Here is a 72,089-nt window from a genome sequence, read left to right as displayed (position 1 = left end):
GTAGCTAGACACTGAAGGAGAAGGACATACTACAGGAGGCTCTGTGGTTAGAGGAAGGGAGGGGAGCAAGGCCTAGCTCCCTTCCCAGCCATGAGGCAGGGCTCTGGGGAGCACTCCTCAGGGCAGGGCCCGGCTCGGGAAACGGCCGGGCCCAGCTACCAGGAGAGACGGAGAAGCAGCTCTCAGCCGAGCCTGGCCCCTGGGAGAAGAGAGCGGAGTCCCCTGGACCGTGGAGCCTCGAGGTCCAGGGGGGACAGTGGACCCAGCACCCCTCCCATGACCCAGCGGTTACCGGGTAAGGAGCACGAAGAGCATGGGAGGGGGAGGCAGAGGGTGAGAGTCCCGCAGGCCCAGAAAGTGGCAGAACAGAGGATGGAAGAGGGTCAGCAGCTTCAGCCGGTGCTGGACCCGTTGTACAGTGAGGATGAGTGGTCTGAGGAAGAGGAGGAGGAGGGGGTAGGGCAGCTGGGAAGCAGCAGCCCTGATTCTTCAGCCAGAGGTATCGTGGACAGGGTGAGGAGGATTGAAGCCCTGGGGAAGGAGGTGGAAGTGCTGGGGAAAAAACTAAACAGGGCTAGAACCCTGCAGAAGTTGGCCCCAGCAGCACAGAAGAGTCTGTATGGAAAGGAAGAAGCTCGTTTAAGAAAGCAGCTTTGCCTGAAAAGAAAGGTGTTGGACTCCCTGAAGAAGGGCTCTGATAACCCTTTAAGGGAACTCTATATTACCAGGGAAAGATTTCAACCCAGGACAGTGCCAAACCAGAATCAGCCAGAGGAAACAGGAGAGTTGGTATCTAAGGATTGTTTTACAAAACACCAGGTTGCAGTAGATAATGTGGTGGGGACAAGCAGTCAAGACACTTTACAATTTATGAAGAATCTAGCAACTCAGAACCCTGCAAACCTTACCTTAGAGGCAGCTGCCAGGGAAGAGAGGGAAGGAGTTGAAGAGACCTCAGGTGGTGCTGCAGAGACTATGGCTGAAAACACAATGGAGTTGGAACTCAGTCAGCCTACACATTCTGCTGTCTTTGAAACTGAGGACGGTGACTTGGGGTTTTGTGTTATTTCACAAAAAGTGCCTGCACTACCCAACACTGATGCAGGCAACAGTTTGACAGGGAAGGTGAACACTGGAAAGCAAGCTGGAAAGCATACTGACATTGGGAGTGTGGACACTAATGAACAGCAGGTCTTAGGGCTGCAGACACAGGTGAGCTTAGTTAGCTCCCTGATTGAGGCACCAGGTTTACAGCCACAAGTGGTGGATTCAGCAGTACAACCAGGCTCAGGGAATCCCCAGCACAGAAGGGAAGATGAGATGAACTCTGGCTCTGTAAAAACTGTAAGCAGCCTCACGCGGGACCTGCTGGTGCAGGGAGAACAGAGCTCTCCTCAGAGTGTATCAGCAGTCTCTCTGACAGAAGATATTGCTGGGGGATCTGCAGCCCAGGCAGAGGGAGCTCACTCCCAGGGAAGCATTGTGAAAGCTAAGGACTGTTCAGAACTGGTTATAGATTCCAGGGGGCTCAGTTCTCTGGGCACTGACTGTGGGCAGGGGGGAGGGGGAGGGGATGATGTTCAGGATATGTTGATTTGTGATGTGAGGGAGGGGGGTAAGGGGGAAGGGGCAGAGGGTTTGGGGAACTGTTCTGTTGGTGAAAAGGTTGGTGAACGGGTTGCTGTTCCAGTTTGTGGAAGGGGGGAGGGGGTTGATGGGGAGATGGTAAGGGAAGGTAAAGGGGGTGGGCAGGATCAGCAGGTGGGGGGGAAGGGATCTTCAGGCAAGGAAGGGATAAGCTCAGGGAGGAGGGGAAGTCAGTGGAGGCAGGGTCAGCCCTCCTTTGCAGATGTGGTTAATAGGGAAGGAGGAAGAGGGAAGGGGCAGTTTTCCTTTAGTAATGACACAGATGCTGGGTTCAGGGGAGGTAGGGGTTATGGGCAACCGCCCAAGAGAAGGAATGTGGTCCAAATCAAGTGGGTGGGGGAGGGGGGAATGCCTTCACGTGATGCAGTGTTGAAACTAGTTTTGGGGTTAGGGTTTGTCCCAGAAGACCTCTATGCCTGTATTCATCCAGTTAATCTCCCAGAATACGATGTCAGTTTTCTGACCCAGAGAGGCATGGAGGTCTTCTGGGAAAAGTATGAGGGGGTAAGAGGAAGGGGGGATTGGAAATATTATAGGGTAGTTCCCATCAGTCGGCCAGATCTGGTGCAGGTGACTCTGCTAGTCCGTAACGAGTCCATCTCAGGGGCAGACTTGGCCTTTTGGCTGCACAGGTATGCCGAGTTGAGGACTCCATTGACCAAGCTCCCGGATCCCAGTAGAGTCTGGGCGGGGGGGTGGGGGGCTTTGGTTAAACTTCACCAGGTAGGGCAGGTAGTACAACACATTCCTTCAGCGGCTTTTATTGGAAGGGACAGAATCCTGTGTTTTTACAAGGGACAGCCAAGACAATGTTTTCGGTGTGGGTCTTTCTGCCATTTTAGCATGTCCTGCCCAGTACAGCAATGTGCTAAGTGCGGATCGAAAGATCATCCCACCGAAGAGTGTTCTTCGATCAGGTGCAATCTTTGTGGTGGTCTGGGGCATGCCTTCCGGGACTGCCCTAGGGCGTCACATAATGGGGGGAGGGAAGAGGAGGTGCAGGAGGAGGGGGTGGGGGGAGGGGGGGTTCAGGGTCGGGATCAGGGGGCAAGGGGGGCACAGAGGGAGGTTGTGGAGGTGGGGGTTCCAGAGGCAGCAGCACAGGTGAGGAAACAGGGGCAAGGGCTGGAAGGGGTAGATGAATGGGCCCAGGTCCCCAAGAAGCAGAAGGGGGTGAAGGGGAAGGGTAGAGGGATTTCAGGGGGGTCAGGAGAGGGGGCTCGGCAAGAGAGGGAGACAGGAAACCGGTTTCAGGTTTTGGCAGAGGAAGAGGAGGTGGTGGAAGAAGAAGGGGAAGGGGTCAGTGGGGTTGTGGGGGGAGGGGAGGAAGGAAAGAGGAAATTAGAGGGGGTGGAGGGAGAGGGGGGTAAGCGTAAGAAGAAGGGGGGGAAGGTTAGGAGGATGGAGATTAGTGTGGAGGGTGGGGGCGGGTTGGACGGGGAGGGGGGAAGAGGGGGGGCAGGAGAGGGGGAGAAGCTTATGAGGCGATCGGATAGAATTCGAGCTCTACAGGGGAAGGATCACGGGAGTGAGAGGGGGAAGGTTCAGGGGGTGGGAGGGGATCAGAGGGGGAGGGGGGGCAAATAGAGGAAGGCGGGCGGGGGGGTTTGTCTTTGTCTGAAGAGGAGGGGGGGGTTGGATGAGTCTAAGAAGAAGAAGGGAAGGAAGAAGGGCGGGGGGGAGGGGGTGGGGAAGGAGGGAGGTTTTGAAGCCGGGGTTAGGGATTGGGCGGAGGAAGAAGTGGTTGAAGAAGGGGTCTGGGCTCTAGGTAGGGGTGATGTGAAGGAAGCAGTTCAGCAGGAAGAGGTTGGGAGACAGTCATCTTTCCCTACATAATGGCAGGTATTATATTATTATTTGCCACTCTGAATGTGGCGAGTGTGGCCTCCCAGAGGGCGCAATGTTTGGCCTTTGAGGGCCTCTCCACGATCCAGGCAGACTGTTTCCTAATCCAGGAGACACGCTTGCAAACTATGGAGGCAATCAGGCGTGCGAGGAGGGCCTGGAGATGGGGGCCTTCGGTTTGGGGCTTGGCAGGGGACAGGTATGGGGGGGTAGGGATATTATTTAAAACACATAAGGTACAGATTCAAAGGGTGATGGAATTAGGAGTAGGGAGGTGTTTGGTGGTGGATGTTTTGTGGCACGGGGTGGCTTCCCGGATTATTAATGTTTATGGGCCACAAAGTAAGAGGGAACGTTCACGGTTATTTGGTAAAATTAAACCTTATTTATACACGGCACGTCAGGTGGTTTGGGGGGGGGGATTTTAACACCATTTTGAGGAAACAGGATAGTGGAGGAAGGGCAGCGCAGGTGAGGTATGATGGGATACGGCTAGCTGGGATAATGAAAGGGGCAGGGTTGGTAGATGTGCACCTTGAATTTTCACCAGAGGTGGAGGGTTTCACATTTGCACGGGGACAGTGTAGGAGCAGGATAGACAGATTTTTGGTCCGGGAAGGGGCATGCGTTCGGGGGCCCAGGTTGGTGGACGTGGACTTCTCGGACCATAAACTGGTGTTGGTGGAGGTGGGGGGTTGGGCGGGGCATAGGCCGGGGAGGGGGTTATGGCGGCTTAACCTTAAATGGGTTACCGATGAGAAGGTCAAGGAGGAATATCGGGCCTTTTTGAGTGACCAGCTTTCGATCCAGGGTATTTTTCCCTCCATTGGAGAGTGGTGGGAGTTAGTGAAGAGGCGGACGAGGTTTTTTTTCACCCGTCAAGCTCGGAGAGAAGGAAGGGAGAGAACTCGGCTGGGGACTGCCATTAAGAAACGAAGGGACTATCTACTCTCCAATGGAGGGAGAAAGGAGGATATTCTGGATTTGCAGGAGCAACTTGAAAAGGTCCAGTATGATCGATATGCCTCCTTGGTCTATGAACGGGACTTTGGGAAATTGGTCAGCCCAGACCCATTTATGTGTTGCAAGGAGCGGAGGGAGCATAGGATTGTGGGGGGTTTAAGGGACATGGGAGGGGTAGTTCAGGTGTCGAAGGAGGGGATTCTAAAGGTGGTGGAAGAGCACTTTGCACGATTTTTTTCAGATAAGCAAGTGGATAAGGAAGTGATGGGTCACTATATTGCGGGGACACCGGGGGTGGGAAGGGGGGGCCCGTCTCTTCAGGCCCTGTTGCGCCCCTGGTCACTGGGGGAGGTAGAAGAGGCCATTGGGGCCTTAAGGAGGAAGACAGCACCAGGGCCAGATGGACTCACAACAGAGTACTATCAGGCATTTAAGCACCTTCTGGCCCCAATCCTGCTGCAAGTCTGGGAGGCTGCACGTCAGCAGGGGGTTTTACCCCAATCCCTGACCGAGGCAGCGTTGATTCTTCTGAGTAAGGGAAAAGATCCAGAGTCCTTGGCCAACTGGCGTCCGATTGCCCTGCTCAATGGTGATCGGAAGATATTCGCACATATGCTTCTGAATAGGATGAAGGAGGTGGTGGGGGGGGGGGGTTGGCAAGTTCACAGGCCTGTGGGATTAAGGGGTGGGGGTTCTGGAGGCAGCGGCTGGGGTAAGGGAAGGGGTGGAACATAGTCGGGGGGAAGGAAGACTAATGGTGGCATTAGATCAGGATAAGGCTTTTGACAGGGTACAGTGGGCGTTTCTTTGGCAGGTTTTAGAGCACTATGGGTTTCCTAGGGAATGGGTGGCTCAATTACGTTTATTGTACACGAAGGCACGGTGTTTTCCCCTGGTGAACGGTTGGAAAGGGAATAGGTTCGGGGTGACAGCAGGGGTGCGGCAGGGATGTCCTTTAAGCCCGGTACTTTATGCTTTTGCAATTGATCCCTTTGTTAGGCGGTTAGAGCAGGGAGGGAAGGAGGGACTTCGGGGGGTGGAGGTGTGTACAGGGTCTCAATTAAGGGTGGTGGCTTACGCTGATGATGTCACGGTGTGGGTGGCGGACACAACAGAGGGGGAGAAATTGAAAGGGGTCATTTCTGGGTACTCACAGGCTACAGGGGCTTTGATAAACTTCCAGAAAAGTCAGAGTCTGTGGGTGGGTCCTCCAGGGGGCTCTTTTGATTTGGGAGGGGAGTTTCCGGAGGCCATTAGCAGACTGCGGGTATTAGGGGTATATTTTGAACAGGGGGATTATGCAACCTTTAATTGGCAGCGGTGCATACAGGGAGCTAAGGAAAAGGTTGACAGATGGAAAGGGTGGAGGATGTCCATGACTGACCGGGTTCAGCTGATTAAATCTCACCTGGTGCCTATGTTTTTGTTTATCAGTTATATTTGTTTGTTGCCAGTGCATTGTTATACCACCCTATATAGTGTTTTTTTTCAGATGTTGTGGGGGAATCGGCTGAACCCGGTCAAGCGTAACATCACATACTTGCCCCGGGAAGAGGGGGGAGTAGGGATGGTAAACCCTGTACTTTTCTTTAGCTCCCTGTTTATTCAGTTTAACCTGGGACGGGCACTGGACAGAGATCCGCCAGGATGGGCAGGTAGCGTTCTGTCTTGGTGGGAGAGATTCTGGCTCCCGTGGAAGTTGGGAAGGAGGGTGCGGGTGGTAAGGAAGGGGGCTCCGGATCAGGTTGGGTACTATAGGCCCTTAGTTCGGCTGGTACGAGTTTGGGGAATTTTGGCAGAGGAAATAAAGACAGGGAGGAGGGAGGTATGGGTGGAACGGGTGAGGTCCCAAACATTCTCATCGCCCCTGGTACTGAAGGATGCACCTGGTCCAGTGCTGAGGCAGGGCTTGCGGTTGGTGGCCTCACGGAGGATCCCGCCGAAATACAGAGACATTGCTTGGCTGTCTTTTCACGGGAAATTGTATGTCAGAGGGAATATTAACTACAGGAATGTGCAGGAACGGGATTGCCCAAGGGGGGAGTGCGTGGGGAGGGAGGAAACGATGGAACATTTTTTACGGGAATGCCCTTTTACACGAATGGTATGTGGCAGGGTAGCAGCATTATTACACATCCCGAGTTTTAACTCATATTCATATGCAGATTGGGTTTACGGGCGGCAGGGGGGAGGTGGGTGGTTAGATCCGGTGACGGAGTTCCTCATCTCGGTGATACTCCGGTTTAGCCTCTGGATGGCTCGGTGTGGGGTCTCCTTGCACCAGGACTACCGATCAGCCGACAGCGTTAGTTGGGAGGTGGTTCGGGCGGTCCAGGGGGTAGCCCAGTGGGAACGGGTGGCGGAGGGGATAGCAAGAACCAATGTTTGGTGGAGGCATGTGCACTTGAAACCTCCATAGAGGGGTTGGACAGTTTATTTTGAATTGGCTTCGAGTTTTATTTGAATTTTATGTTCATTTAATTTCATTTTAGGATGGGTGGGGGTTGACAGTGTATATAGGTAGATAGGTGGATTTAAGGTGGGGGACTTGTTTGTATATATTTGGTTTGGGGTTATATGTTTCTGTATGGCTTTGCGTTTCTTTTTTAATAAAAGAGTTCTCCAAGCATCCACCACCCTCTCCGTGAAAAAATACTTCCTGACATTCTTCTTGAGTCTGCCCCCCTTCAATCTCATTTCATGCCCTCTTGTTCTACCGTCTTTCCATCTCCGGAAAAGGTTCGTTTGCGGATGAATACCTTTCAAATATTTGAACGTCTGTATCATATCACCCCTGTTTCTCCTTTCCTCCAGGGTATACATGTTCAGGTCCGCAAGTCTCTCCTCATACGTCTTGTAACGCAAATCCCATACCATTCTTGTAGCTTTTCTTTGCACCGCTTCAATTCTTTTTACATCCTTAGCAAGATACGGCCTCCAAAACTGAACACAATACTCCAGGTGGGGCCTCACCAACGACTTGTACAGGGGCATCAACACCTCTTTTCTTCTGCTGGTCACACCTCTCTCTATACAGCCTAGTAACCTTCTAGCTATGGCCACCACCTTGTCACACTGTTTCATCGCCTTCAGATCCTCAGATACTATCACCCCAAGATCCCTCTTCCCATCCGTACCTAGCAGACTCTCACCGCCTAACACATACGCCTCTCTTGGATTTCTACTCCCTAAGTACATCACTTTGCATTTCTTCTGGGGAAGGGGGAGCCTATTCCGAAAGGATGGGCTCCACCTTAACCAGGGTGGGACCAGGCTGCTGGCGTCGGCATTTAAAAAGGAGATAGAGCAGCTTTTAAACTAGAAATGGGGGGAAGGCCGACAGTCACTCAAAAGCGCATGGTTCGGGAAAAGGTATCTTGCAAAGATACCTCACAAACAGGGAAGATAGGGTTTCTGGATAGTGAGGTTGCACAACAGACCGTGGTAGGCCAGGTGCCCTTAAATACAACTAAAGATCAGACAAAAGATGTCAAATCAATAGTGTCAGGTACTAAGCATCATGCAAATAAGAACAACAAACATACTCTGAAATGTCTATATGCAAATGCTAGGAGTCTAAGAAATAAGATGGGAGAGTTGGAATATATTGCACTAAATGAAAAATTGGATATAATAGGCATTACTGAGACCTGGTGGAAGGAGGATAACCAGTGGGACACTGTCATACCGGGGTACAAAGTATATCGTAATGATAGGGTAGACCGGACTGGTGGAGGGGTAGCATTGTATATTAAAGAGAGCCTTGACTCAGATAGATTACAAATTCAGCAGGACACAAATCACACCTTTGAATCACTGTGGGTTGAAATTCCATGTATAAAAGGGAAAAAAATGGTGATAGGAGTGTACTACCGTCCACCTCGCCAGGATGAGCAGGTAGACACAGAAATGATAAAAGAAATCAGAGACGCGAACAAAATGGGCAATGTGATAATAATGGGTGACTTCAATTATCCAAATATAGACTGGGTAAATGTAACATCGGGAAACGCTACAGAGATACAATTCCTTGATGAAATCAAGGACAGCTTTATGGAGCAACTGGTGCAGGAGCCGACGAGAGAAGGAAAAATTCTAGACTTGGTCCTTAGTGGAGCGCATGATCTGGTGAGGGACGTTATGGTACTGGGGCCGCTTGATAACAGTGACCATAATATGATCAGTTTTGACATCAACCTTGAAGTAACTGTACACAGAAAGTCAAATACGTTAGCGTTTAACTTTAAAAAAGGAGACTATGATAAAATGAGAAGAACGGTAAAAAAAAAAACTTAGGGGGGCAACTGAGAGAGTAAAAACTGTACAACAGGCGTGGACGCTGTTCAAAAATACCATCCTGGAGGCCCAGGCCATACATATTCCGCGAATTAGAAAAGAAAGACGGAAGTCCAAAAGACACCCGGCCTGGTTGAAAAGTGAGGTGAAGGAAGCTATTAGGGCTAAAAGAAACGCCTTCAGAAAATGGAAGAAGGAACCGTCTGAAAATAACAAGAAACAGCATAAGGAGTGTCAAAACAAATGCAAGGCGCAGATTAAGAAGGCCAAGAGGGAGTATGAAAAAAATATAGCATTAGAGGCAAAAAAACATAGTAAAATTTTTTTTCGGTATGTTAAAAGCAGGAAGCCGGCAAAAGAATCGGTTGGGCCGCTGGATGACCGAGGGGTAAAAGGGGCAATCAAGGAAGACAAAGACGTAGCGGAGAGACTGAATGAATTCTTTGCTTCGGTCTTCACCGAGGAAGATTTGGGTGGGATACCGGTGTCGGAAATGGTATTTCAAGCGGACGAGTCGGAGAAACTTACTGACTTCACGGTAAACCTGGAGGACGTAATGGGGCAGTTCGGCAAACTGAAGAGTAGCAAATCTCCTGGACCGGATGGTATTCATCCTAGAGTACTGATAGAACTGAAAAACGAGCTTGCGGAGCTACTGCTAGTGATATGCAACTTATCCTTAAAATCGAGCGTGGTACCGGAAGATTGGAGGGTGGCCAATGTAACGCCCATTTTTAAAAAAGGCTCCAGGGGAGATCCGGGAAATTATAGACCGGTGAGTCTGACGTCGGTGCCTGGGAAAATGGTAGAGGCTATTATTAAAAACAAAATTACAGAGCACATCCGAGGACATGGATTACTGAGACCAAGTCAGCATGGCTTTTGTGTGGGGAAATCTTGCCTGACCAATTTACTTCAATTCTTTGAAGGAGTGAACAAACATGTGGACAAAGGGGAGTCGGTTGATATTGTGTATCTGGATTTTCAAAAGGCGTTTGACAAGGTACCTCATGAAAGGCTACAGAGGAAATTGGAGGGTCATGGGATAGGAGGAAATGTCCTATTGTGGATTAAAAACTGGTTGAAGGAAAGGAAACAGAGAGTATGGTTAAATGGGCAGTATTCACAATGGAGAAGGGTAGTTAGTGGGGTTGCTCAGGGGTCTGTGCTAGGACCGCTGCTTTTTAATATATTTATAAATGATTTAGAGATGGGAGTAACTAACGAGGTAATTAAAGTTGCTGATGACACAAAGTTATTCAAAGTCGTTAAATCGCGACAGGATTGTGAAAAATTACAAGAGGACCTTACGAGACTGGGAGACTGGGCGGCTAAATGGCAGATGATGTTTAATGTGAGCAAGTGCAAGGTGATGCATGTGGGAAAAAAGAACCCGAATTATAGCTACGTCATGCAAGGTTCCACGTTAGGAGTTACGGACCAAGAAAGGGATCTGGGTGTCGTCGTCGATAACACACTGAAACCTTCTGCTCAGTGTGCTGCTGCGGCTAAGAAAGCAAATAGAATGTTGGGTATTATCAGGAAAGGTATGGAAAACAGGTGTGAGGATGTTATAATGCCGTTGTATCGCTCCATGGTGCGACCGCACCTTGAGTATTGTGTTCAATTCTGGTCGCCGCATCTCAAGAAAGATATAGTAGAATTGGAAAAGGTGCAGCGAAGGGCGACTAAAATGATAGCGGGGATGGGACGACTTCCCTATGAAGGAAGACTAAGGAGGCTAGGGCTTTTCAGCTTGGAGAAGAGACGGCTGAGGGGAGACATGATAGAGGTATATAAAATAATGAGTGGAGTGGAACAGGTGGATGTGAAGCGTCTGTTCACGCTTTCCAAAAATACTAGGACTAGGGGGCATGCGATGAAACTACAGTGTAGTAAATTTAAAACAAATCGGAGAAAATTTTTCTTCACCCAACGTGTAATTAAACTCTGGAATTCGTTGCCGGAGAAAGTGGTGAAGGCGGTTAGCTTAGCAGAGTTTAAAAAGGGGTTGGACGGTTTCCTAAAGGACAAGTCCATAAACCGCTACTAAACGGACTTGGAAAACTCCAAAATTCCAGGAATAACATGTATAGAATGTTTGTACGTTTGGGAAGCTTGCCAGGTGCCCTTGGCCTGGATTGGCCGCTGTCGTGGACAGGATGCTGGGCTCGATGGACCCTTGGTCTTTTCCCAGTATGGCATTACTTATGTACTTATGTAAACCGTAGATCATTCTTCTAGCTTTTTCAGATCCTTTTTCATGTTTTCCACTCCCTCCGGGGTATCCACTGTGTTACAAATCTTAGTATCATCTGCAAATAGGCAAACTTTACCTTTTAACCCTTCGGCAATGTCACTCACAAATATATTGAACAGAATCGGCCCCAGCACCGATCCCTGAGGTACTCCACTACTCACCTTTCCCTCCTCCGAGCAAACTCCATTTACCACCACCCTCTGGCGCCTGTCTGTCAACCAGTTCCTAATCCAGTTCACCACTTTGGGTCCTATCTGCAGCCCATCTAGTTTATTTAAGAGCCTCCTGTGGGGAACCGTGTCAAAAGCCTTGCTGAAATCTAAGTAGATTACGTCCATAGCACGTCCACGGTTCAATTCTTCGGTCACCCAATCAAAGAATTCAATCAGATTCGTTTGGCACGATTTCCCTTTGGTAAAGCCATGTTGTCTCGGATCTTGCAACTCATTTTCTTCCAGGAAATTCACTATCCTTTCCTTCAGCATCGCTTCCATTACTTTTCCAATAATCGAAGTGAGGCTTACCGGCCTGTAGTTTCCAGCTTCTTCCCTATCACCACTTTTGTGAAGAGGGACCACCTCCGCCGTTCTCCAATCCCTCGGAACCTCTCCCATTTCTAAGGATTTATTAAACAAATCTTTAAGAGGACCCGCCAGAACCTCTCTGAGCTCCCTCAATATCCTGGGGTGGATCCCATCCGGTCCCATGGCTTTGTCCACCTTTAGTTTTTCTAGTTGTTGATACACACTCTCTTCCGTGAACGGTGCTATATCCACTCCATTCTCAAATGAACTTTTGCCAGTCCATCGTGGTCCTTCTCCCAGATTTTCTTCAGTAAAAACAGAACAAAAGTATCTATTTAGCAAATTTGCCTTTTCTTCATCATTATCTACATAGCGGTTTGCAGTATCTTTTAGTCTCACAATTCCCTTTTTAGTCATTCTCCTTTCACTAATATACCTGAAGAAATTTTTGTCACTCCTCTTTACCTTTCTAGCCATTTGTTCTTCCGCTTGCGCTTTCGCCAGACGTACCTCTCTCTTGGCTTTTTTCAGTTTCCTCCGGTATTCCTCCCCGTGTTCCTCGTCTTGATTTTTTCTGTATTTCTGGAACGCGAACTCTTTAGCCTTTATTTTCTCAGCCACTTGCTTGGAGAACCATAGCGGTTTCCTTTTTCTCTTGCTTTTATTTACTTTCCTTACATAAAGGTTTGTGGCCCTATTTATAGCTTCTTTCAGCCTGGACCACTGTCCTTCCACTTCTCGTACGTCCTCCCAGTCCATCAGCTCCTTCCTCAGGTATTCCCCCATTTTACTAAAGTCAGCACACTTGAAATCCAGGTTTTTGAGTTTTGAGTGGCCACCCTCCTCTTCAACCGTCATATCAAACCAAACCGTTTGATGGTCACTGCCGCCCAGGTGGGCACCCACTCGGACATTTGACACGCTATCCGCATTTGTGAGCACCAGATCCAGCGTCGCTCCCTCCCTCGTGGGTTCCATGACCATTTGTCTGAGCAGAGCACTTTGGAAAGCATCCACAATCTCTCTACTTCTTTCCGATTCCGCAGACGGAACCTTCCAATCTACATCTGGCAGATTGAAATCTCCCAGCAACAGCACCTCTCTCTTCTTTCCCAACTTTTAAATATCTGCGATCAGGTCTTTATCTAATTCTTCCAATTGTGTTGGAGGTCTGTAGACAACACCCACGTGGACAGAGGTTCTATCATCTCTTTTTAAGGTGATCCATATCGCTTCTTCCTTACCCCAGGTCCCTGTCATTTCGGCTGCTGTGATATCATTACTCACATATAGAGCTACTCCTCCACCTTTACGACCCTCTCTATCCTTCCTAAATAGATTATAGCCTGGTATGTTTGCATCCCATTCATGGGAACCATTGAGCCATGTCTCTGTGATTGCAACAACATCTAAGTCTGCCTCCAACATCAGGGCTTGAAGGTCATGAACTTTGTTGCCAAGGCTGCGAGCATTTGTGCTCATCACTTTCCATTTACATTTCCTGGTATGTGTTTCAACATTTGATATTTTGGTGTGTTTTTTTGTCTTTGGGTCCCTCCATATCTTTTTGTTCCACCTTAATTTGTTCTGCTTTTGCTGTTTCTTCTGGCTCAGTTCTATTTTTAGGAACCTCACAGAGCTTTAATGGAGCAAAAGAATTCTGTAGGGGTAACACTTGTGAGGGTGTATGTCTCTGTGTCACATGATGAACTCTGCCTGAGCCTACTGTGAACCATCTATTCTTAGGTGGTTTTATTCTTTGAGGCAGTGGTGTGAATTTGGTTTGATTTTGTGCAGTGTAATTTTGTGCAGTCTTAGAAGTTGCTTTAAGTGCATTTAATTCCTGCTTTAATTTACTGAGCTCTTGTTTTAAACTAGTGAGCTGATTACAGATTGGACAAGCCTTAACTTTCCAGATGATTGGCCTTGAAACTAAAGCTCCACAATTATTAGAGAATAAAAGTCATCCTTATGCAGGAATTACCACTATTGTTAGCAGAATCTGTGGTACTTCAGGAGTCAAACAGCACACACCAGAATGAGAGAGAAGTCTTCTTTATTTGCCAGCAAACAAAGTAGGACATCAGCGCTAGACCTCTCCTTCTATTAGATTGTAAGCTCTTTGAGCAGGGACTGTCTTTCTTCTATGTTTGTACAGCGCTGCGTATGCCTTGTAGCGCTATAGAAATGCTAAATAGTAGTAGTAGTAGTAGTCCTTCTCTTCAGCTCTCTGTGTCTTGTGTCTCTGTGTCTTAGCTCTCGGTGTCCTGCGTCTCCTGTCTGTTCTATGAGCTGCTTCTGTTCTCATTTATATATTGTCCTAAACCCCTCTAGCCCCCCTTTCTCACCAGATGGTAAGGAATAGATTGATTACCCTGTCTTGAACTAATTATCTCTACACATTTACTCAAAATATCAGTTACATAGGTTTCAGATATTTCCTAAACTGACCTACGACCTGGGGCCTCTCAAACTAGACAATGTGGCATCTATCTCCTGCATTTTATTATTATTCACATAATCAGATTCCCAGCTAACTTCATACTAACTTGAAATACTAACTGGACTCTAACCCCCTCGGAACATTCATTAAGGGGCCAGTCCTGCTTAATGGCACACAGACATGGTTTGTTATTACTTTCAGGAGACCAGTCCTACACTTAGCTATAATCAATCAAGGAGAAGAGTTGACTTTTCCTGACCTCTTTCACCTTTTAGCTTCATACACAGAACTAGCTAGGACTGTGGATAATTCAAATCAGATGATGACCTCTTAAACTGTAGAAAATCTCACTTGAAAGTCAGACACTGAATTGAAAAGATATTTTACATAGAGAAATAAAACTTATTAAGTAAACAGAATAAAACATATTTTAAAATAGAAATCAGAATTCCTTATAAGACAAAATCTAAATTATCAAGAATCTCTAAACAGCATTCAGCCTAATCTTTTAAAACTGCCTGCTTGCTGATCCCCTCGAGACTGTCCAATATGCCTTGCTTAGAATGGCATCCAGATGTGGTTTTATTATTCCTATGAACTAGCCTTAACAATCCATCACTCAAAAAGGGACAAAGAAAGTTTTATTTCTCACTGACCTTTCTAACCTCTAGTCTAGCAAAAGCTAGACATTTGAGTAATTAAAACCAGATGGCATTCTACCACTTTCAGGACTGAACCAAAATTAAACAGAATTAGCAAATTAATATGATTTCTCTGTCCAGGCTGCCTCAATCCTGATTTGTTGGAATGGGTATGAATAGGTATTTTATGATGGGGCTTGACAGTGTACAAGATTAACTTTACTGCTCAGCAATTTGAGACAGTAATTTGGGTGGAGTTAAGTTGTGATAAGTAGTGTAGTTAGAATAGGGATTTAGGAAGTGTCAGTCTTGGGGTGGGTGGGTATAAACCTAAACTTGTGGAATGTGTTTGCTGTAAAACCTATCATAGGCCTTTATTAAGCCTCTTTTCTACAAAGCTGATTGGGACAAGGGGAAGACAAGGATAGTAGGTAGAGATGTGCAAAAAAAAACACAGTTCTAGGGTAGGAAAAGCCACAAATATAGCCAGCAGAAATCTTATCTGAGTTTCTCCCAGCCAGAGACCAGCAACACAGCTCTCCACAGAAAACACATATTTACTATTTATTTATTTATGGTTCATTTATATCCCACATTTTCCCACATGTGCAGGCACAATGTGGCTTACAGAAAATTAGGAGGAAGTACAAATTATGAAGATACAGATAAAGCGTAAATGATTAAACAAGGGGAGCATTAAGCAGGTAGGGGAACGTAAAGGGAATATTAATCAGCAGGGGAACAAGGGGAGTAGGTTGCAAGAAAGATGTAAGTCTTCAGTAATTTCTTGAAGAGGGAGTGGTCCGTTTGTATTTTGAGGTGCCTCGGCAGAGCATTCCACAGTTTTGGGCAGCAATAGCGGAAGGACAAGGAAAAGATCTTCTTGTATTTGACGCCCCTGCAGCTTGGAAAGTGGAGTTGAAGATATGACCGGGCAGCAGGCACAGAATTCCTGGGTGGAAGATCAATCGAGCTCAGCATGTAATACGGGCACAGTATGTTGATGACATTTTGATTACTGCACCCGATTTTGAAACTTGTTTACAAGTTACTGTAGCTTTTTTGAGATTCCTTTCCCAGAAGGTTACAAAGTAAACAAGAAAAAAATTGAAGGTTGCCCAACAACAGGTCACCTTTTTGGGCCATGAGATAGGTACTCAAAATCACCTACTTGTCCCTGATACTTTGAACCATGTTTCTAAATTAAAAATCCCTTCTACTGTGACAGAATTAAGAGCTGTGTTAGGTTGTGGGTCCCTAATTATTCTGATTGGACCAAGTCCTTTTACCAAAAGTTAACAGGACACCATGACAATAAACATGAGCCTATACACCTTACTGATTCGGAACAATCTCAATTACTTTCACTAGTGAAAAGATGTTACTACTACTACTACTACTATTTAGCATTTCTATAGCGCTACAAGGCGTACGCAGCGCTGCACAAACATAGAAGAAAGAAAATCCCTGCTCAAAGAGCTTACAATCTAATAGACAAAAAATAAAGTAAGCAAATCAAATCAATTAATGTGTACAGGAAGGAGAGGAGGGTAGGTGGAGGCGAGTGGTTACAAGTGGTTATGAGTCAAAAGCTTTCAGTCTAGATTTAAAGGTGGCCAAGGATGGGGCAAGATGTAGGGGCTCAGGAAGTTTATTCCAGGAGTAGGGTGCAGCGAGACAGAAGGCGCGAAGTCTGGAGTTGGCAGTAGTGGAGAAGGGAACAGATAAGAAGGATTTATCCATGGAGTGGAGTGCACGGGAAGGGGTGTAGGGAAGGACGAGTGTGGAGAGATACTGGGGAGCAAACGAGTGAGTACATTTATAGGTTAGTAGAAGTTTGAACAGGATGCGAAAACGGATAGGGAGCCAGTGAAGCGACTTGAGGAGAGGGGTAGTATGAGTAAAGCAACCCTGGCGGAAGACGAGACGGGCAGCAGAGCTTTGAACTGATTGGAGAGGGGAGAGGTGACTAAGTGGGAGGCCAGCAAGAAGCAGATTGCAGTAGTCTAAACGAGAGGTGACAAGGGTGTGGATGAGGGTTTTGGTAGAGTGCTCAGAAAGAAAGGGGCGGATTTTACGGATGTTGTAAAGAAAGAAACGACAGGTCTTGGTGGCGTTGAGATGCAAGGTGAGCTCAGAGAGGTTCTGGTGGGTCCTCTTAAAGATTGTGGGGAGGTTCTGTGGGATTGGAGAAGAATGGCTGTGATCCCTCTTCACAAAAGTGGTGACAGAGAAGATGCTGGAAACTACAGGCCAGTAAACCTCATAGTAACATAGTAACATAGTAGATGACGGCAGAAAAAGACCTGCACGGTCCATCCAATCTGCCCGTATACCTTACCTTGATTTGTATCTGTCATTTTTAGGTCACAGACCGTAGAAGTCTGCCCAGCACTAGCCCCGCTTCCCACCACCCAATCTCGGCTAAGCTTCTGAGGATCCATTCCTTCTGAACAGGATTTCTTTATGTTTATCCCACTCATGGGGAAGGGGCGAGGATGGGGACAGAGCCCCTGGGGTCAGGGACAAACTTTGCCCCTGTGTCATTTTCTACTTTGAAGCCTCTTAATGACCCGGAATGTTATTCATATTTGAGTGATGCAGACGACTATATTTTGATTTTTTTGGAAAAACAAGCAAACATGCTGGCCACAACTAGCAAAATTTGCATGGCGGATCCTGTACATCCTGCTACCAGCACATCTCCTGAAAAGACAAGTTGCTTGTTTTTCTTATTGTTTTCTATTGGTGATTTATAAACAACAGTTGCACAGCATCTTGTTCCTTTTTATACTTTAATAAAAAGATTTAAATATAAAATCATAAGCGTTCGAGGCTTCTACAGTTGAGAACAGAGCCCATGGGGACGGGACGGGGACAGAGACAGAATCTGTGGAGACGGGGACAAACTTTGTCTCTGTGCCATTCTCTACTTAGAAAGAAGTGGTTTAGCTTCAAGATAGTTGGCAAGTTGTAAAGAGGATTGAACAAGCGATACAAGGAACTACTCCTTCATTGTGTAAATTCTCTCAAGAAAGCTTGGTTAAAACGAAAGAGATGGATCAGAGACTTATAAAAGTTGAAACAGCATTTCGAAAGACTGAACAAACTTGTTACCTTGCAATCCACTGCAGTTTCTGCTGTTAAGGACAGTTGGCCGATTCATTCACACCTGGAAGCTCTGGAAAATAAAATCTCAGGGGTCCTTTTAACTAAAGGGTTGCCGTGCGGCAATCTGGAATTACCACCGGTGGCAGTTCCACCCCGAACGCACAGCATTTCCAGCGCTAGCGGAAATATTGGAAAAATATTTCCGCAGGGGGTTACCGCTGACTTAGTGACGGAACCCTTACTGCCACCTAAATTCTTATTGCACGGCCATTTCGTTTTGGGGGTACGGTAAAATGAGCGACTCTGCAAGCATCAAAAATACGCACTGATGCTAGCGCAGGCCCCCTTTTACTGCAGTTTAGTAAAAGGGCCCCTTAAGACACTTAAATTTTCTAGTGACATTATCTGGCTTCTTTACAGCTTCTGAAAATGTACTACTACTACTACTTAACATTTCTAGAGCACTACTAGGGTTACGCAGCGCTGTACAAAATAAACAAAGTACGGTCCCTGCTCAAAGGAGCTTACAATCTAAAGAACGAAATGTCAAGTTGGGGCAGTCTAGCTTTCCTGGGTAGAGGTGTAGAGGTTAGGGTTAGGGTTTTGTTGGGTATCCTCATGCAGCTGTTCTAACTGTCGAGGGTATATTTTATGTTCAAAGAAGCTCAATCCAGATAAGAGGAGAGGGTGAAATGGACCAAGTACTGTCTAGTCCTGATTTATCTCAATTTTTGGAGTCGTCACAGGATTTGATAGCAAAAAAGAGTTACTCTTCTGGTTAAATTTTCCTCTAAAATTGACCCCCCCCCCCCCCCCCAATATTCTTAAATTATATTTCTCAAAAAAATATGTACCTTTATGTGGTCACCAAATTTATTTGTTTCCTGATGTCTCCAGGCAGAAGCAACTTTTTTCCTTAAATTTCCCCGTAAATGCCTTTTGGGGAATTGTTTCTTTCTGATAAACCTGTACTTGCTAATCAATTCCTGAAATGTAATGGTTTTTGAGGTTTCGGAGTGATAGAGGAATATATTTGCATTGCCTGCTCTGCTTTCCACTGTTTCCATTTCCCTCTTGAGTCTCCAACTTCCTCGTTAGCCTACTGCACTTTCCTAGATGTGGACTAAGCCTATGTATCTTTTCCTTTAATATTATTTTTCTAATTTTTGAATTATTCTTGGATATTTCTCTACTTTGTATGGTAAAATTACAAATAAGAAAAAAACCCTTCCCTGTGGCTGCCTCCAAATGCTGTGTGAGTAATATCATGTCATTTCCGTTCAGCTTTTCTTTTGAAAGAGTTTTCATATTTAGAACATTTCAATGGTTTATGTCACATGTGACAATTACACAACAAGATGATAAAAAGTCCCCACAAAAAAACTAGGAATAACCAAACACAAGCCGGAGTGAGAAACACCTTAATTATTACCCTACTTTGAACCCGAATCAACACACTTTATCTGTGGTAATGGAGGAAAAAGACCTCAGGAGCGGTAGAAGCTCTGCAGATCAGTGGCTTAACACACCTTACAGACCAGCGGTACTTCCGAATTGCCACGCAGCGAGCCTGCAATAGGCTTTCTGCACTTCAGTAAAATGGTCCCTTTATACATTTCTTTTAAGCCATTTTTCTCTCCGGTGAGACCCTATAGGCCATTGCAGCTTCTAAAACATTTACAATATTTAACTGGTTTATTGTATAAGTCATTTCATGTCGTAGCAGCTCGATATTGATAAATTCTGTGGAGCATGTCAATGGTGTTCTCTATCAATAGTGGGCAAGAGTTGGATAGTTCCAAATAATAATTATAAAATTAGAGCGCAACATAATACTGATTGCAATACGAGGAATTCAGTATATATTATGCCCCTGTGATAAGATATAACTAGGTTGAATGAACATAAATCAAAGATCAACACACAAACAGCTGAAGCCCTGATTGTTCAACACTGGATGGAAAAACAACATATATTTACGGATCTGCGCTGGAGAATTATAGATACGGTTACTATCACTGAATCGGGGGGTAATATTGAATCCATTCTAAATTATAAGGAACAGAATTGGATTTTCAAATTAAATTCTATTGAACCATACGGATTGAATAGGGAAATTGAATGACAAACATTATTGTGAAACAGCTGTGATTGGTTGTAAGAGTCACCTGACAATCTTTAAATAACAAAAAAACGCCGCGGCCATATTGGAGGCTGGCGATTAAGGAGCGGATACTCTGACATGAGACAGAACGGTAACAGACCCAATGTAAAGATTTAAAGCTGTATAAATATTGGGGGAAGAATTTCTCATTGTAATGATGGTATGATTTATATTTTTAGGGGCATAGCCTTGAGACAGCCTAGTTGGCGAAACACGTGTCGGTGTGGAGCCCTAGACTATGAATGAGATGGATGGCATAAATCTTTTTTTTTTAATTTTGATATAACAATAAAAAAGGAAATTAAGTACCATTGACTTAATAACAGTTTAACAAGTTAGAACATGTCCACTGACTTATAGAAAAATTATGGACAGTGTTTACGTCATCTCTAGAATCCCTGATGCTGTTACATTACAGGTAATTATAACTATAGGAGTAAACATATTATTAAATGTTAGAGGTGAAGAAAATAAATTATACTTACAGTGGTGGAAATAAGTATTTGATCCCTTGCTGATTTTGTAAGTTTGCCCACTGACAAAGACATGAGCAGCCCATAATTGAAGGGTAGGTTATTGGTAACAGTGAGAGATAGCACATCACAAATTAAATCCGGAAAATCACATTGTGGAAAGTATATGAATTTATTTGCATTCTGCAGAGGGAAATAAGTATTTAATCCCTCTGGCAAACAAGACCTAATACTTGGTGGCAAAACCCTTGTTGGCAAGCACAGCGGTCAGACGTCTTCTGTAGTTGATGATGAGGTTTGCACACATGTCAGGAGGAATTTTGGTCCACTCCTCTTTGCAGATCATCTCTAAATCATTAAGAGTTCTGGGCTGTCGCTTGGCAACTCGCAGCTTCAGCTCCCTCCATAAGTTTTCAATGGGATTAAGGTCTGGTGACTGGCTAGGCCACTCCATGACCCTAATGTGCTTCTTCCTGAGCCACTCCTTTGTTGCCTTGGCTGTATGTTTTGGGTCATTGTCGTGCTGGAAGACCCAGCCACGACCCATTTTTAAGGCCCTGGCGGAGGGAAGGAGGTTGTCACTCAGAATTGTACGGTACATGGCCCCATCCATTCTCCCATTGATGCGGTGAAGTAGTCCTGTGCCCTTAGCAGAGAAACACCCCCAAAACATAACATTTCCACCTCCATGCTTGACAGTGGGGACGGTGTTCTTTGGGTCATAGGCAGCATTTCTCTTCCTCCAAACACGGCGAGTTGAGTTCATGCCAAAGAGCTCAATTTTTGTCTCATCTGACCACAGCACCTTCTCCCAATCACTCTCGGCATCATCCAGGTGTTCACTGGCAAACTTCAGACGGGCCGTCACATGTGCCTTCCGGAGCAGGGGGACCTTGCGGGCACTGCAGGATTGCAATCCGTTATGTCGTAATGTGTTACCAATGGTTTTCGTGGTGACAGTGGTCCCAGCTGCCTTGAGATCATTGACAAGTTCCCCCCTTGTAGTTGTAGGCTGATTTCTAACCTTCCTCATGATCAAGGATACCCCACGAGGTGAGATTTTGCGTGGAGCCCCAGATCTTTGTCGATTGACAGTCATTTTGTACTTCTTCCATTTTCTTACTATGGCACCAACAGTTGTCTCCTTCTCGCCCAGCGTCTTACTGATGGTTTTGTAGCCCATTCCAGCCTTGTGCAGGTGTATGATCTTGTCCCTGACATCCTTAGACAGCTCCTTGCTCTTGGCCATTTTGTAGAGGTTAGAGTCTGACTGATTCACTGAGTCTGTGGACAGGTGTCTTTCATACAGGTGACCATTGCCGACAGCTGTCTGTCATGCAGGTAACGAGTTGATTTGGAGCATCTACCTGGTCTGTAGGGGCCAGATCTCTTACTGGTTGGTGGGGGATCAAATACTTATTTCCCTCTGCAGAATGCAAATAAATTCATATACTTTCCACAATGTGATTTTCCGGATTTAATTTGTGATGTGCTATCTCTCACTGTTACCAATAACCTACCCTTCAATTATGGGCTGCTCATGTCTTTGTCAGTGGGCAAACTTACAAAATCAGCAAGGGATCAAATACTTATTTCCACCACTGTATATTTGTAATTAGTACCCATTTATAGATGCTTGAATTATAATAATTAATGTTGATTGGATGAGTAATTGAGTATGGGAGACCAGGTTTTATTAAATGCTACAAGGGAACCGCATTTCTCAGCAGCAGCTTTTTCATATTTAGCGTATAGACATACTGTATTCCACCACATATCATAAGATAACTTCGTAAAGTCCTTCCAGTTTTGACATATCAGTTTTAAAGCAACTTGAATCAATATACGAAGTAATTTGGCTACGTGTGGTTGTAATATCGTGTCTAAACCAAATTCTCCCGTGATTATGATTCTGTATGTTAATGAGATCTTAAAATCTAGAATTTGGGAAATAGTTTCCTCTATACGAGACCAATACTCATCCAGAATATGGCAATGGTAAATTAAATGGTCTAATGTGCCTACATGGTTGTTACAAGACCAACATCTATTTGAAATTTCTTTAGATATTTTGGAAAGTTTGTAAGGTGTCCACATAGCTCTATGCAAGATGTAGAATGATGATTGGGTAAGAGCAGATGATTTTGAAGATTTATATAATAATGTCCAGATTTTTCCCATTGTTCTTCAGTAATTTGAGAATTGAGTTCTTTGTTCCAAATGTTTTGTAAAGCTGAAGGAGAATGAGAAGAGTGATCTTGTAAGATTTTGTATCATGTTGATGCCGTTTTTTTCCCATTAGCCAACTGATGGCATAATGTTAAACAACTTGGAGTTTCATCCTTTAATGAGTTAATATCAAAGTTTGCAGAAATGCAGTGTTTTAGTTGTAGCCATTGAAAGTAGCACTGATTGTGTAGGTTATACTTTGCCTGTAGTGTAGAGAAAGGTAGCCATTTGTATTTGTCCAATAGTTGATGTAGAAACCATATTTTTGCTTCTATCCATTTAGGACAAGCAAACATTTACCATTGATTTTTAGTTTTGAATTATTCCAAAGTTGTATCTTAGTAGTCGAATGGATAGATATTTTAACACATGAGTCCAATGTGTTGAACGATGATTGAGAAGCGGATATGATGGGATTATAATCCGATTTATGTATTGAAGACCATGGTAAGAGAGGTGTTGGAGTTGCTTTAAAGATCTTAGCTTCCCATTTTATCCAAAGTGGGTCAGTATGTTCTTCTTTTGAGGTGATCCATAAAGAACTTTGTCTTAGTAAGAAAGCCTTATGATAGTCCAGAAAATTTGGAAAATTAACACCTCCATGATGTTTGGGGAATTTAAGATATTTCAACGCAATACGAGGAGGTTTATTAGACCATAAAAATTTTGACAATATTTTTTCCATATTTTTATATGTACTGGCATTTAACATAACCGGTAACATACTTAAAATATAATTCACTTTCGGCGCTATCATCATTTTTATGGATGGCATAAATCTAAGCTAAATCTCGTCAGCAAAGTTGATAAGAAGCTAAGTACAACGAAATTCATTTTGTAAAGATTGGAAAAGTTTTGATAAAAAATATTTAAATAATTAAAACTCATATAAAAAAAGATGTATAGTCATAGGCGCCGACTCCGTGGGTGCTGTGGGTGCTGTAGCACCCCCAATATTTTTCAAACCTGTCCTCCTTGCCTTCCTGCCACTGAGCCAGCGCTTAAACTCATTTTACCTTTCTGAACTGCACTGCAGTGAAAGAAACAGAGTACAGCCGGCTCCGTCTTCAGCAGCTTTCTCCTTCCCTCTCAGCTGTGGTGGTCCCGCCCTCATTTCCTGTTTACGCAAGGGTGGGACGCTGAGAGGGAAGGAGAAAGCTGCTGAAGACGGAGCCGGCTGTACTCTGCTTCTTTCACTGCAGTGCAGTTCAGAAAGGTAAAATGTATTAGCCGGTTTTTCTGCGGGCCTCCGTGGATGTTTTCTGCGTGAGTTTTCTTTGTTGTGGATAGAGGGACGCTCACTAGTTTTGCAGGACTGACAGAAAGCTTTTTTTTTGAGGGGGGGGGGGGTTGTCGTTTGGGCTGGAGATGTGAGCCTTTCTGCGTTTGAAAGGTTTTGGCCTTGCTTGCTGGGAGTTGGTGTTGTTAAGAATGACGGAGAGGTGGCTGCTCTATCCACAGAGTTAAACTTTCCTCACCCTAAAGGGAAGATTTCACAAGTGTGGGGAGGGATACTCTGAAGATTGCTCCCAACTTCAGCTGTCTTCCGTGGATGTTAATCCTTTTCTTGAATAAATATCACTCTAGACTTTTCTTTCCTTCTCACGGGCACCCCTGGAAAGGAAGCTGGCAGGGATTTCTAATCTCAGGCATAATGATAACTTGCCAATGAAACCAATTCTGCATTTTCTGAAATAGGAGGCTAGTATCATGGGTTCAAAGATGAAAGATCTGTCCTTAGCTTGTTCTTTTCGTAAGCAATATGAGGAAGGTTTTCTTTTGCAGATGATACCAAGATCTGTAACGTCATGGAAGGCATGGGTAATGTACTAATGGAGATCAAGTGAAGCTTGACAGTCTAGATTTTGGCTGCTAAGACTTAATCCTAAAAAAATGCAGATTCTTGAATTCAGGTTTTCGGTGCAGTACATGGGATGAAGCATTGCGTACGAATGAGCAGGATCTATGGGTGATAATATCTGATGAGTTTAAGTGGCTAAGCAAGTAGATAAGATAATGCTTAGGTATAAATGGTCAGGGTAGCAAGCAGAAAACAGGAGGAGATGGTAAAAGTTTTTAGTAAGACTTTACATGGAGTATTGTGTGAAGTTCCTTTTAAAAAAAGGTAAAAACCAGATGGAGTCCATCCAGACTCTGGTTAATAAAATGGTCAGCAGCCTTCATTATAAGTGGTATAGTAACAGTTAAAAAAGATACTCTGGAGGAAATGCAGGATGAAATAAAGACAGACTTGTTCAGAAGAGCATACCCCACCGACCCAACATAAAAATACCTGGACACTTGCGACACAATGTAACCAAAGACCGTAACGGACATTACCTGATTCTTCTTCCCCCTTTCCCTCTCTAAGTTCCCCCCAATTGTACCTACCATACATGTACCTCATTCTACCACAATATCACTTTGTATTCATTCATACCATGTATTTGTTCAGACCGGAATCGGCTAACACCATTAACAGTAATATGTAAGCCACATTGAGCCTGCAAAAAGGTGGGAAAATGTGGGATACAAATGTAACAAATAATAATAAATAATAAAAAGAGTGGAGAAATCGCTTAACATGGATGCAGGGAAGAGGGGAGAAATCGCTGAACATGGATGCAGGGGAGGGCAGGAAAAATGCTGGACATTGATGCAGGGGAGGGGGCAGGGAAGAGGGGAGAAATCACTGAACATGGATGCAGGGGAGGGCAGGAAAAATGCTGGACATGGAGTGGAGGAAAGACAGGAAGTAGATGCACATGGAGGGGAGAGGAGAAATGCTGGACATGGATGGAGGGAAGGGAGGACAGGAGGAAATATACATGGATGGCAGGGAGAGAGGAGAAATGCTGGACATGGATGGAGGGGAGGGAAGACAGGAGGAGATGCACATGGATGGAGGGGAGAGAGGAAAATGCTGGACATGGATGGAGGGGAGGGAAGAGAGGAAGTGAAATGCACATGGATGGGAGGGGTGGAGAGAGAGGAAAAATTGTGGACATGGATGGAGGAGAGGGAAGAGAGAGGAAGGAGTTGCATATGGATGGAGGGGAGTGAAGAAAGAGGAAGGAGATGCATACTGACAGATGAGAGAAAGGGAAAAGAGGAGAAAAACTACACACGGATGGAGAAAATAGACGCTGGATGGAAAAAGGGAAGAGAGGGGGCAGACGATGGAAAGGAGAAAAAGAGGGGTCAGATGCTGGATGGAAAGGGGGGAAAGTTAAAGATCGAGGAAAGAAGAAACAAGAGACTGGGACCAACACAATTAGAAACAGTAAACGGCCAGACCACAAAGGTAGGAAAAAATGAATTTTATTTTTAGTTTAGGATAAAGTAGTGTGGTAGCTGTGTTAATAAATACAGAAAATGGAAGTAAGGTGACATGTTTACTGGACTAATTTTAATACGCTTTTGACTAATGTTTGGAGACCAAACCCTCCTTTCTTATGTCAGAGCAGAATACTATAACAGCAGTATACTGTCCTGACCTGAGGAAAGAGGTTTTGGCCTTTGAAATCTAATTGAAAAATGTATTTAGTCCACTAAAATGATATCATATTTTCCATTTTTTGTTTTATTTGTTAACCTATAGTATAGTGATTGAAATATGTCAGTTTTTGAAATTTGCATCTCTTTATATTTGCACAGTACAGGGGGACTGAGGGGTGGGACTGTTCAGGGAAGAAGTCCTGGTGCAGGTTGCAGGCAGCCTTTGAGTGGTGCTGCCACTGCCCAGGTGAAGACTGCAGCAGACAGGATTTTAAGGTATTGGAGGGGGGGGGGGGGGGGGGAACGCACTGCCTGTAAAAAAAAAAAAAAGTTTCAGCACCCCCAATCATTTTGAAAAGTTGGCTCCTATGTGTATAGTGACCAATGACGAGAGGAGCAAAGGTCTAATCACTAGATGCTCAATAACATCAGAGTGACTATTTGACAATGAAATACCTCTGAGGTCTGTTAAGATTAAAATTTATGAATGTACAGTGATATACAGTATCTACATGTGATATTAATCGTTGCAGCTCGATATGACATTCAGGAGGAACATTTAAATGGTTTCTCTTTTGTATGATTCATTATATGGCATTTGCATCTCAGCCTCCGTTACAAGCCCACCATACACTCACTGTGAGGTTTAACCTCTTCACGCCACCTCTGCGATGGGGACAGCTTACCCCAAAAAGTCTCACACAACCAGCTGTCAAATTCAGCAAGATTCTTTATTTTTCTTACTTCAACCAGCAGACAAAAATCAAGGGCAGAGTGCAAGCAGCTACTGAAACATGAAAGAGAAAGATCAGGAGGGGGGCTATGCGGGAAGTTGTACAGAGGGTGCTTCCGGGGCAGGCAGAAGGTAGCACTTACATTGGTGATGCTGCTGCCAGAAGCCTCGAAGTTGAAAGACGTGCAGGAGCGGAGGGGTAGAGCCTTCCTATCTGACAGTAACCCCTTGCTTTTGAAACATGTATAACATCTTGAATATTGATTTATTGCAAGCCCAGTCAGATAGTTCTTTATCACCTTCTAAACATTTAAATGGTTTCCCTCCCATTTGAGTCCTTTTGTGCTATTTCAATTGGACCTTCTTATTAAAACACTTATCACATACTTAATATTTAAATGTTTTTTTCTTCCGTATGAGTTTTCGTGAACTTTCTTCTTGGCCTTCCTTCTGAAACATTTATCACATTAGGAACACGTATGGTTTCTCTCCTATATGAGTCGTTTTGTGGCATTCCAGGTTTACCTTGGTTCTGAACCATTTATCACATTCTAAATACTGAAATGGTTTCTCTCCTGTATGAGTTCTTTCATGAAGTTTTACCTCACCCTTGGTTCTGAACCATTTCTCACATTCTGAACATTGAAATGGTTTCTCTCCTGTATGAATTCTTTCATGCTGTTTAAGATTACTTTTAGAGATAAAGGATTTCTCGCATTCTGAACATTGAAAAGGTTTCTCTTCTGTATGAGTGCTTTGATGAAGTTTGACATCGCCTTTGGTTCTGAACCATTTCTCACATTCTGAACATTGAAATGGTTTCTCTCCTGAATGAATTCTTTCATGCTGTTTAAGATTACTTTTAGAGATAAAGGATTTCTCGCATTCTGAACATTGAAAAGGTTTCTCTTCTGTATGAGTTCTTTGATGAAGTTTGACATCGCCTTTGGTTCTGAACCATTTCTCACATTCTGAACATTGAAACGGTTTCTCTCCTGTATGAGTTCTTTGATGAAGTTTGACCTCGCCTTTGGTTCTGAACCATTTCTCACATTCTGAACATTGAAACGGTTTCTCTCCTGTATGAGTTCTTTGATGAGGTTTGACCTCGCCTTTGGTTCTGAACCATTTCTCACATTCTGAACATTGAAATGGTTTCTCTCCTGTATGAGTTCTTCCATGCTGTTTCAGATGACTTTTACAGGTAAAGGATTTATCACATTCTGAACATTGAAATGGTTTCTCTCCTGTATGAATCCTTTCGTGATTTTTCAGCTCACTCCTGGTTCTGAACCACTTCTCACATTCTGAACATTGAAAAGGTTTCTCTCCTGTATGAGTTCTTTGATGACTTTTGACCTCACCTTTGGTTCTGAACCATTTCTCACATTCTGAACATTGAAAAGGTGTCTCTCCTGTATGAGTTCTTTGATGAAGTTTGACCTCGCCTTTGGTTCTGAACCATTTCTCACATTCTGAACATTGAAACGGTTTCTCTCCTGTATGAGTTCTTTGATGACTTTTGACCTCACCTTTGGTTCTGAACCATTTCTCACATTCTGAACATTGAAAAGGTGTCTCTCCTGTATGAGTTCTTTGATGAAGTTTGACCTCGCCTTTGGTTCTGAACCATTTCTCACATTCTGAACATTGAAACGGTTTCTCTCCTGTATGAGTTCTTTGATGAAGTTTGACCTCGCCTTTGGTTCTGAACCTTTTCTCACATTCTGAGCATTGAAACGGTTTCTCTCCTGTATGAGTTCTTTGATGAAGTTTGACCTCGCCTTTGGTTCTGAACCATTTCTCACATTCTGAACATTGAAATGGTTTTACTCCTGTATGAGTCATATGGTGGGTTTCCAGGTCCACCTTCCTTCTGAACCATTTCTCACATTCTGAACATTGAAATGGTTTCTCTCCTGTATGAGTTCTTCCATGCTGTTTCAGATTACTTTTAAAGGTAAAGGATTTATCACATTCTGAACACTGAAATGGTTTCTCTCCTGTATGAATCCTTTGGTGATATTTCAGCACAGTCCTGGTTGAGAACCATTTCTCACATTCTGAACATTGAAATGGTTTCTCTCCTGTATGAATCCTTTGGTGATATTTCAGCACTGTCCTGGTTGAGAACCATTTCTCACATTCTGAACATTGAAATGGTTTCTCTCCTGTATGAATCCTTTGGTGATTTTTCAGCCCAGTCCTGGTTGAGAACCATTTCTCACATTCTGAACATTGAAATGGTTTCTCTCCTGTATGAGTTCTTCCATGCTGTTTCAGATTACTTTTACAGGTAAAGGATTTATCACATTCTGAACACTGAAATGGTTTCTCTCCAGTATGAATCATTTTGTGACTTTTCAGCTCACCCATGGCTTTTTGTAGGTTCCTTTTCTCATTGAAACATTTATCACATTCAGAACATTGAAATGGTTTTTCACGGTCTCCAGATGGGTTCGTTTTCTGCATACCTTGACAGTGATGAACTTCAGTCCTAAGCCCACTTATGTGGTGCTCAATAAAAATGGAGTCGGTAGTAAAGGTTTCCCAAACATCATCACTTTTAAAATCTCTCTCACCGTTGAATCTTCCAGGTTGTTCAAGTGTTGGGAAAAATCTACAGTTTCTCTTTTGTCTTTCTAATCTTTCTCCTTTCTGAGCTGCTGCTTTCTCACCGGTTGGTATTATGCTACCGATACCTCCTTCACGGTCTGCTGAAGGACATGTGCTGTTTCTGGAAGAGTCTTCGTGTTTCCATTCCTCTTTCTGCTGCTCATCACACATTCTCACTCTTTCACTCTCATTCCCAAATCCATCATCTGTTGGATAAAATAGAAGAGTTCGATCATTCATTTCACAGCTAAGGAAAAGGATATACTTAAGGTGGGCAGGAATGAGGAGAATGTGCCTACCCCACAAAATCCACTGGAGCACCTGGGCTAGAGGTGGAACATTGTCAGGAGAGCTGGGGGGGGGGGGGTTGAAATTAAAAATAAAAAGTTATGTGGGTGCCAGCCCGATATTCAGCAGTTCATGTCCTATGTGAGCCACTTTGGTAAGAACAAAACAGAGAGAGAGAGAGAGTAAAGATGAAAAATGGCAGGGGGCACAGAGAGGGAATGAGGGAGAGAAGAGACATTGCATGGGACAGAAAGAGAAAGAGACAGGAGAGGCTGGATGGCAAGGGGTACAGAGAGAGAGAAGCAGCTTTACTGCAGGGGGCAGAGAGAGTGAGTGAAGAGGCTGCATTGCAACGGGCACAGGGAGATTGAGAAGAGGCTAGGGTGGAGGTGCAGAAGAAAGAAGGAGAGAAATGGAACAGGGGAGGAACGGGGACACAGAAGGCAGATACTGAATATGGGAATAGGGACAGGGACACAGAAGAAATGATGGTGGAAAAAAAAAGTCAAATAGACAAGAGATCCTGGAAAGCAGAAAATGGATGAAACGTGTGTGGGGGGAGGAAGGAAAAAGCAGAAGATGGATGGGGTGGGGGGGAGGAGCAGGAGGCAAATGGGGCTAGGGGTAGAGGGGTTGTGGGGGAGGGGGTTGGAATAGGAGATAGGGCTAGGGGGTGTGGGTGGGGAAGGGAACAGAGTAGAAGATGGATGGGACTGGGGGAAAGGAGCAGGAGTTAGATGGGGCTAGGGGTTATGGGTAGAGGGGAGGGAAATGAAGTAGAAGATGGGGGTGGGGAGGAGCAGTAGGTGGATGGGGCTAGATGGTATAGGTAGAGGGGAGGGGAACAGAGTAAAAGTGATGGGCAGACTCTTCAGGTGGCCGCAGGGTAACCCCAGGAAGGTACTAGGTGTTTCAAGATACAGACGTACTGATTTTGGTAAAATGGGGGAATATCTGAAGAAGGAGCTGATGGCATGGGGGTCAAGATTGGTGAAGCGGAAGTGCAGTGGTCCAAGCTGAAAACTGCTATAAATAAGACAACCGATCTTTACACAAGGAAAGTAAACAAAAACAAGAGAAACGGGAAGCCTATGTGGTTCTCCAAACAAGTACCTGAAAAAATAAAAGAGGCTTTCTTCAAGAAATACAAAAGAACACAATGAGAGGATCACGGAAAAGATTATCGGATTAAACTTAAAGAAGCGAAGAAGGAAATACAGCTATTGGGGAACGGAATTGCAAGACTGAAAGACGCTGAGAATAGCTATGCGGAGAGTGATGAGGATAAAGTGAATGTGCTAAACAAATACTTTGCTTCAGTGTTCACGGAATAAAATTCTGGAGAAGGATCTTAGTTGGTTGAGGAGGGAATATCTGAGAATGGAGTGGATACAGCGCCGTTCATAGAAGAAAGCGTTTATAAACAGTTCAAAAACCTGAAAGTGGAAAAAGCTACAGAGCTGGATAGGATACATCCCAGTGAGGGAGTGTTTTTTGCCTCTATGTCACTGATCAGGTAGGATTTATTACTGGAAGGCAAGCAGCAGATGGTAGAAGAGTACTTTCCATCTATGAAGGGTGAAATACAAAAGAGGTGTATAGACTCTTTGCTTTCGTATCAGACTGCTAAACTAGACAAGGAAATTTCTTCCTGGATAGTTCAGGCATCAAGCTCAAAACAGATTTGTTTCAGAATTATGGAAGGAAATGAACATATTAGTTTTCATTCATGATAATATGCTGTAATTTCTGGTTTGTCTAGTCTTGTTGTATGTAACCCACACAGAACTGCGAGGTATTGCGGACTATAAAAACAAAATGTTATTGTCACCAAACGCCTAGCGCCCGCCTGAGGTTAACCCTGTGGCCACCTGGAGGGTCTGTCTCCAACATTGCTCAGGACCGCCTGCACCTGGGCATGTACTACTACTACTACTACTATTTAGCATTTCTATAGCGCTACAAGGCATACGCAGCGCTGCACAAAGAGCTTACAATCTAATAGACAAAAAAATAAATAAAGTAAGCAAATCAAATCAATTAATGTGAACGGGAAGGAAGAGAGGAGGGTAGGTGGAGGCGAGTGGTTACAAGTGGTTACGAGTCAAAAGCAATGTTAAAGAGGTGGGCTTTCAGTCTAGATTTAAAGGTGGCCAAGGATGGGGCAAGACGTAGGGGCTCAGGAAGTTTATTCCAGGCGTAGGGTGCAGCGAGACAGAAGGCACGAAGTCTGGAGTTGGCAGTAGTGGAGAAGGGAACAGATAAGAAGGATTTATCCATGGAGCGGAGTGCACGGGAAGGGGTGTAGGGAAGGACGAGTGTGGAGAGATACTGGGGAGTAGCAGAGTGAATACATTTATAGGTTAGTAGAAGAAGTTTGAACAGGATGCGAAAACGGATAGGGAGCCAGTGAAGGGTCTTGAGGAGAGGGGTAGTATGAGTAAAGCGACCCTGGCGGAAGATGAGACGGGCAGCAGAGTTTTGAACCGACTGGAGAGGGGAGAGGTGACTAAGTGGGAGGCCAGCAAGAAGCAGATTGCAGTAGTCTAAACGAGAGGTGACAAGGGTGTGGATAAGGGTTTTGGTAGAGTGCTCGGAAAGAAAGGGGCGGATTTTACGGATGTTGTAAAGAAAGAAACGACAGGTCTTGGCAATCTGCTGGATATGAGCAGAGAAGGAGAGAGAAGAGTCAAAGATGACCCCAAGGTTTCGAGCTGAGGAGACAGGGAGAATGAGAGAGCCATCAACAGAAATAGAAAACGGGGGGAGCGGGGAGGTGGGTTTGGGGGGGGAAAATGAGAAGCTCGGTTTTGGTCATATTTAATTTCAGGTGGCGTTGAGACATCCAGACAGCAATGTCAGACAAGCACGCTGAAACTTTGGTTTGGATGCAAGGTGAGATATCAGGGGTAGAAAGGTAGATTTGGGAGTCATCAGCATAAAGATGGTAGGAAAAGCCATGGGATGAGATTAATGAGCCAAGGGAAGAAGTGTAGATAGAAAAGAGGAGGGGACCAAGAACAGAACCCTGAGGTACGCCGACAGGCAGAGGGATAGAAGTAGAAGAGGATCCACCAGAGTGAACACTAAAGGTGCGGAGGGAGAGGTAGGAAGAGAACCAGGAAAGGACAGAGCCCTGGAATCCAAGTGAGGACAGGGTATCGAGAAGTATGCTGTGATCGACAGTGTCAAACGCAGCGGAAAGATCAAGAAGAATGAGGATGGAATATTGACCTCTGGATTTAGCCAGTAATAGGTCATTGGAGACTTTAGTAAGCGCAGTTTCGGTTGAGTGGAGAGGGCGAAAACCAGATTGTAGTGGGTCAAGAATAGCATGTGAGGAGAGAAAATCAAGGCAGCGGCGGTGAACAGCACGCTCAAGTAATTTGGAGAGAAAAGGAAGGAGGGAGATGGGTCGGTAATTAGAGGGACAAGTAGGGTCGAGTGAAGGCTTCTTAAGGAGAAGTGTGACCACAGCATGTTTAAAGGCAGCAGGGACAGTCGCAGTGGAAAGTGAGAGGTTGAGAATGTGACAGATAAAAGGAATAAGAGTAGGAGAGATGGCATTAAGAAGGTGGGTGGGAATGGGATCAGAGGAACAGGTGGTACATTTTGAGGAAGAAAGGAGAAGTGTAGTTTCCTAAATAGTAACTTCAGGAAAGGAGGAAAGGGAATGAGGGGAAGGAGAGAGAGGGGAACGGACTAGTGGAGGGAGAGGTGGTGAGGTAGAGAAAGCAAGGTTTATCTTTTCAACCTTGTTGTGAAAGAATTCAGCAAGGGTCTGAGGAGATAATGAAGGGGGAGTTGGGGGAGGGGGCACCTTGTGGAGAGAGTTCAATATGGTGAAGAGAAGTTGAGGATTAGAGCCAAGAGAGTTGGTCAGTTGGATATAATAATCCTGTTTGGCACATAAAAGAGCAGATTGGAAGGAGGTCAGCATGAACTTAAAGTGTAAGAAATCAGCAAGGGCCCGAGATTTCCGCCAGAGGCGTTCGGCGGAGCGGGTACAGGAACGTAGGTAGCGGATATTAGAAGTCAGCCAAGGTTGGGGTTTTGTACGCCTTACAGGGCGGGTCATCAAAGGTGCAAGAGTGTCTAAGGCAGAGGATAGAGTATTGTTGTAAGAAGAAACAGCCTTGTTGACAGACGTGGATGGTGCCACAGTAGAGAGGAGGTTTGAAACATGGGAGGATAGAGATGAAGGGTCAATATCGTGAAGATTCCTAGATAAATTAGATAGGATAGGACGGGACTGGGAGGGAGGAGATTTAAGTGTGAAAGTTATAAGATGGTGATCAGAGGAGGGATGATCAGAGGCAAGGAAACTAGAAGGTGAACAGTTGGAGGAGAAGATGAGATCAAGACAGTGACCATTTTGATGAGTGGGGGAGGTGGAGCATAGTTGGAGATTAAAGGAGGATGTTAAAGCGAGTAACTTGGAAATATAAGAGTTGGAAGGATCATTAGCAGGAATATTAAAGTCACCAAGGATGAGAGAGGGGGAGGAAGGATCATGGAAGAAGGCAAGCCAGGCATCAAAGTCACTGAGAAAGGATGAAAGGGACTTATCAGGGGGACGACAAATGACCGCTATTCGAAGAGGCAGAGGAGAGAATAGGCGGATAGAGTGGACTTCAAAGGAGGAAAAACAGTGAGATTGAGGTGGAAGAAGGGGTTGAAATCTGGAGGAGGGAGAGAGAAGTAGTCCAACACCACCCCCACGGCCAGCAGGGCGAGGAGTATGTGAAAATAGATAACCGCCATGGCACAGGGCTGCGACTGAAGCAGAGTCATCAGGGCAGAGCCAGGTTTCTGTTATGGCGAGCAGATGGAGGTGACGCGAGATAAAGAGGTCCTGGATATAGGGGAGTTTGTTACAGATAGAGCGGGCATTCCTTAGGGCGCAAGAGAAGGGCAGAGAAGAGGAGGGGAGTAGAGGAATAGAGATGAGGTTAGAGAGGTCACGGTGAGATCTGTAGAGTTTGGATAATAGCTGGTGAGGAGGGCCAGGATTGGGATTGATGTCACCAGCTGAGAGTAAGAGAAGGAGTAAAAGAGAGCGGAGGAGAGTAGGAGAGGTGTGGCGTCGAAGGCGAGAGGTATTTAGGTGGAATGGGGAAGGCAAAATGGAGGGAAGAAAGAGACGGAGTTTAAAAGCCAAGAGGGAGGAAGAGGGTAGGAGAGAAGGTGAGGTGATGAAGTCAATGAATGGGAAGTGAGTTCCTGTAGCGGAGAGAGGTAGGGGGTGAGGGAAAAGATTAGGAAGGGACAGAGCTAAGAAGAGAATGTGAATAGGGGCCATGAATGATTAAGGTACTTTAGCAACTGGAAAAAGATTAGATACAAAGAGAAAAATGCCCGGAGGCCCTGAGTGGATCGGAGTGGACCTGGGTGTCACCCCGGAGAAGGCTGTAAGGATATGCAGATGAGCTGCAAGTCCTCCACAGCACCTGAAAGGCAGCCGGTGGTAGAACTGGGCACCTCTCAGCTGAGGAAAGGCTTACCAGGGGTTAGGCCGAAGCCAGCATTCCTCCCCCTGAGGGTCGCCTGTGCTCTATACTAGCACCCTCCTCCCACCGACTGTGTCCTGCTTGCCTCTGAGCTAGTCTCCCACTCTCAGATTATTCTCTGGTAATTTCTAGGACACTGGGGCCACACTCCAGGAGTTCCACAGTTTCTAGAAAGCAAACCCAAAAACACAAACCAGGATTCTTAGTCAGTCCAGGACGGCAGAACTAATAAACTATAGGTTTATTATCATGAAAATGAACAGTGAATGTTTGAAAAACCAGATGAAAAGGTACAGCAAGCAATAACAGATAACCACCAAAACAACCCAAACATTAAAACTATCTAACAACAGCAGAGTGGTCCCTCATTAACCGTACATCTGAGAGCCACGGGTGTGCCAACCCTCTCTCACCTGCGGCTAGCGCGCGGCTGAGTTCTCCTCTCTGTGCTCAGGAAGTTCAACAGACCATTAAATCTTTATCAATGGGCACCGCCCCGGGCCTGGATGGCTTTTCCTCAGAGTATTATAAGATTTTGGTGCATAAAATAAGTGTACCGCTCATTCTTTTCTTTGAGGAGGTGGTGTCAGGCGGTGAGCTGCCTGCTAGAGCGAACGAGGCGCTCATTGTTCTGGTTTCCTAAGCCAGGTAAACCCTGGATTTACTGGGGTCCTACCGCCCGATCTTCCTCCTCAACATAGACGTGAAAATCCTAGCCCGAATCTTGGCGGACAGACTAGCCACTCATATTCTTACCCTGGTGGGAGACCATTAGGTAGGCTTTGTCAGGGGATGACACCCAGGTCTGAATGTTCGTAGAGCGCTGCTTGCAGTGACCCAGGCGAAGGCTTCCCAACAGCCACTGCTGCTGGTGGGACTGGATGCAGAGAAGGCTTTCGACCGGGTGAGCTAGGACTATCTTTTCACAGTGCTATGCTTTGTGGGACTCTCTGGATGGTTCTTGCAGGCGGTGAGAACGCTGTACGCAGATCCGGTAGCAAAAGTGTTGGTGAACGGGCCACAATCTCCTAGTTTTCGGGTATGCAGGGGAACCAGACAAGGATGCCCTTTGTTACCCCTCCTGTTTCTATTATAACTGGAACCTCTCCTCTGTGACATTAGGGGAGACCCGACGATTGCTGGTGTGGCACTGCCCCAGCTCACCGTCAAGGCCTTGGCTTACGCAGACAATATCTTGCTGGCTTTAACACACCCCCAGAGCTCCCTGGTCGCAGTGCTAGACACGATTCAGGAATTCAGATATTACTCTGGCTTTCGGCTGAATTTGCAAAAGTCTGAAGCTCTGCCGGTTCCCCTCTCAGTATAGACAACATGGGAGGGGCCCTTCCCGTTAAAGTGGGCCTCTGGCTATCTACATTACTTAGGCATCCAGGTTCCGGCAGTCTTGACACAGCTCTATAACATTAACCTAGCACTGTTGTGGTCTTCGACTAAACTTTCTTTGGAGATGTGGCAACACCTTCCGGTGTCCCTGTGGGGAAGAATCGCGCTATATAATATGACCCTAGTCCCCAAATGGTTCTACATAGTCCAGGTATTGTCACTTTTTAACTTGAGAAGGGATGAACTGGCATTGCATCGCCTGTTAGTAAAGTTCTTTTGGAATGGGAAGAGATCTCGTGTCCCTTTCTCACAGACTTATCTCCCGATGGATAAGGGGGGCCTGGGAGCAGATAGTATTAAGAGGTTTTCTGTTGCGGGTTGTATGAGACACATTAGTGATTGGTTCCGGGGTACCTCATTTTTCCTTTTCCTGATACAGAGTCTAGGGTGCTGAGCTCCTTTTTATATATCATATTTATTGAAAACATGTAAAGATACAACAGGATGTGAAAACAAGTACACATTTTAGCAGAACTCTAACAAAAATCCTGATATTATATGGATTGTATATCCGATTTAACTTTTATTTTTTTTAAACTTCCCCCCCCTCCCTTCCCACCCCCTACCCAACCGAACCCCCCTCCCTATCTTATATTCTCCTTCCTAGTCAATATCAGAACACATTGGTCTTTAAGAGTTCAGTATTCTGCTACGTGCAGTTGGTGTTAATGACTCCCAAAAAGGCAGCCACATTTTACAAAATAAGTCTCCTTTAGGGGAAGCCAAGTCGGCGATCCCCGAGCGTTCTAATGCAGAGAGACATATCATCAAGGACCTCCAGTGCTGGACCGAGGGGCTGTTTTGCTCCAACCAATGCTGGAGGATCACTCGTTTTGCCATCAATGTTGTCCTTCTGAGAAATCCCTTCAAGCCCGGCAACATTGCTGGGGTAATAGAAAAGTTGTCAAATAGTTGTCCAGGTGATGGTTTCCATGTCACTCTCCAAAGCCTTGACACATGTCCAGATAGGTCTCTCCAAAAGTCCTGTACTGAAGAGCAAGTCCAGAACATATGGCCCAGACGAGCTTCTGTCGTCCCACAACGGGGACACTCACTATTATCTCGTAAGGCAGCTCGATATGCTCTGTGGGGTGAAACATGTAGTCTCAATAAAAATTTGTAATTCATTTCTCGCCAATTGACGTTTTCTGTCAATTTGTTAGTGGCTCGGAGACACATCTCTATCTGCGTTGCTGAAAGTCTCAAGCCCAGCTCTTGCGACCATTGTTGGGCAATTTTAGATAGGTCATATTTGGGTGCCAAGTCTCTCAAATAAGCATGATAATATCTTAAAGCTGTTCATTGTTGGGTTTCTAAGTCCAGTAAGTCATTCAAGTACTCCCACGTTTCTGGTGGCAATCCTCTCAAGTCCAATGATTTAGCATAATGTTGCAACTGAAAATAGGCAAACCTATCTAACTCATTCATACCATATTCCTCCTTCAGACTCTCAAAGGTTTTTAGGCCTCCCCGTTCATTTAGCACATGAAAGAGGTACTGGATGCCCCTGGTGCGCCACCTCCGAAAGGTGCTGGAGGTGCTTCCTACTGGGAAATCTGTGTTGCCTTCTAGAGGCAATAAGGGGGACGCCTCCGGGGAGATGCCCTTATATCTACACATCCAACGCCAGGCTTGTCGAAGTGGCCACAGAATTATTGTAAAGTGCCCTAAATTGGGAGCTTTTTTTGCAGATGCATGTAGCCAGTATGCAAAGTGAGTGGGTTTCATGCAAGCAGTCTCTTCAGGTGTACATCTATAAAAGCTTTTGCACCTAAACCAATCCGAAATATGATGGATCCGGCTCGCCATTACAAAGAGATGCAGGTTTAAGAGCCCAAGACCTCCCTTCTCCCTAGGAAGCATGAACCTCGCCATCGGTACTCGTGCCCTTTTGCCCTGTCATAAGAATTCAGACAACTGTCTGTGCATCCAGTGCTCATCCTGGCGGGCGAGTGCTATCGGTATCATCTGACAGATATAAATCCATTTCGGAAATAAGATCATGTTATATAAGGCGATACAGCCCGATAAGGTAAGGGACAGTCCCTTCCACTTTATTATTAAAGTGTCAGCTAAGTGTTTTTTTAGTATCTGCATATTCATTTTTGTAAGTTGAGATAAATCTACTGGGATAATTATCTCTAGGTACTTTACCGCCTCCTCCTCCCAGCGCAAAGGGAAGTCTCCAACCCAGTCCATCCTAACCTGCTGTTTTACTGGCAGGGCCACAGACTTTTGGTAATTTAGCGAGAAGCCTGACACATACGTAAACTCGTCAACCACAGCCAATAACCTTGGTAATGTATCTTGTGGTGGTGTAAGGGTGAGGAATATATCATCAGCAAAAGCCAAAACTTTGACAGGCTGCTTAGGCAAGGAGACCCCCTTTACGTCCGGGTCTTGTAAAATTGTTCTCAATAGGGGTTCCAGGTAGAGTAAAAACAATAGGGGCGAGAGGGGACAACCCTGTCTTACCCCTCTTTGCACCTCCAAACTCAGGGTCGGAACATTATTAACTAATAATCGGGCTGCAGGTCTCGTATACAGTGTTTTAACAGCCTGAAATAGGTATTGCCAATTGACTTTATCAAAAGCTTTTTCCGCGTCCAGACTGGCCAACAGAAGTTGTTCTTTTCGTGTTTGGCAATGAGCTATAGAGAGGAGAACTTTCCTGATGTTCAGCACCGAAGTTCTGCCCTTAACAAAACCTACTTGATGGTCTCCTATCACTGATGGAATATGCAGGGCTAGTCGCTCTGTTAACACCCGGGACAAGATCTTTAAGTCTACATTTAATAAAGAAATTGGTCTGTACGACTCTACCTTATCTCGTGGTTTATTGGGTTTAGGGATAAGGGTGATGAGAGCTTCATTTTCTCTGGCTGAAAAGAAGCCCCGTTCCACCACCGCTTCAAAGTAGTCTACCAATGGGGCACTTATCTATAGTTCTAGCATTTTATAGAATCAGTGGGAAAACCCATCTGGTCCTGGGGATGTACCCAAAGGGAGTGCTTTAATTACTTTCTGGATTTCAGAGAGTTTTAAGGGCTGTGCCAAAGCAGTCTGGGCTGCAGCGGTCAAGTGTGGTATCCCCGCATCATCTAGATAGTCTGTAAGTGATGTGTTGCCGGTCTGTGCATCCTCTCTAAATAAGTCTTTAAAGTAAGAGTGGAAGGCTTCTCTAATGCCGAGTTATGTTGTGAGCCGCTGCCCTTCACTTGTGGTGATCTTGGGAATGAACTGTCTAGGGGTCCATGTATGAGCTAGATGTGCAAGCAATTTCCCTGGTTTATTACCAAATCTCTGGAAATTATGCCTGCGTGCAACAAACTGTGCTGTAACTCTCTCATGTAACATAGAGTTTAGTGCACTCAGGACTGCTGTCATGTTCTCTCGATTAATATTAGAAGGATTTAAGATATAGGTCTTTTTTTGCTTTTTGGTATTCTTTTTCAAGCATTAGTATCCCTGCTGTCAATCGTTTTGCCCGAGCGCTCATGAAGGCTATCAAGTCGCCCCTTAATACTGCCTTAGAAGCTTCCCAAAATATAATAGGCGACGAGCAGGAATCTGCATTCGTTTCTTCATATTGCTTCCATTTGGCTTGCACATATTCTATTAATTTCGGGTCATGCCTCAGATAAGAGGGAAACCGCCATACGTATGGACGGCTCATGCATTCATTGATTTTTATGTCTATCCATACTAGAGCATGGTCCGAAATGGCCATTGCTCCTATACTTGCCAGCTGGACACGGAAAAACCAGGACTGGGAGACCAGGATATAGTCTATTCTAGACCAAGTCAGATGTACCTTGGATTGGTGTGTATAATCTCTATTAGTTGGGTTTAATATTCGCCATGGATCTACCAGTCCCAAGGCCGAGCATAAACCTGGCAGGCCCTTGCCCCTCCCCCCCCAGTAGTAGCCTTGCCCCTCCCCCCTCAGTAGTAGCTCGTACCTGAGAACGATCGAGGGGGAGGTCCTTGACTTGGTTGAAGTCTCCCGCCCACACCCAAGGTAGATCTGGATGCTCAAGGCCTAGTCTTTTCAGCCGCTGAAAGAAGGAGGGGGCAACGCCATTTGGCCCATATACAGCATATAAATAAAATTTTTGGCCTGATAGTTGATGTGGATCAAACAATTCTGCCTTCTGTATCTTTATAGATTAAGCGTGACTTACAGGGCAATCCCTTTCTAAGCAAGACCACCACCCCACTACGTTTACTTCCCGATGAGGAAAAATAACATAATTCTACCCATTGCTGTTTGAGTTTTATGTGTTCTTCATCGGTTAGTTTCGTCTCTTGCAAACATGCGATGTCTACTCTATGCCTCTTCAACATGCTAAGGATCTTGGAGCGCTTCATAGGCGTGGATATGCCCGACACATTCCAGGAAACTATTCGCAATGGTGGATCACCCCCCATGGAATGAACTACGATTTATCATCAACTGTTCAAATGAAACTCCAAATCCCCTAGGCGCCCAGCCTCCCCCAGGGGCATCCATCGCTCTCTGCATGCTCTCCAACCGCTCATACACAATCATGCTTATAATTGCAACTATAGTATCTATAGGATTACTCTGAGTGTTCAATCCTCCAACTGCAACGTACCAGACCAAGTGACCAGGAATTTTATGACTAAGTCCTCCCATCTGCATTTCTCTCTTGTTGAAACCCATCCCTCCTCCCTTCTGTCTACCAACCCCGCCCCCCTCCGTATCCCTGTTACTACCCTTCCCATCTACTCAATCCCACTTTCTTCTTACTCCTAGTGCTGCCTGTTCGAAGCAGGCAGCCAAGTCCGATCTATATTTGCGATAGGACCTCGCCCTCAATCTAGTCTTCGTAAGTTTAAACTGTGAAGTATAGTGCCCCAAAAGAAAAAAAAAAAAAACCTAACATACAGTACAATCTAGCTAACTTGTACAGATAATATAGTTAAACGCTATACAATGCACAGGAACTTGAGGTAGGCCTAACAAGTTCATTAAACTATTGTTCCAGTGTCGAAAATACAGAGCAAGTCCATAGCTCACTTTCATGGTTGTCGCACTGAGCATTGTACTCCTACCTCTCTAATAGAATTACAGTATCTCCCATGTGGTGGTTGTTGGTTTCCACATGGGTGCCTCTCCTGGAATAGCTTTCAAGTTTAGGTCCCAGCCATATGATCAGCGTTTTAGCAATTCCATCTACATAGTAACATAGAAGATGATGGCAGAAAAAGACCTGCACGGTCCATCCAGTCTGCCCAACAAGATAACTCATATTTGCTGCTTTTTGTGTATACCCTACTTTGATTTGTACCTGTGCTCTTCAGGGCACAGACCGTATAAGTCTGCCCAGCACTATCCCCGCCTCCCAACCACCAGCTCTGGCACAGACCGTATAAGTCTGCCCAGCACTATCCTCACCTCCCAACCACCAGCCCTGCCTCCCAACCACCGGCTCTTGGCTGCTTCAACCAGTCCGCTACGGCGTCCGGTGTGGTAAAAGCTTTCCACAGGCCATTTATAAGGATTTTTAATGTAGCTGGATATTGCATTTGGAAACGATGTTGGTGTTCTATTAACTTTCTGCATACTGGTGCAAAAGCTCGTCGCTAAACCGCTACTGCGGCGGAGTAATCTTGAACAATCCGCACTGTTGCACCATCAAATTTTGTCGCCTCTCGCTGGTTTCTATCGTAAAATCATAGCTTTTTGCGGGAAAGAATGAAATTTCGCAATCACCACTCGCGGACGTGTGTCTCTTGTAGGTTGCGGCCCTACTCGGTGGGCCCGCTCCAGGCGGATCGATCTTCCCTCCCCGGCCTCCGGAAATGTCGCCAGCAGCCAGGTTTCAAGGGTTTGCCTGATCTCAGAATCCTTGATGGTCTCGGGGAAGCCAATAAATCTTAAATTTTCACACCTAGAGCGGTTTTCCAGGTCCTCTAGCTTTAGTGAAAAGTCTTGGACTGTTTGTTGAAGCTTCGCCACCGCATCTCCCTGGGATCGATGTTCTTCTTCCACCTCGGCCACGCGCGCTTCTAACTCTCCCGTCCAACGTGCCAAGTTGGACGTTAAGTTGGATATTCCAGCCAGTTGCTCTAAAATTTGGGCAAATCGGGAATCCAATGCCTGACAACGGCTTCAGTCAATTCCGGTATCAAGGTATCTTGATTCACACGAGGTGGCGAAGCTGTTGGAGGACATGTGCTGTTTCTGGAAGAGTCTTCGTGTTTCCATTCCTCTTTCTGCTGCTCATCACACATTCTCACTCTTTCACTCTCATTCCCAAATCCATCATCTGTTGGATAAAATAGAAGAGTTCGATCATTCATTTCACAGCTAAGGAAAAGGATATACTTAAGGTGGGCAGGAATGAGGAGAATGTGCCTACCCCACAAAATCCACTGGAGCACCTGGGCTAGAGGTGGAACATTGTCAGGAGAGCTGGGGGGGGGGGGGGGTTGAAATTAAAAATAAAAAGTTATGTGGGTGCCAGCCCGATATTCAGCAGTTCATGTCCTATGTGAGCCACTTTGGTAAGAACAAAACAGAGAGAGAGAGAGAGTAAAGATGAAAAATGGCAGGGGGCACAGAGAGGGAATGAGGGAGAGAAGAGACATTGCATGGGACAGAAAGAGAAAGAGACAGGAGAGGCTGGATGGCAAGGGGTACAGAGAGAGAGAAGCAGCTTTACTGCAGGGGGCAGAGAGAGTGAGTGAAGAGGCTGCATTGCAACGGGCACAGGGAGATTGAGAAGAGGCTAGGGTGGAGGTGCAGAAGAAAGAAGGAGAGAAATGGAACAGGGGAGGAACGGGGACACAGAAGGCAGATACTGAATATGGGAATAGGGACAGGGACACAGAAGAAATGATGGTGGAAAAAAAAAGTCAAATAGACAAGAGATCCTGGAAAGCAGAAAATGGATGAAACGTGTGTGGGGGGAGGAAGGAAAAAGCAGAAGATGGATGGGGTGGGGGGGAGGAGCAGGAGGCAAATGGGGCTAGGGGTAGAGGGGTTGTGGGGGAGGGGGTTGGAATAGGAGATAGGGCTAGGGGGTGTGGGTGGGGAAGGGAACAGAGTAGAAGATGGATGGGACTGGGGGAAAGGAGCAGGAGTTAGATGGGGCTAGGGGTTATGGGTAGAGGGGAGGGAAATGAAGTAGAAGATGGGGGTGGGGAGGAGCAGTAGGTGGATGGGGCTAGATGGTATAGGTAGAGGGGAGGGGAACAGAGTAAAAGTGATGGGCAGACTCTTCAGGTGGCCGCAGGGTAACCCCAGGAAGGTACTAGGTGTTTCAAGATACAGACGTACTGATTTTGGTAAAATGGGGGAATATCTGAAGAAGGAGCTGATGGCATGGGGGTCAAGATTGGTGAAGCGGAAGTGCAGTGGTCCAAGCTGAAAACTGCTATAAATAAGACAACCGATCTTTACACAAGGAAAGTAAACAAAAACAAGAGAAACGGGAAGCCTATGTGGTTCTCCAAACAAGTACCTGAAAAAATAAAAGAGGCTTTCTTCAAGAAATACAAAAGAACACAATGAGAGGATCACGGAAAAGATTATCGGATTAAACTTAAAGAAGCGAAGAAGGAAATACAGCTATTGGGGAACGGAATTGCAAGACTGAAAGACGCTGAGAATAGCTATGCGGAGAGTGATGAGGATAAAGTGAATGTGCTAAACAAATACTTTGCTTCAGTGTTCACGGAATAAAATTCTGGAGAAGGATCTTAGTTGGTTGAGGAGGGAATATCTGAGAATGGAGTGGATACAGCGCCGTTCATAGAAGAAAGCGTTTATAAACAGCTCAAAAACCTGAAAGTGGAAAAAGCTACAGAGCTGGATAGGATACATCCCAGTGAGGGAGTGTTTTTTGCCTCTATGTCACTGATCAGGTAGGATTTATTACTGGAAGGCAAGCAGCAGATGGTAGAAGAGTACTTTCCATCTATGAAGGGTGAAATACAAAAGAGGTGTATAGACTCTTTGCTTTCGTATCAGACTGCTAAACTAGACAAGGAAATTTCTTCCTGGATAGTTCAGGCATCAAGCTCAAAACAGATTTGTTTCAGAATTATGGAAGGAAATGAACATATTAGTTTTCATTCATGATAATATGCTGTAATTTCTGGTTTGTCTAGTCTTGTTGTATGTAACCCACACAGAACTGCGAGGTATTGCGGACTATAAAAACAAAATGTTATTGTCACCAAACGCCTAGCGCCCGCCTGAGGTTAACCCTGTGGCCACCTGGAGGGTCTGTCTCCAACATTGCTCAGGACCGCCTGCACCTGGGCATGTACTACTACTACTACTACTATTTAGCATTTCTATAGCGCTACAAGGCATACGCAGCGCTGCACAAAGAGCTTACAATCTAATAGACAAAAAAATAAATAAAGTAAGCAAATCAAATCAATTAATGTGAACGGGAAGGAAGAGAGGAGGGTAGGTGGAGGCGAGTGGTTACAAGTGGTTACGAGTCAAAAGCAATGTTAAAGAGGTGGGCTTTCAGTCTAGATTTAAAGGTGGCCAAGGATGGGGCAAGACGTAGGGGCTCAGGAAGTTTATTCCAGGCGTAGGGTGCAGCGAGACAGAAGGCACGAAGTCTGGAGTTGGCAGTAGTGGAGAAGGGAACAGATAAGAAGGATTTATCCATGGAGCGGAGTGCACGGGAAGGGGTGTAGGGAAGGACGAGTGTGGAGAGATACTGGGGAGTAGCAGAGTGAATACATTTATAGGTTAGTAGAAGAAGTTTGAACAGGATGCGAAAACGGATAGGGAGCCAGTGAAGGGTCTTGAGGAGAGGGGTAGTATGAGTAAAGCGACCCTGGCGGAAGATGAGACGGGCAGCAGAGTTTTGAACCGACTGGAGAGGGGAGAGGTGACTAAGTGGGAGGCCAGCAAGAAGCAGATTGCAGTAGTCTAAACGAGAGGTGACAAGGGTGTGGATAAGGGTTTTGGTAGAGTGCTCGGAAAGAAAGGGGCGGATTTTACGGATGTTGTAAAGAAAGAAACGACAGGTCTTGGCAATCTGCTGGATATGAGCAGAGAAGGAGAGAGAAGAGTCAAAGATGACCCCAAGGTTTCGAGCTGAGGAGACAGGGAGAATGAGAGAGCCATCAACAGAAATAGAAAACGGGGGGAGCGGGGAGGTGGGTTTGGGGGGGGAAAATGAGAAGCTCGGTTTTGGTCATATTTAATTTCAGGTGGCGTTGAGACATCCAGACAGCAATGTCAGACAAGCACGCTGAAACTTTGGTTTGGATGCAAGGTGAGATATCAGGGGTAGAAAGGTAGATTTGGGAGTCATCAGCATAAAGATGGTAGGAAAAGCCATGGGATGAGATTAATGAGCCAAGGGAAGAAGTGTAGATAGAAAAGAGGAGGGGACCAAGAACAGAACCCTGAGGTACGCCGACAGGCAGAGGGATAGAAGTAGAAGAGGATCCACCAGAGTGAACACTAAAGGTGCGGAGGGAGAGGTAGGAAGAGAACCAGGAAAGGACAGAGCCCTGGAATCCAAGTGAGGACAGGGTATCGAGAAGTATGCTGTGATCGACAGTGTCAAACGCAGCGGAAAGATCAAGAAGAATGAGGATGGAATATTGACCTCTGGATTTAGCCAGTAATAGGTCATTGGAGACTTTAGTAAGCGCAGTTTCGGTTGAGTGGAGAGGGCGAAAACCAGATTGTAGTGGGTCAAGAATAGCATGTGAGGAGAGAAAATCAAGGCAGCGGCGGTGAACAGCACGCTCAAGTAATTTGGAGAGAAAAGGAAGGAGGGAGATGGGTCGGTAATTAGAGGGACAAGTAGGGTCGAGTGAAGGCTTCTTAAGGAGAAGTGTGACCACAGCATGTTTAAAGGCAGCAGGGACAGTCGCAGTGGAAAGTGAGAGGTTGAGAATGTGACAGATAAAAGGAATAAGAGTAGGAGAGATGGCATTAAGAAGGTGGGTGGGAATGGGATCAGAGGAACAGGTGGTACATTTTGAGGAAGAAAGGAGAAGTGTAGTTTCCTAAATAGTAACTTCAGGAAAGGAGGAAAGGGAATGAGGGGAAGGAGAGAGAGGGGAACGGACTAGTGGAGGGAGAGGTGGTGAGGTAGAGAAAGCAAGGTTTATCTTTTCAACCTTGTTGTGAAAGAATTCAGCAAGGGTCTGAGGAGATAATGAAGGGGGAGTTGGGGGAGGGGGCACCTTGTGGAGAGAGTTCAATATGGTGAAGAGAAGTTGAGGATTAGAGCCAAGAGAGTTGGTCAGTTGGATATAATAATCCTGTTTGGCACATAAAAGAGCAGATTGGAAGGAGGTCAGCATGAACTTAAAGTGTAAGAAATCAGCAAGGGCCCGAGATTTCCGCCAGAGGCGTTCGGCGGAGCGGGTACAGGAACGTAGGTAGCGGATATTAGAAGTCAGCCAAGGTTGGGGTTTTGTACGCCTTACAGGGCGGGTCATCAAAGGTGCAAGAGTGTCTAAGGCAGAGGATAGAGTATTGTTGTAAGAAGAAACAGCCTCGTTGACAGACGTGGATGGTGCCACAGTAGAGAGGAGGTTTGAAACATGGGAGGATAGAGATGAAGGGTCAATATCGTGAAGATTCCTAGATAAATTAGATAGGATAGGACGGGACTGGGAGGGAGGAGATTTAAGTGTGAAAGTTATAAGATGGTGATCAGAGGAGGGATGATCAGAGGCAAGGAAACTAGAAGGTGAACAGTTGGAGGAGAAGATGAGATCAAGACAGTGACCATTTTGATGAGTGGGGGAGGTGGAGCATAGTTGGAGATTAAAGGAGGATGTTAAAGCGAGTAACTTGGAAATATAAGAGTTGGAAGGATCATTAGCAGGAATATTAAAGTCACCAAGGATGAGAGAGGGGGAGGAAGGATCATGGAAGAAGGCAAGCCAGGCATCAAAGTCACTGAGAAAGGATGAAAGTCTCAAGCCCAGCTCTTGCGACCATTGTTGGGCAATTTTAGATAGGTCATATTTGGGTGCCAAGTCTCTCAAATAAGCATGATAATATCTTAAAGCTGTTCATTGTTGGGTTTCTAAGTCCAGTAAGTCATTCAAGTACTCCCACGTTTCTGGTGGCAATCCTCTCAAGTCCAATGATTTAGCATAATGTTGCAACTGAAAATAGGCAAACCTATCTAACTCATTCATACCATATTCCTCCTTCAGACTCTCAAAGGTTTTTAGGCCTCCCCGTTCATTTAGCACATGAAAGAGGTACTGGATGCCCCTGGTGCGCCACCTCCGAAAGGTGCTGGAGGTGCTTCCTACTGGGAAATCTGTGTTGCCTTCTAGAGGCAATAAGGGGGACGCCTCCGGGGAGATGCCCTTATATCTACACATCCAACGCCAGGCTTGTCGAAGTGGCTACAGAATTATTGTAAAGTGCCCTAAATTGGGAGCTTTTTTTGCAGATGCATGTAGCCAGTATGCAAAGTGAGTGGGTTTCATGCAAGCAGTCTCTTCAGGTGTACATCTATAAAAGCTTTTGCACCTAAACCAATCCGAAATATGATGGATCCGGCTCGCCATTACAAAGAGATGCAGGTTTAAGAGCCCAAGACCTCCCTTCTCCCTAGGAAGCATGAACCTCGCCATCGGTACTCGTGCCCTTTTGCCCTGTCATAAGAATTCAGACAACTGTCTGTGCATCCAGTGCTCATCCTGGCGGGCGAGTGCTATCGGTATCATCTGACAGATATAAATCCATTTCGGAAATAAGATCATGTTATATAAGGCGATACAGCCCGATAAGGTAAGGGACAGTCCCTTCCACTTTATTATTAAAGTGTCAGCTAAGTGTTTTTTTAGTATCTGCATATTCATTTTTGTAAGTTGAGATAAATCTACTGGGATAATTATCTCTAGGTACTTTACCGCCTCCTCCTCCCAGCGCAAAGGGAAGTCTCCAACCCAGTCCATCCTAACCTGCTGTTTTACTGGCAGGGCCACAGACTTTTGGTAATTTAGCGAGAAGCCTGACACATACGTAAACTCGTCAACCACAGCCAATAACCTTGGTAATGTATCTTGTGGTGGTGTAAGGGTGAGGAATATATCATCAGCAAAAGCCAAAACTTTGACAGGCTGCTTAGGCAAGGAGACCCCCTTTACGTCCGGGTCTTGTAAAATTGTTCTCAATAGGGGTTCCAGGTAGAGTAAAAACAATAGGGGCGAGAGGGGACAACCCTGTCTTACCCCTCTTTGCACCTCCAAACTCAGGGTCGGAACATTATTAACTAATAATCGGGCTGCAGGTCTCGTATACAGTGTTTTAACAGCCTGAAATAGGTATTGCCAACTGACTTTATCAAAAGCTTTTTCCGCGTCCAGACTGGCCAACAGAAGTTGTTCTTTTCGTGTTTGGCAATGAGCTATAGAGAGGAGAACTTTCCTGATGTTCAGCACCGAAGTTCTGCCCTTAACAAAACCTACTTGATGGTCTCCTATCACTGATGGAATATGCAGGGCTAGTCGCTCTGTTAACACCCGGGACAAGATCTTTAAGTCTACATTTAATAAAGAAATTGGTCTGTACGACTCTACCTTATCTCGTGGTTTATTGGGTTTAGGGATAAGGGTGATGAGAGCTTCATTTTCTCTGGCTGAAAAGAAGCCCCGTTCCACCACCGCTTCAAAGTAGTCTACCAATGGGGCACTTATCTATAGTTCTAGCATTTTATAGAATCAGTGGGAAAACCCATCTGGTCCTGGGGATGTACCCAAAGGGAGTGCTTTAATTACTTTCTGGATTTCAGAGAGTTTTAAGGGCTGTGCCAAAGCAGTCTGGGCTGCAGCGGTCAAGTGTGGTATCCCCGCATCATCTAGATAGTCTGTAAGTGATGTGTTGCCGGTCTGTGCATCCTCTCTAAATAAGTCTTTAAAGTAAGAGTGGAAGGCTTCTCTAATGCCGAGTTATGTTGTGAGCCGCTGCCCTTCACTTGTGGTGATCTTGGGAATGAACTGTCTAGGGGTCCATGTATGAGCTAGATGTGCAAGCAATTTCCCTGGTTTATTACCAAATCTCTGGAAATTATGCCTGCGTGCAACAAACTGTGCTGTAACTCTCTCATGTAACATAGAGTTTAGTGCACTCAGGACTGCTGTCATGTTCTCTCGATTAATATTAGAAGGATTTAAGATATAGGTCTTTTTTTGCTTTTTGGTATTCTTTTTCAAGCATTAGTATCCCTGCTGTCAATCGTTTTGCCCGAGCGCTCATGAAGGCTATCAAGTCGCCCCTTAATACTGCCTTAGAAGCTTCCCAAAATATAATAGGCGACGAGCAGGAATCTGCATTCGTTTCTTCATATTGCTTCCATTTGGCTTGCACATATTCTATTAATTTCGGGTCATGCCTCAGATAAGAGGGAAACCGCCATACGTATGGACGGCTCATGCATTCATTGATTTTTATGTCTATCCATACTAGAGCATGGTCCGAAATGGCCATTGCTCCTATACTTGCCAGCTGGACACGGAAAAACCAGGACTGGGAGACCAGGATATAGTCTATTCTAGACCAAGTCAGATGTACCTTGGATTGGTGTGTATAATCTCTATTAGTTGGGTTTAATATTCGCCATGGATCTACCAGTCCCAAGGCCGAGCATAAACCTGGCAGGCCCTTGCCCCTCCCCCCCAGTAGTAGCCTTGCCCCTCCCCCCCTCAGTAGTAGCTCGTACCTGAGAACGATCGAGGGGGAGGTCCTTGACTTGGTTGAAGTCTCCCGCCCACACCCAAGGTAGATCTGGATGCTCAAGGCCTAGTCTTTTCAGCCGCTGAAAGAAGGAGGGGGCAACGCCATTTGGCCCATATACAGCATATAAATAAAATTTTTGGCCTGATAGTTGATGTGGATCAAACAATTCTGCCTTCTGTATCTTTATAGATTAAGCGTGACTTACAGGGCAATCCCTTTCTAAGCAAGACCACCACCCCACTACGTTTACTTCCCGATGAGGAAAAATAACATAATTCTACCCATTGCTGTTTGAGTTTTATGTGTTCTTCATCGGTTAGTTTCGTCTCTTGCAAACATGCGATGTCTACTCTATGCCTCTTCAACATGCTAAGGATCTTGGAGCGCTTCATAGGCGTGGATATGCCCGACACATTCCAGGAAACTATTCGCAATGGTGGATCACCCCCCATGGAATGAACTACGATTTATCATCAACTGTTCAAATGAAACTCCAAATCCCCTAGGCGCCCAGCCTCCCCCAGGGGCATCCATCGCTCTCTGCATGCTCTCCAACCGCTCATACACAATCATGCTTATAATTGCAACTATAGTATCTATAGGATTACTCTGAGTGTTCAATCCTCCAACTGCAACGTACCAGACCAAGTGACCAGGAATTTTATGACTAAGTCCTCCCATCTGCATTTCTCTCTTGTTGAAACCCATCCCTCCTCCCTTCTGTCTACCAACCCCGCCCCCCTCCGTATCCCTGTTACTACCCTTCCCATCTACTCAATCCCACTTTCTTCTTACTCCTAGTGCTGCCTGTTCGAAGCAGGCAGCCAAGTCCGATCTATATTTGCGATAGGACCTCGCCCTCAATCTAGTCTTCGTAAGTTTAAACTGTGAAGTATAGTGCCCCAAAAGAAAAAAAAAAAAAACCTAACATACAGTACAATCTAGCTAACTTGTACAGATAATATAGTTAAACGCTATACAATGCACAGGAACTTGAGGTAGGCCTAACAAGTTCATTAAACTATTGTTCCAGTGTCGAAAATACAGAGCAAGTCCATAGCTCACTTTCATGGTTGTCGCACTGAGCATTGTACTCCTACCTCTCTAATAGAATTACAGTATCTCCCATGTGGTGGTTGTTGGTTTCCACATGGGTGCCTCTCCTGGAATAGCTTTCAAGTTTAGGTCCCAGCCATATGATCAGCGTTTTAGCAATTCCATCTACATAGTAACATAGAAGATGATGGCAGAAAAAGACCTGCACGGTCCATCCAGTCTGCCCAACAAGATAACTCATATTTGCTGCTTTTTGTGTATACCCTACTTTGATTTGTACCTGTGCTCTTCAGGGCACAGACCGTATAAGTCTGCCCAGCACTATCCCCGCCTCCCAACCACCAGCTCTGGCACAGACCGTATAAGTCTGCCCAGCACTATCCTCACCTCCCAACCACCAGCCCTGCCTCCCAACCACCGGCTCTTGGCTGCTTCAACCAGTCCGCTACGGCGTCCGGTGTGGTAAAAGCTTTCCACAGGCCATTTATAAGGATTTTTAATGTAGCTGGATATTGCATTTGGAAACGATGTTGGTGTTCTATTAACTTTCTGCATACTGGTGCAAAAGCTCGTCGCTAAACCGCTACTGCGGCGGAGTAATCTTGAACAATCCGCACTGTTGCACCATCAAATTTTGTCGCCTCTCGCTGGTTTCTATAGTGTCGTAAAATCATAGCTTTTTGCGGGAAAGAATGAAATTTCGCAATCACCACTCGCGGACGTGTGTCTCTTGTAGGTTGCGGCCCTACTCGGTGGGCCCGCTCCAGGCGGATCGATCTTCCCTCCCCGGCCTCCGGAAATGTCGCCAGCAGCCAGGTTTCAAGGGTTTGCCTGATCTCAGAATCCTTGATGGTCTCGGGGAAGCCAATAAATCTTAAATTTTCACACCTAGAGCGGTTTTCCAGGTCCTCTAGCTTTAGTGAAAAGTCTTGGACTGTTTGTTGAAGCTTCGCCACCGCATCTCCCTGGGATCGATGTTCTTCTTCCACCTCGGCCACGCGCGCTTCTAACTCTCCCGTCCAACGTGCCAAGTTGGACGTTAAGTTGGATATTCCAGCCAGTTGCTCTAAAATTTGGGCAAATCGGGAATCCAATGCCTGACAACGGCTTCAGTCAATTCCGGTATCAAGGTATCTTGATTCACACGAGGTGGCGAAGCTGTTGGAGGAGCCAGCGCCATATTGGAATCCGCTGGCTTCTGTTTTTCTTCTTTGCGTTGCGCTGCTCTTTGTATCTGGGCCATAGCAGTACAGGTCAAATATTTGTCCATATATAGCGCGTGTATTCCAGCTGAGCGTGGTAAGTTTTCTGTACTCGTCGGCCATAAAAAAAACTCCAATTTCGGGCGAGGTCCCGAGCAGCTGAAGCAACCTACGTCTGCTCCTGCTTACCGCATCACGTGACCCCCCCCTGAGTTCCTTCCATTTTAGCTATTGGTTGCATGCACCGGCTGGGCGTGCCCCCACGAAGCCGGGTTTTGCTCTTCTTTTCTTACCTTTACAGAGAGCATGGCACTGGATTTGCAAACTACATGGGTTTGACGTCCCCGCTATTGCCAATAGGGGGCAATGCTGATTTTCCGGTGGGTACGTCCACAGCAGTTTTCCGGGAGTGGAGAGAGGGGGGGACCATTTTCCTTTTCCAAGTCCTGAAGAAGGTGGGCACTTGTAAATCATTCCAGGAGTTGTATGCGGGCGGCCACTTGTCCCCCTGGACTTTTTTGTCCTACCTGCAATTGTGACATTATATTGCATCCTTGCCGGGGGACTCTTTGACCTCTAAGAGACGGTAACCATTAACAGAGCTCTATGACCTGGAGGCGCAGCTTCTGGTTCCCCTAAAACATTTTCATAACCAAATTAGAGAAGCATCCCCTGGGGTGCACTATGGAACCTTAGTGCAGTCTTGGTCTGGGGAATTAGGGTGTAGAGTCCAGGAAAAGTCATTGCAGGCATGCATAACTACTTGTTACAGAACGTTTGGGAGTGCGACTCTACGAGAACTACAACATAAATTTATTATGCGCCTGTATATTTCTCCGCACAGAGCCTTCAGGACTACCTTGAGACCCCAAGACGACTGTCCGAAGTGTGCGGGACAGGGGGCGCATTTGGGCCACATGTTTTGGCTATGCCCCCCGGTGCGAACCTTCTGGAACTCTATATGTACCTTTGTGTCTAGGCTCTGGGGGATCGAGTGGCGTCCCACTCCTATGCTTTTGTTTGATGTTTATCGGGTGATGGGTCGTTGAAGGAGGGGGAAGCTCGCGTTTCTTCGGCGAGCATTCATTATGGGGAAAAAGACTGTACTATCTGTTTGGTTGTGAGCAGAACAGCATGCGCTGCAGACGTGGTGGTATCTGATGATCTCCCTGAGTGCAGTGGAACGTAAAGATGTAGAAGATCTGGCCTCGCAAAGGGGAGACCGCTTGTTTCAATGCTGGTCTCCCTTCTGGGATACCTTGACACTGACAGCCCGCAGTCGGATTCTGAACGGGTAAAGTCCACACGAGTAGGGTAGGGAAGGGTGGGGGAGGGGGGGTTAGGAGAAGGTTATGGGTAGTAAGTCAAAGAATCTAGTGGATGTTATAACAAAAAGAAAATGTTGGAACATGTTACAGTTGACTGTTGTTAACCACAATCTTCTTTTGAATAAATAAAGTTATAAAAAAAACCTATCTAACACTTGTTACTACCTGGGTAGCACCTGGGGAGTTCAGGAACTTAATTGTTCACAAGAATTGGACAGGATCTCAGGACAGAGACGTTCCTCCTCTGTACCCCCACCCTGAGAATAAAGAAAAATCCAGTACCTCCTGGCTAGTTTGAATTCCAGGGCTAATCAGAGCATCAACTTTGAAACTATCTGGCCAATGATTGCAGATTGCCTTTCCATAAGCTTAAACTGGAAAAAAGAAAGCCTTTTTTTTCTGCTACAGCTTTAAAACTCAAAACAAGAGCCATCTGCTGGCCAACTAGTAGAAAAACATTTCATGAAATAATACAGTTTTCAGGCTTAGAAACCCAGTGTTTCGTCACAGTTATGTTATCTTTTGGAAGGCACATCAAGAGTGGATACCTATGATAGCAGAAGCAGTGTCGCTCGTTGCTTGCCTTGGTGGTAGGGAAATTAAAGGACTTATAATAGGAGGTAAGGAACATAGACTCTCCTTGTTTGCAGATGATCTTTTGATATTGAGTCAAGGTACAGAAAAAGCCCAAATGGCTTTACAGGAGCAAACGGCAAAATATGGAAGCTTGTTGGGATTCATAGCTAACCCCACTAAGACAGAGATTTTGAATACATCCCTTCCAAAAGGGGAGGAGACAAATCTTAGGAAATGTTTTCCCTTTCAATGGGTTTAGTATCTCTGTATCAAACTTGGGGCAGACTGGGAGACACTCTGTAGTTGGTATCGAGATTTAGAGAGGTGGGATTAATTAATACTGTTCAAGAGAGGAAGGATGGGGGCAGTGAGAATGATGGTTCTCCTTAAAATTTTATATTTATTCCAAGTTCTTCTTGTTGAACTACCTCATAGAAAGATATTTTGCTTTATATAGGGAAGGAAGAGATCCAGAGTAGCCCGGGAGCCTGTATTCCAGTCTAAAGGGAATGGGGGGATGGGTATACCCAATCTGGAAAAATACTACCAAGATGCACAACCTAAGGCAGAGTAGCAGGTACCCCCAACCCAACCCAAACAATGGGTGCTAGCAGAACAAAAGGCTAGTACGTTTCAGTTGAAGATTCTCTCCTGGGCAGCTAGAATGCTCAAACACATTCAAGAGGTCCAAAACCCCTTTACGAGGACCACTATGAACCTATGGCTCAAGACACATCCCCATTTATTGAAGAATAAGACATGGGACATACGAATAAGATTGTACCCGAGCTAGGCAATAGCTTGTTTCAAAGATGGGAAAGACATGGTCTTCTCTATTTTGGTCAATTTATAGGCGATAACCAAATTCTACATTTTGGAACGTTATAAGTTCACTATCAACTAGCAGCTAGAGATGTTATTCCCTTATCTTCAAGATAAATGTTTCATTCAGGTAGAACAACTAATAGCAGGGGGCGGAGGCCTTAAGTCAGCTTTTGAAACTTTAGTGGGTGGACAAGTTGGTAGGGGTTATATATCTTTTGTTTATGGGCTCCTCAACACCTTATATAAATGGAAGGCTACCTACAGGGGGGCATGGGAGAGGAATGAGAAAATGTCTCAATGCGATCTCATAAACTGTCACCTGCACCTCACATTTTTGAGAATGGTCTTAAGGTACTGGTGAGATGGCATTACTCTCTATCTAGACTGCAAGCCATTATGAGGAAAGGGGATGGTTTATGTTGGAGAGGGTGTAGCCGGAGGGGAATATATACTCACATCTGGAGGGAATGTCCTAGGGTCCAAAAATTATGGAAGGAGGTATCTGCATATGGGCAACAGTTACTCGAGACTCATATAGCGTGTACTATGGAAAATGCCCTTCTAAGTGGGAGAGTGGAAGAGATAACGGGAGCTATGGATACATTAATGCTACTGGTTTTTACAGCAGTTCGACTGCTGATTGCCTCACATTGGCATACACGGGCCATGCCAAAACAGACTGTATATTATATGTAAACAATATAGATTGACAACCTTAAAATCTAATAAATGCAAATATCAAGAAATGTGGGGCGATTCCTCCAGTTGGAAGGACAATCTGAGTTTTGGGGAGGGGAGTGAGGGGAAGGGGAGAGATAAGGGATGTGGAGGGTCTACTTTTACTTTTTCATTATTGGGGGTGGCAGTTTGTTATGTAACAAAATGTACACTTGTTCTTAATTTTTTCTGTTAAGAGATACTGTCAGTTATTTTGCTAGAAAATTAATAAACAAAGTTAGAAATGGCAGTCGCAACTTCTCGTGGCTGCCTGCATGAGGTTGTGGCTGCCATTTTGGAATTGGGAATGGCATCATTACAATAAACTGCATTATATACTGTGATTTGTATTAACCTATCAGCAACACAAAATGTCCATGACTAAGTCAAACTGAACCATGTTCATCAGTCATGTCCCTACACAACAGTGCAAAAGACTCTCCACCTCCAGAAGCCCTTTCAACAGTACAGATTTCACAACCCCAAGACACTCTAGGATAAAGGGTTTTGCAGACCAGATCCCACCGCTGGGATACCCATCTCTATCCGTGCCTCCTCCATCTCCACAGACAGTTTAATCTGTCCAAAGTAGGGAAACACACAGAGGGAGGAGAAGAGGAGATGACAACCTTTTATCTCACCAGCGCTGAATTCCTGAATGATTCCAGCTGACTTTAGGAAAGATGTGCAGGAGGAATTCTATACTTACCTGTTATAGAAGTCAGGGTCTGCTCAGACATCTCTGATTCAGGATTTTCCATGAAGGGGATATCTTCCTCTTGCTTAATACTCAGGGAGAACACAGATGTTACAATTGGAAGGTCTGTGATGAGAAAACACATTCACAAGGATTCACGAGGTTTCTGATAATACTAAATTAGGAAACTGATTTTAAGTGGCCAAATGTTTGATGTTATTCACCCATCTCCTGTGATCTAAAAATGCAAAGCCCATTAAATCCCAAACATTTACTTACTGTTGAAGTCATTTGGATTTTCTTTTCCCTCCCACTCAAATTGTTGAGTGAAATATTTCTCATCTTCCTTTTTAATCTTGAATATAACATCAGGATTAAGAATTAAATAACCTGTTGATAATAAGTAGGAAAATTACATTTAAATTGTAATTGTAGAATCCCTCGGGAGGTTCCCTCTGCTTCATGTTTTGATGGAGCAGTGCGTGATTTGTGCATGGAGGTCTGTGTACAGATATCTTGAGACGTGTGTATTTGACTGACAAAGCTTGGAGAGAAGAGGCAGCAGTGCTCCGACACCTGATTAAGATTATATCATAGAGGTTTTCTGGTATAGAGATTTCTCTTCGTTTCCCTCCTAGGTGGAGGCACTGCAGCTGCCAATCTTCTGGTTACCATTTGGAGAGGTTATACGTTGTACAGTATAGTTGACGTGTGCAGCTGATATTTCATGACCTTATGTAGAAGTCTCAGAGGAAATCTCTCTCTGGTCTTCTGTGCCAAAATATTTTGTATGGGAATGGGAGAGAGACTCCTGCTGGTGCTGTGTGAAGCCTCTAGTTTAAGTTGTACATTTTATCTTACAACAGAGAGCAGCATCTTTAGCAGATCCTGTAGAAGTGGAGTCTTTCACAGGCTCCTATTGCATATGGGATGGTATCAGAAACCAGGATCTAAATTTCAGGTGCTCATGGTATCTAGTTCCTGTGATTTTTACACCATTGATTCCATAATGTGCTTGTTGTTGGAATGTAATTGTATTTTACATGCATTGCCTGTCACCTATTATTTCTCTGTGATTACTCTGTGACCTCTGATGTGAATTACTTAGAGAGGTCACATAGCTATGCAACTTCCTGTAGGGGTTAGACACAGCAGATGCAGCACATGGAGCACATGGAGCTCATGATCTCTCCTAACCTGAGAGGATCTATGGTGGTGTGAGCATCCATTACCATCTAAGCACATGGAAGGAGCTGATAATACAAATGTATAATAATATGTATATATAAGCCTGTCTGATTATAATCTAACTACAAACTGTGAGTAAACAGATGTTTTGTTACTTCAACTTTAAAGTGACTCAGCAGTGAATTATTCAGGGGTGAATGAGAGAGAGATGAAGAAAGAAATTAACATTTCTAAAGCTGAAGCTGTGTGTACTAAAATCTGCTAATTATTTACTACAAATAATCCAACAAAAGGGTTATGGGCCCAGGGCCAGGAATTGAAAAAGAAGAGAAATATTACCAGGCAGAAAAAAAGGCCACATTTTTCTCTTAAGTTTTAAAGGAAAGATTCAGTCTGTCTCTCTCTCCCCCCACACAGCAGACAGAAGGCTAAGAAAATGGCTGAGGGAAGAAATTCACCATTTTTCTATTCTCTCAAGGTGCCTAAATTAACTGAGTTTAATTATCGGCAGTGGGAATTAAGATTCATATGTCTCCTTCGAGCAAAAAGATTAAATATATGCTTAGACCAAGACAGAACAGCTGAAAATATGGCTGAATGGGACAATGCAAACTATTATGTGAAGTGCATGCTTTTGGAAGCTCTCTCAGAGAAACAAGCCATATTAGTGGAGGGAAAAGATACACCAAAGGACATTTTATATAAACTGAGAACTATGTATGCAACTACATATGCAAAGCAGCAACCAATTTGGCTGGCAGAGTTGAATGAAACCAAATTAAGGGATAAAAGTAAATGTAATGATCACATTATGCATCTTATGTCTTCATTTCAAAAGTTAGAACTTTCAGGAATTCCCATGTGTGATGCATTGAAAAGAGCATTTCTTTTTACCTCACTATCAAAGAAGTTTGATGTTTTTAGGTCTGTAAATGAGGCCATTGAAGGGCAATCTTTTGAACAGGCAACATCAAAACTAAGGCAGGAATGCATAATAAATGATTCTGAGGAGATGTGTTCTCAAAGTCAGTCAGAGAGAAATGAAACAAATTTCTTGGCAAAGAACAGAGGAAGGCGGAGCTATGGGAAAACTCCACCCAAGGGCAAGCTGATTTGCTACTCATGTGGAAAGGAGGGACATGTATCTAAATGGTGTAAGGAAACACAAAACACTCCCTCTAGCTCACCTAAGCCAATGGAACTAAAGAATTTTCAAACCAGGAAATGTATGAAGGACAAAGATAAACACAAGGGCTTTCTAATGGCAGAAAAATCTTTGACTATGGTAAATAATAATTCAAATGAAAGTACTTGGATTTTGGATTCAGGGAGCACATGCCATTTAACCAATTGTAAGGATTTCTTTCAGGAAATGTGTCCAGAGGAAGGTATTCTTAAAACTGCAAACGCAGGGACTGCTAAGATCCAAGCAAAAGGTATTGGATTCTTAAAATGCAAAGTGTCTAATGAAGTTAAAGAAATTCCTGTAAGTGATGTCTTGTATATTCCCCAAGCAGTTTGCAATATGCTTAGTGTATCTACATTAGATAAGAAGGGATTTGTGATTCATTTTGAAAACAGTAAGTGCACAATCTCTAAAAATGATGAAGTGTATGCTGAAGCTTTTATGCATAATGATGTTTATAAACTGAGCATTTCAGGTGAAGCCTCACATATGGCGCAAGTAAGGAAGGATGCTGGTAAAATGGAGAAATGCATAGACTGTGTTACTCAAAAAGGTGTGAGACCCTCATTTCCTGCATACACAGGAAATAGGAGTAATAAAGTGCTGGACTTAATACACAGTGACTTATGTGGACCGTTTAATATCCCATCATTGGGAAATAACAGATTTGTGCTAATATTCTTGGATGATTTCTCTAGATATTGTGTGGCCTATTTGCTGAAAGAGAAAAGTCAAGTCACAGACATGCTGAAGAAATACGTAGCCATGGTGAGCAATAAATTTGAAAGAAAACCGAAGGTTCTTCAGACCGACAATGGTGGTGAGTTCACTTCACAAAGCATGCGCACATTTATAGAACAAGAAGGCATTCAACATATCACAACAGTAGCTTATACACCAGAGCAAAATTCTGTTGCAGAGAGAAAATTTAGGTCACTTGTGGAAATGACCAGATGTATGCTGTCAGATAGCAATCTCCCTAAAAGACTATGGGGGGAAGCCATTCTCACAGCAGTGTACCTACAAAACAGAATGCCAACTAAAGGCGCTGAGCGCACACCACATGAGACATGGCATGGTAGGAAGCCAAACCTGTCACACATAAGAACATTTGGAAGTACAGCATATGCTCATGTACCAAAGCAAAGAAGGCATAAGCTGGATTCCACAACAGAAAGGGGCATTTTAGTTGGCTATGCTCCAGGACACAAAGGATATAGAATTTTGAATCTGAAAACTGGCATTGTTGGCATAAGACATGTTACATATTTTGATGAAAACAAAAGGGTTGATAAAGGCTGGATTATCCCAGATGAGCCTTATCATCCAGAATATGAAACTAGAACCATAATAGACATGCCAGTGTATATAAATGCCATACCAAGGCAGATGTCTGAAAGCAACTCATCTGTATCTAACGAGGAACAGGCAGAGGAAGCAGACACAGAAAGGATCATTGAAGAAGACAGTACAGTTGGAGAAGGGGAATCAATTGGAGAAGTACTCTCAGATTTAGAGGATGCGGAAAGGTCAGACCAACCTGTTGTCAGACGCTCATCCAGGGAAAACAAAGGTGTTCCACCCCCAAGACTGTCTTACCTAACAAAGTCAGCAGAAGCTCAAGAGCCCTTAACATGGGATGAGATTGAGAAAATGCCAGCAGAAGAAGCTGCTGAATGGCATAAAGCTGCACAAGAAGAAATTGATGCATTGGATAAAAATAATACTTGGATTCTTACAAAATTACCTCCTGGCAAGAAAGCTATAGGATGCAAATGGATATTCAAGTTAAAAAGGAATGCACAAGGAAAAGTGGAAAGGTATAAAGCCAGATTAGTGGCAAAGGGATATCTTCAAAATTATGGAGAAGATTTTGATGAAGTGTTTGCACCTGTAGTGAAACACACGACAATAAGAACACTTCTGAGCATTGCAGTCTCAAAAGGCATGCAAGTCAACCACGTTGATGTGAAAACAGCATTTCTTCACGGAGATATAACTGAAGACTTGTACATGGAACAACCAACAGGTTTCATAAATACAAAACAAAGACAGCTAGTGTGTAAATTAAACAAAGGTCTTTATGGATTAAAGCAAAGTGCAAAATGTTGGAATGATAAATTGCATGAAATATTGACAAATTTAGGATTTAAGCAAGGTGAAGCAGATAAATGCTTGTACACTAGGTGCAGAAATGGACAATATGCATACATTTTAGCTTTTGTTGATGATCTGCTCATTGCAAGCAAAAGTGAGCAAGAGTACAAGGACATTGTAAAGTGTTTAAACCTCAATGTTGAGATAAAAGAACTGGGTAATGTGTCATACTATCTTGGTATAGAAATTGAGAAACAAAATGATGGTTCTTATCTTCTAAGCCAGAAGCAGAAAATAAATGAGCTTATTGAAAGTTTAGGTATGCAAGATGCCCAAGTTGTAAGCACTCCCATGATCACTGATTTTCTGAAGGATGAAACAGTAAGAGAACCTTTACCAGATAACATCCAATATAGATCAGCCATAGGTAAGCTTTTATATCTAGCTACCACATACAGGGCTGATATAGCAAATGCAGTAGGAATTTTGAGCAGAAGGGTCAGCTCACCTACCAAATCAGATTGGACTGCAGTTAAAAGGATGGTAAGGTATTTAAAGGGTACCATTGATTGTAAATTAAAGATTTCAGCCAATAGTAATCCAAAACTAATATGTTACTGTGATTCAGATTGGGCAGGGGATCATTCTGATTATAAATCCACAAGTGGATATGTGTTTATGTATGGAAATGTACAAATTTCATGGGCCAGTCATAAACAAAGTATTGTGAGTTTGTCTTCTACAGAAGCTGAATATGTGGCCGTATCGGAAGCGTGCAGAGAACTGATGTGGATTGAAAAACTTTTGCTGGATTTTGGAATAGCTGAAAAGAGACCAATCCAGATAATGGAAGATAATCAGAGCTGCATCCGACTGTCACAGAATGACAAGGTTCAGTCACGCACCAAGCACATCGCAACGAAATACCACAACGTGCGAGAGTTGGCAAAAGAAGGGGTCATCAGTCTACACTATTGTCACACCAGTGAGATGACAGCTGACATCATGACCAAACCGTTACCCAGAGAACATTTTGTGAATCTGCGTATAAAGCTTGGACTTTGTATGAATAAATAATTGCATGACAGTTATGCATGAGAAGGGGTTTGTTGGAATGTAATTGTATTTTACATGCATTGCCTGTCACCTATTATTTCTCTGTGATTACTCTGTGACCTCTGATGTGAATTACTTAGAGAGGTCACATAGCTATGCAACTTCCTGTAGGGGTTAGACACAGCAGATGCAGCACATGGAGCACATGGAGCTCATGATCTCTCCTAACCTGAGAGGATCTATGGTGGTGTGAGCATCCATTACCATCTAAGCACATGGAAGGAGCTGATAATACAAATGTATAATAATATGTATATATAAGCCTGTCTGATTATAATCTAACTACAAACTGTGAGTAAACAGATGTTTTGTTACTTCAACTTTAAAGTGACTCAGCAGTGAATTATTCAGGGGTGAATGAGAGAGAGATGAAGAAAGAAATTAACATTTCTAAAGCTGAAGCTGTGTGTACTAAAATCTGCTAATTATTTACTACAAATAATCCAACACTTGTGTGGTAGATGATAGAGAAACATATTTACCTCGTGAGATGAGGATGTCATGAATCTCCTTGATGACCTTCTTGTACAGCTCCTTCTGCCATTCTCCCAGAAGGTCCCAGTCCACTTCCAAGAAATAAGCAGCAACATCCTTGAAAGTGACCAATGCCTACAACAGCAAACAGGACACCCTATGTCAGAGTTTCATTGTTTTTTCATTTCATTTTATTTCTTTATATATAACAAAAGAGAGGGAACGAAGTACAAACTAAAGTCCAAACAAAAAAAACAGCACCACGGGCCTTTAAAAATGGAACACAGTTCTTTAATGAATGAGCCTTGACAAAAAGACCCGACACGGGCCGTGTTTCGGTGACTAGCACCTGCGTCAGGGGTCTACATAGAATACAAAACATAGAAATAATATATTTTTAAAATTTTTTTAACATATAATGAATAAAACCAAAGATTAATGTTTAGACTCATCAAGCATACATATATATATAAGCCTATATAAACACCTAAAACATTTAATATTTGAACATTCTCATATATTATTATATAGTAATTTGAAAATAAATGGATAATTAATCAAAACAAAAATGGTAACTCACCACAGTGATGACATGGAAAACTTGGGGAATAACTTGAATATATTCCTCTACAATATATTATTCCTTACTTTTGGACAAAAACATTTTTCATATATTGATATTATATGTTTAAAATGCTTATTTTAATTATTTATAATATATTTTATAAAAAGGTCATATTATATAATACTGGCTATCACTAAATTTCATATTCATAAAAGCTTAAACTAACAGGTCAAAAATAATTTTTTAAAACATTTTAAAATGTACAATAAATTTCAAACATTACACTGATAATATCATAAACATTCAAATCAGCACAGAAATGAATAAATATATACATCTTCAAATATAAAAAAGCCAAAACTATAATATCTAGTGGCATTACTTGATCTTAATTTAAAAAAAAACATTTTGTCACTATTCAAAAAGCCATTTGCATAATTGATTGCAATTGGCAGATAACAAGATGAATAACAAATTCAAAAGTATTTTATTCATTGACTAAAGTAGCATTAGCAGTTACAGATAAAATTGGTATATAGCAAAACAAGTGTACCCAGAGCTCCAAACAATAAATAAGTGAATAAAAGCCCTGTTAACCTTTTGTCACTATTCAAGGTGCCATTTGTATAATTAATTGTGATTGGCAGATAACAAAATAAATGCAAATTTTAAAGGTATTTTGTCACTAGCTAAAATACCATTAGCAGTTACAAATAAAATTTACATAATTAATTGTAATTGGCAGATAACGAAACAAATATACCCAGAGCTCCAAAAGATAATAGAAGCCCTGTTAATGCTATAATATATATATATATATATATATATATATATATATATATATATATACATACACACACATACATACATACTGTTGTAAATTTAGGGTTCAGAGACCCTCAAGAAGGCTGGAGTGACCTTAAATCTGACTCCATCTCTAAATAGCACTAGTACTGGGGTAATCAAGGAGTTGTGAAGTTCTAAAAGGAATTGCCACTAAGAGAGATGTTAGGTCTAAGGAAAAGATACCAGCCTTATGACAAACTGGATTTAGGTTACAAGTCATGCAATGCAGCGAAAGATAGCCTGATACAGCAAAAGCATTTATACTTACAGCCTTTCATCATTAAGTGAAGCCCACAAATCATCATTTGGAATGAGGAGTTTATTTGCCAAGGTACAAGTCAAATCAGTGATTGACAACAGGCACGTACAATCAATTAATTATAGGAATATAATAATCCAGCTGCAAACAGGTGTTAATTAATTCCTAATCTTTTATAATTTCTCTTACCAATTAAAGGTTTTACAAGGGAAAGCAATTAGGTAATTTGTTAATTCTGCTGGACACATTGGTTTCCCTTGGAGAGAGAGAGTGCCAACCCTTCTCTCTAACTTAAACCAGGAAATACCCTGATTTTTATAGGCGCCCTCTGGATATGGATAATATGACAATAGATATACCTGATTGGATCTATGCTAATGTCATGGTTACCACTGATTGGCTCATGCTAATGAGTAGCTTTTATCTTGCTAACATGGTTTTGTCTCTAGCTCGCTTGACCACAAATCTTAAGCAAGACCCTGCATCCAGCTACACCTTTCCTTTCTCACACCATGGCTGATCACAATCCTGCTATTTAGGCCTCAATCCAGGCTACAAACTAGGCCATACTTTTCCAGTAAGCTCCCAGTTATGTCAGCCATCAGATTTCTGACTCAGCCAAGGTCTGTAATGGCCTGAGCTCTATGACTGGGCCCGCCACCATTCCAGTGGGGGGGTCTCTGGCTGTACCATAATTATACATTCCCCACTTGTCACCCCATCTGGGAGGGGTGACACAAAGCTCGTCAAGCTTGTCATCATCCATTCCAGAAGGTGGCAAGCTATCAAACGAGAGGGCGAGTTTTGGTCTTACAAATTGCTAGAAGGTATGGTGCAAGATAGGAAAATTCATTCTCAGGTGATATATTATTTGGGGCATATGGAATTCCCTTTATATTACCCAACCCCTTGGGCCTTAATCCTGATGTCACCTCTCTTGAGACTTACTCAAACCTGTAGTGAGAAATGTTTTATGAATGGGACAAATCCATGAGTTCATCTACAAAATCCCATGAAGTATAGGTATGTGGGTAATAGCAATTTCAGGTGGATCATACTAATAAACACTTTCAGGTCTTTCTATGGCTTCTATTGTATCTGTTGCATAGTGCATGGGGAGATAATCTAATGTATCTATCTCAGTGGTCCTCGGAAGGAATAGTGGTTTTGATTAAGCATTGTTATGGGCTCAACAAATATATGGTTAGTACTCTGATTGCAGGCTGTTTTAGGTTGTAGGTATTCAGAATCCTTAAACAGGTCAGAATTCCTGGACCTTACTATTACTCATCATTGGCATCCAATCATGAGCACTAAAAAGTGGATCGCAAGTATGAGGTTGCCTCATACAGCAAAAATGGTCAATCCTAGGAAAATTTATATTAACAAAGGTCATGCATGGATCTTGACATATGCATAATGACCTGGAAGTATGGGAAGCATTTTATATATCCGTTACCCCACTTGGAGCTTAATCAAACCTACAGAAAGACATGCAGCTTAAGTAAGCCTACACCAAAGTTAAACAATTGCATAACTGGTTGATACTAACAGGGTTTACACCTACATTATGATATCTTAGCCAGTATTAGGGTTTGATGTTACCCCTGTGTCTGAGCAATATCAACTTCAATTTAAATTACATAAACAGAAATGGCAGAAAAGAGTTTCAAAACCAGTACAACAAGAGAAAATAAAGACAATTATAGTCCAATTCTGACTGTCCATAATAGAGAGTCATTAGCTAGAAAGGGAATAACAAAAAAAACAAAATAAAATTGAACTTTTCAATCAGGATTATTGCTAAACTGGAAATAAAACAAAATATGAGTCTATAATGTCAATTAATAGCAACTGTAGATCTCAAATTAATTATCTCTTGATCTTGCTTGATGGTATTTGTTGGAGGTTCTAGTTCTGAGATGTTTTCAACCGGTATCAGGGAATTGCATGACAGTATCCTCATGGATGATGGAACTTTTCTGTATCCCTAGTGAGAGCTGGTCTGATCATCAAGGTGTAGTCGCCTTGAAGTGGGTCGAGGGAGAGTTACACTGTCCGACTTGACATGGTTATACCATGCTGAGGATCTCTTGCTAAGGAATGTCCTGGAGTGGATGGAAGCTCTGAGGAATTAGGAAGAGCTGAAAACTCAGAAGGGTTTAACAGAGCAGGATTTCCACGATGACCTTGAATTGGTTGGCCAAAGTCTCTTATGTTCAGAAAACAGGCATTACCAAAATGTATCCCCACTTCTGGCTTGCACAATGGGCAAGACAGATTGGTGATGGGTAATTATATGTAAGGGCAAGGAACAGTAGAGGTTAAGTATATGGAACAAAAGGGAAAAAAGGTACCAAAACAATAACGAAAATGACTAATGTATGCAGGTTAAGAAATATATAAAGCATAAAATCGAAGAGGCCTAGGGAAAGTCAACGTATGCACATGAAATAAGGCATATGCATACATATTGTAAGGAGTATGTAGGAGGAAAAGGGCTAGGGAGGAACCCCAGTTACCTAAAGGGGAAAGATGACCCTGGGGAGGCTCCGATCTTGCAAAAGAGGGACATAAGAGTAGAAAACTACAACTCCCAGAAAGCCCCAGGAGAGCCCCGGGTAAGGAGGAGAAATAGAGTGCATATCCCCGAAGCTCCAGAAGAGGGCCGACAGAAAAGGGAGAAAGCTGAGTCTCCTCCATGGTGGAGGAGGTGGTGGAATAAATGGGCGGAGAAAGAAAAGCATCCGAACCAGGTTAATGAAGGAAAAGAGGAGCAGCTGGAAAAGGGGTGGGGAGAGGAGAAAATGGACTGGGCTCCTGAACAGCAGGAGGAACCAGAGAGGATGGAAGAAGGAGAACCCGAGGATGTCTCAGAGGAACCCATGGAGCTGTTGGCTCTGACTCAGCCAGAGCAGAAGGTATAAGGGAAATGCCCGGGTCAAGCGGGAGGAGGTCAGGAGAATAAGGCTGACCAAGAGGGTGGGACCCGAGGCTTTGAGCCCGCGCAAAGCCTGGCTACATTTTGGGGACTGTGTTTAAAAAGCCTGGCTACCTTTTTTGGACTGTGTTTGAAGAGCCTGGCTACATTTTGGGGACTAGGTTTGAAAAGCCTGGCTACATTTTGGGGACTGTGTTTGAAAAGCCTGGCTACATTTTGGGACTGTGTCTGAAAAGCCTGGCTACCTTTTTTGGACTGTGTTTGAAGAGCCTGGCTACATTTTGGGGACTAGGTTTGAAAAGCCTGGCTACATTTTGGGGACTGTGTTTGAAAAGCCTGGCTACATTTTGGGACTGTGTCTGAAAAGCCTGGCTACCTTTTATTGGACTGTGTTTGAAGAGCCTGGCTACATTTTGGGGACTGTGTTTGAAAAGCCTGGCTACATTTTGGGACTGTGTCTGAAAAGCCTGGCTACCTTTGTGGACTGTGTTTGAAGAGCCTGGCTACATTTTAGGACAGTGTTTGGAAAGCCGGGCTACATTTTTGGACGAGGTTTGAAACAGCCTGGCTCTAGTTAGTTGTAGGAGAAAGGCCTGGCTGTAAAGTGGACTGTATTTGAAACAGCCTGGCTCTAATGAGAGGTGTGAGAAAAGCTTGGCTGGAAATTGGACTGTGTTTGAAACAGCTTAGCTCTAGTGAGCGGTAGGAGAAAAGCCTGGCTGTAAATTGGACTAGGGTTTAACACAGCCTGGCTCTAGTGGGCTGTGGGGGAGAAAAGCCTGACTATAAATTGAACTGTGTTTGAAACAGCCAGGCTCTATTGAGCGGTGGGGGAAAAACCTGGCTGTAAATTGGGCTGTGTTTAAAACCGACTGTCTCTAAGGAGAGATGAGAGAAAAGCCTGACTGTCAATTGGACTCTGTGTGAATAACCTGTATATAGGAAGTTGTAGGCTGGTTGGCAGACCATACAGGCCTGCTGAAGAAAGGAAGAAAAAGGAAAAGGGAAGTAAAGGAAGCTCGGAGCTGGTGGTGGTAAGGCTTCCCCGCCTGGACCAGCACGAGATTTTCTACAAGTGGTGGCAGTGGTGGGATCCGACTGCAGGACCTGTCGCTAGAGAGGAGACGGTGACCGGGCGGAAGGAGAAGCCCTCGGGAGGGCCAACGCTGAGAAAGGCGCAGACCCATCTTGGGTTCCGGTAAGCGGGCCTAACTTGGGGGGATTAAAGGGATCAGAAAAAAAGAGTCCAGCATCCCAGGGGTAATCGCACTTGGAGGTGGTTCTCTGTTGTTTTTTTTCCCAGGTGGTGTTGCCGGTGTCGAGATGGACCCCAAGGAGATCTTCGGATGGATGACTCTGCAATTTCAAAAACAACAGGAGCTGACAGCCAAAATAGTCGAAGACTCCCTGCCCACCGCCCGGGATCAACAGCAACCCGTACTGCACATGCTACAGGATTTTTTTCAGAGAGGGGCTACTACTCTCCGGGAGGAGGGAGCTGGAACTAATGGACAAGGGATCGGAGCAGGAGGAGCGGTAGGACCTGTATCCCTACATTCACTTAACTGGGGGAAGTTGTCAGAACAAGATAATGTGGACGATTTTTTGACAGCATTTGAGAGGGTGGCTGGGGCGGCAGGGTGGCCAGGAGAGCAATGGGCTATGAGGTTTGTCCCTTCTTTGTCCGGGGAGGCATTGGCAGCCTTTAGGGATTTATCTCCTGTAGATGCTGCCAATTATGCAAGACTGAAAGAGGCTATTAAAGACAGATATGGCCTCAGTACCCAAGCTTACCGACGTAAGTTTAGAGCCACGAAATGGGAAAAGGGGACCCCCCCTAAAGCCGTAGCCAATAAACTTATGGATTTTCTGAAAAAATGGCTGGAGCCCGAGCAACATAGCATGCAAGAGGTATTGCAGGAGTTGGTGGTGGAGCAATTCCTTCAAGGGCTTCCCGAAGGAATTAGGGCTGAATTAATAAAAAGGGGATGTAAGACGGTGGAGGGGGTGACGGCAGGGTTGGAGTGCTACCTAGAGGCCCAGCAGTGGGGGACCCCAGGGCTGGAGGGAGGAAAAGCACGGGTGGTAGAGAAAGAGGTGCCGCCCAAAGTGTCCCTCATCAAGCCAGAGACCCCGACTTGGAATAGGAAGACCGAGGTAATTGCAGGCCCGAGTAAAAAGGCTGCCCCTTTTGGGAATAAGGTATGCTTTAAGTGTGGGAGGGCAGGACATTTAAAAAAGGATTGCCAGTGGCGGGAGGGATGGATCTCTCGGGTGGCCCAAGGGGGTAGACCCCGGTACCTAACTCAGGTCTAGGTGGAGGGGGTACCCATTACGGCAATGTTGGACTCAGGGGCAGATCAATCCATGATCTCTAGAAGACTCTGGAAAAAAATACGGAGGAGGAGACCCCCGGGTAGGGAGATCTATGAAGGAAAGGTGTCCATACAATGTATTCATGGTGCTAAGACGCCTTATGCGCTCCAAAGGGTCAGCTTACAGGGACCCCTGGGGGACATAAAGCTGGCGGTGGCTGTTCTACCCAGATTACCCCAGGACATGATCTTGGGGAGGGATTGGCCCCAGTTTATAGAATGTCTGGGAGAAAAAAAAGTGTTGGTTACTACCAGAGCTCAGTCTAGCCGCGAGGCAGAGGCGGAAGGGGAAGACCTAGGCGGTGTTTTCCCTTTTCGGGGGGAAGTTTTGGGGGAGCCAGGCCGAGCAAGGAAAGGAAAAGCCATGAGAAAAAAGGAACAAAAGGATAGAAGAGAGGCTTTTCAGAGGGTACAAAGGGAAAGTTACCTGCCGGTGGCACCGGCGGAATTGAGGGAACGGTTTCCCCATTTCCACAGGGAGCAGGCCACGGACCCTACTCTGGAGTATGCGTGGGAAAGAGCACACCAAGGGGGAGGCCAGGTAGCTCCAGGGTTCATGGTGGAAGGGAATATATTATATAGAAAGGTGCCTAGCTGGGAAAACTCGGGGGTTGGGAGGCAGCTAGTGGTACCCCAGGCTTTTCGTTCTCTGGTGGTAAGGCTGGCCCATGATCATCCCCTGGGTGGACATAAAGGCTCCCAAGCTACCCTAACACAAATATTGGCAAGATTTTATTGGCCCAGGGTTTATGGGGAGGTAGAAAAATACTGTAAATCCTGTCCCAACTGTCAAAAAGTATCCGACAGATTCCCTCCAAAAGCCCCGTTAATACCGCTCCCAAGGGTAGAACAGCCTGGGAGGAGGATGGCCATGGATATAGTGGGACCAGTGACAAGGTCACAGAGAGGGTTTCTATATGTGCTAGTAGTTATGGATATGGCCACCCGGTATCCCTGGGCCCTGCCCTTAAGGAACATTTCGGCGAGGAGTATTGCCAGAGAGCTCATAAAGATTTTTTGTGAGGTAGGATTTCCCCAAGAAGTATTGACGGACAGGGGTTCAAATTTTATGTCACAGACATTGAGGCAGGTATGGGAGGCCTTTGGGATAAAACATATACGCACGGCAGCTTACCATCCCCAAACAAATGGGATGGTAGAACGCTTTAACCGGACCTTAAAGGGAATGCTCAAAAAAGCCCTAGGGGCCGACAGAACCGGGTGGGATCAGCTTTTACCATTCGTGTTATATGCCTACCGGGAAAAGATGCAAGACTCCTTAGGAGTTTCTCCTTTTGAGTTAATGTTTGGTAGGCGACCCAGGGGTATATTAGATATCGTACAAGAGCATTGGGTACCCCCAGAAACAACTGATCAGTCAGTGGTGGAGTATTTACATGATCTAAGGGGCCGGTTAGATAGGATACAGGAGTATGCCCAGGACCGGCTAGAACAGAGTCAAGAACAACAAAAGGGATATTATGATCGAGGGACCCGGGAAAGGGAATTTTCGGTCGGGGACAGGGTCCTGATCTTAATTTCGGAAGATCCACATAGGTTCGCCTCCGGGTGGAAAGGACCCTGGGTGGTAAAGCGGAGACTCGGTCCCCTCACCTATGAGGTGGCGAATGAAAGGGGTAGGGTACAAACCTTTCACATTAATCTTATGAAACCGTGGGTAGCTAGGGTAGGGTATCAAACCCGTGGGGAAGAAAAGGAGGGCGAGGAGTTAGGGCCTCAAATAAGGGAAATTTTTAAGCTTGGGGAGCCCGGAGTTAACCCCCAGTTACCCCAGGAGAAAAGGAAAGAAATAGGAAGGCTCTTAGAGAGCTTTAAGGATGTGTTGACAGCGTGTCCGGGGAATACCCACTTAGTAGAGCACGATATAGTAACCGAGCCGGGTAAGATAGTACGGCAGAGGCCCTACAGACTCTCCCCGATGAAAAGGAGGGAAGTCATTACCCAAGTACAAGAAATGTTAGACTTTGGGGTAATTGAGGAATCCCATAGTCCTTGGTCGAGCCCGGTCGTGTTAGTACCCAAGCCTGAAGGGGAATGGAGATTTTGTATTGATTTTCGGCAGCTTAATACGATCTCTCAAACTGATGCTTATCCTATGCCGTATATAGAGGAGCTAGTGGACAGGTTGGGGGCTGCCCAGTATCTTACTACTCTAGATTTAACAAAAGGGTACTGGCAAATTCCCCTGTCGCCCGGGGCCCAAGCGAAGACCGCTTTTAGTACCCCCATGGGCTTATACCAATTCAAAAGGCTGC

At 44.6% G+C, this 72,089-nt stretch overlaps 1 long non-coding RNA gene across 1 annotated transcript; it reads right to left on the bottom strand.

The window, feature by feature from the left end:
• Positions 1 to 42,856: 42,856 nt before the first annotated feature.
• On the bottom strand, positions 42,857 to 57,087 carry LOC115461725. The gene is made up of 3 exons (XR_003940748.1): positions 57,046 to 57,087; positions 56,779 to 56,892; positions 42,857 to 42,941 (listed from the first exon to the last, which is right to left on the bottom strand). It is a non-coding gene; the product is annotated as an uncharacterized LOC115461725 (long non-coding RNA).
• Between the last annotated feature and the right edge of the window lie 15,002 nt (positions 57,088 to 72,089).

This window comes from Microcaecilia unicolor, chromosome 2, assembly GCF_901765095.1.
Source record: "Microcaecilia unicolor chromosome 2, aMicUni1.1, whole genome shotgun sequence".
Classification (NCBI taxonomy): Eukaryota; Metazoa; Chordata; class Amphibia; order Gymnophiona; family Siphonopidae; genus Microcaecilia; species Microcaecilia unicolor.
Note: the sequence above shows the minus strand (reverse complement) of the source record. Positions and strands in the feature narration are given on the sequence as shown.